Source organism: Microtus pennsylvanicus, chromosome 11 (assembly GCF_037038515.1).
Source record: "Microtus pennsylvanicus isolate mMicPen1 chromosome 11, mMicPen1.hap1, whole genome shotgun sequence".
Lineage (NCBI taxonomy): Eukaryota > Metazoa > Chordata > Mammalia > Rodentia > Cricetidae > Microtus > Microtus pennsylvanicus.
In genome coordinates, this window is record NC_134589.1 from 3,037,231 (window position 1) to 3,106,048 (window position 68,818).

Genomic DNA, 68,818 nt, shown 5'->3' on the forward strand with positions numbered 1-68,818 from the left:
TTGTGCAATAGCGGCTCAGCTATTGTGGGTAAAACCAGCAGCCATCCAATTGGATTTAAGGTCCTGTTCTGCAAGAGAGAGTTTATATCTGGTACCGGAAGACAAAGTACCAAGACAAAATCCTGTGGCTGGATCGGGCATGGGGAAGCGAAGTCTGTGGTTCTACTAGATGCATGTGATGTGCCTGTCTGGCTGCCTTCTAAATGCGTGTTTACACCCCTAGGCCCCTGGTGTTATCAGCATCAACTCGTAACCACTGGTGAAGCAAGTGAGAACAAGTGACTCTTATTGTGCCATGGTGGCCTATTTCTTAGCCTTAGGTGGACATCTACAGTGACCTTCAAGGCTCAGGAATCTCTGAGAGGAGAGGGTGTAAGAGCCGGAGGAAGAGGTAGAATATTGTGGAACAGTTTCCTCCAGGATTAAAACATGGCATTCTGCTGGAAGTTCCTTTAGCAGAGAGGAAAATAACTAAGCAGAGGCTTCAGGAATTCCCTGAAACTGAACAAATTTGCTAGGTTTCTCCCTGTCAGAGTAAATGTTTGTTGTTTTGGTTTGGTTCTGGTTTTGGTGACAGGGTTTCTCTAGCTTTTGGAGTCTATCCTGGAACTAGCTCTTGTAGACCAGGCTGGCCTCAGACTCACAGAGATCTGCCTGGGATTAAAGGCGTGCGCCACCACCACCCAGCATTGTCAGAGTAAACTGTAAGAGTCCAAGCTACAAAGAAGACAGAACAGGACCCATGCATGGATGGATGGCTTCTCTGCACTGCCTGTGGAGCTGCTTGCACTCCCCAGTCTCCTAGAAGCCCATGGTAGAGGAGTCTGCCCTGAGATAGAGAACCCTGGATTCTCCACAGCCACTGGGTTGCTTCTACCCCTCCGTGGTCTTTGCAGCTGCTCAGAAATGGCCCAAGGAACCTCCTGCTAGTGTGCCGCCTCCACCCAGAAACTAGGACAGCGTCTAGGATTCAAAACCTAGGCATTGTGTTTGGAAAAGCCCTGCCCCGTCTCCCTCACGCCATTCAGGGCATTTATCTCCCTTAGACTGCTGGATCCAGTATCCTCATTGTTGGGGCTGTGTCTTTTTCTCCATAAGGCCTGCACAACACAGTATGTGGTAAACCCAGGTAGATAAAGAAAGAAAGAAAGAAAGAAAGAAAGAAAGAAAGAAAGAAAGAAAGAAAGAAAGAAAGAGGCATGTGGATAAGGTTCTTAGTCCCCACTGCTAGAGTAGGAAAGAGTAGAATCCCAGCGGCTGGGGACTACATGTGGCAGGTTCCTGGCACACACCTACCAGGGAATATCCTGGAGTCGTCAAGTAATGCTCCCTCCTCTTTGTATTTCTTCCGTCTGCTTTATCCTTTACCTTTCTTGCACTAGGAAGCAGCTCCTGTTGTAGCCTGTGGAGTGTTCTGCTCACGGCATCTCATGCTCACGGTTTCATCGTCAGGGTAACAAATGCAATGCACACTCCTGCCCAGGTTCTGTGCCCCTTTCCCACCCGTCACTCATAACTGCAGGCGGACCACTGAGCCAGGCACCATGCGTGTGTCATTGCTGGTTTTCTCTCTCCTCCAATTCTGGCAGGACATTGGGGTTGTTTGCATTGCTGGCCCAACCGCAAGGTGTTGAGACTCCACACTGGCAGTGAGTAGCAGAGCTTGGGGAAGAGGAAGCTGGCTCCTAACCATAGCAGCCCACAGCTGCCACTTGGAGTCTATATGGAAGGGCTATGCTGGTCATGATGCCTCCCTGGCAAGAGGGACAGAACAGCCATCAATGCCTGCCTGTCAGAGGCTTCTGCTGCTGACCAAGGTGAACTCCACAGCGGGCATAGCTTTCTAGAGCCATAGGGTTAACATGTTGGTGCACGCCTGTAATCCCAGCACTCAGGAGGCAGAGGCAGGTGGATCTCTGTGAGTTCAAGGCCAGCCTGGTCTACAGAGTGAGTTCCAGGACAGCCAGGGCTACACAGAGAAACTCTGTCTCGAAAAACAACAACAACAACAATAACAAAACAAAAAAAACAACAACAAAACCCACCTCCCTCCAAAAAGGAACTGGCAAAAGCCCTGGAAAGGAGGCTCATTTTATAGAGGCTGGCTAGGGTCTGCTGCCCTATAAGCAGCCTTGTTCCCTGAGCCCAGGAGCCATGGTATGGATCTGCTCAAGGCCTGGCTGAGACCTGCTTCGAAACCAGCTCAAGGCCCTGTAAGCCTCGCAGGGTGTGCTCAGCTCCAGGGTGGCGTGGATTCCAGGAGAAACTGCGAGCCATCTCACTGTGTGACACATGCCTTTTGTTAGCATTCTCATTAAGAATAGACACTGTCCCTTCTCAACCCGGGAGGGTTTTTGTCCGGGAGGCGTGTGGTTGTGCTGAGACTTCAGGACACCTAGGCAGGCAGTTGAGCTACACACTCAGTTCCTACCTGTGGTGGGTTTTTGTTTTGTTCTTGTTTTCATTTTTTTTACTTTGTTTTAGCTGATTAATGTATTGTTAGCCATCTTGGCTACAAGGTCAATTTAGTGTGCTATTCTGTGAACACTATAGTTGGGTGTGATCTGGTGGGCCTTACGGTTCTAGCCAGTGCCTGAGTTAGCTAGGCATCTCCTATGTGGCTGGTCATCTACTTCTATTACCCCCTCAAGGTATGCCCTACTTATTCTGTGCCCTTAACAGCATCCAGGGCTCCCTGGGACGGCACTTCTCAGCTGTTCATGATGTAACGTGGCTTCTGGTCTCCTCCCAGCTCAGGTTGTAAGATAAGGGCAGAAGCTGAATTGGTTCCCCTGAAGGAAACACCCCTAACCTGACCAGAATGCTTGGCCAACACTGACCTTCCTAGGAAGTCTGTAGGGGAATAGTTAGCTAGCGCTGGACAGACTGACAGCAAAGGATGGAGTGGAGGAGGAGTCTTGGAAGAGAAGGGGTTCTGCTGCTTCATTAGGGCTGGAAGTGCTTGAGACCCTGTAGTGCCCTCTGAGGCCTCAGTGCAGAAGCCAGAGCAGTGCCAACAGCAGAAGTAAGTACAGAGAGTGTTTCCACGTGATGTGGGACATGGGATGGGGATTCTCTGTGGAAATGAGGCTCTCCTCAGGCCACTAACTAGTGTAGTGCCTACTCAAGTGTCAGGAACCTTGGTGTCATTTCATAGGCTCCGTGTGTCCTTCCTATGCAGACAGGGCCAGCAAAGCCTGGAGAACACAGATCCTCTTAATGCCTGTAGACCCACACTGGGTTTGTTTCCCGGGAACTCTGAGGCCTTGGGTGGAGTCTCTGGGAGCCAGTCAGGTCAGCCTCCTACAGAAGCACCAAATCCTTCATATTTCCCAGGGTCATTCCAGGGGTTGATTGCTTGCTCTTCTTCCTCAGTCACATTCAACTCCTCTGCCCCCCTTTCATTCAGGTGTGTTCCCGGCCAGGCTTGAGAGCTGACGGGGTTGCTGGAGGAGAGACAGCTTTGGCAGGTGACCCAGCCCTCACTTGGACACAGCCTGTCAAGTTTCATTTTCTGGCAACCCTTTTCAGCCTTTTCAGAAGGAAGAGTAGCCTCTGCCTAGCGTGGAGTGAAAGTATCCCCGCTTTCCCTAGTTTGTTCCACTCCACAGTTGCTTGTTAAAGCATTTTTATACCCCTGCCTAGAAGGATGTCTGCAGACCGGATGGCTACCTCGTCGGGTAGCTTTCTTCTGCACCTTTCCCAAGTGAAGAGGAAGGGAAGGCATCGGAGATGGATCCTAAACTCTACCCTAACACTGTCTTAGAGGGGAGCCTGTTCTATTGCCTCCAGAATACAGAGGTCCAAGCTGGAGGAGGATGGAACTCTGGGGAGGGGAAGCCCAGCAGGTTGCGTTGGTCCCTACTAACTAAGCAGACTGATTTCCAGTGTCCAATGGGACACTAGGGTAGCAGGACCCGTGTGATCGTGTCCTAAAGACTGGCGCCCCTGCTTTGGACACTCCTGCCTGTCCTCCCGCAGCCCTGGCGACGCTGGCATCAAGCCATTTTCCTTCTTGGTCTTGGTGGCGCCAGGACTCAGACCCGCATGTTGCCACGGCCGCCTGCTCTACTAGCCCCAACCGCGGTCACGCACCATCCGGGATCTTTAGGGATTTAGCATGTGACCTATGAAGTGAAGGCAGTGACCACGCAGTGGGTGCGACCCGGGCAGCTTGGCCTCTAGGGGATTCATGTGGACAGGAGCCTCCTGCTGGGTGTGGAAGCTCAGTTGCTTTCTTGTAAAGACCCGCAGCATAGCCCGTGGGCCATCAAAACACGTGCACAAGTGGACTGCGAGGCCACATGTCCAACGTCCCACTCAACTCATGCGCCAATGACCGGTTATTTTCCCCCTCTCTACCCCTAGTTCTTCCTCGAGACCGGCCAAATTCGGCGGCCCGGGACCCACTGAGGCATTCTGGGCCCACACAGCCTCCCCAGCGGGTCTGGCTGCCTTGTAATGACCGGCCACTCTGCTCCCGACTCAGCTCAGTGGCCCATGCCGACAGTAAGTACGGCTGGGGCAGCTTGCGTTTCCGAAGGTGAGCACAGGACATTGGGCAAGGAATCGCTTGGCTTGGCGCTGGCTGTCAGGCAACGAAGGTCGGGAGTGGAGTGGAAAATGGTTGTTTTTCGTGTTGGGGGAGCGGCCCTGGGCTCCCAGCAGCGCGGGCGGGCGCGTCGCTTTGACGCCAGCCTTCTGGGCAAACCCATTCAGTGCAGGGCAGCCCAGGCGAAGCCGAGCCGGGCTCACCCCACCCTCTACAGAGGCTTGGGAAATAGGCGAAGCGGTCAGACTGGTTTCCGGGCCAGAATCGGGATCCACGCGGGCTGGCAGGCGTTGGTGGGAAGGACTGAACCCTGAGGGTGGCTTACAGGCAGGCCACCCTGGGGTGCTTTGTTTCCGACCCCTTAGGGTGAGAAGGGCAGGCATGGAGATAGGGAAATAGCTTTCAAGTGTGGGTCAGTAGACTGGCCGCTCCCCACACCCGCTGCTGTGCCCAGCCCCCACCAGCTCAGCAATGTTGGACAAGCGTTCTAACACTGGGGAGTACCCCAGAGCCTGGGCCTTTTGATCTTGGGGTTGGGGGTTGGGTGGAAGAGTCAGTTCTGTCCTAACCTGCAGGAAGACCTCACCCTAGCCATGTGCACACCCTTCATTCAGCCTCAGTTTCTTCATCTATCACGGTCCCTGGTAGTAGATACTCCTGGGAGCCTGGGGGATGGGAACTTCAGAGGGTCAGTGAAGGAGGGAGGAGGATGCCCAGAGCCAGTGTCCATGCTCACCAGTGTTCCGCGTTTGGAAGAAATCCAGCGAGGGGCTAGGAACGTCCCGCGCTCCCATCCCATTGCTAGGCTCTGGAGACTTGCAGACAGGAAAATGGAGTCTTAAGGAGCAAATTCTCCGTTCAGAAGTAGCATAGCATTTGACCCATAAGACTGGCAAGTGCCAACGATGTGGGTGTTTCTGGAAGGAGAAAGGTGTCCCTAACTCCCTTGACCCACCCCCGGGTCGTGGGTCTGGAGTCCCAGTGTAGGAGCGTCGAGAGAAAAGGCTGAGCAGGCTAAGGGACTGAGGCAGTAACACTGCTATTGCAGAAAATGGAGTACCGAATTTGAGGTCTGCAGGGGCTGAGGAGCAGGGCTGAGAGCTGTCTTGAAAGCCTCCCTTGCTGCTATCTTCTTTGTGGTTTCTAGGTGTGTCGGGGGAGAAATCAACCCGAGGAGCCGAGTTTGTCACTACAACGGGTTGTAGGGACCTTAGGACTAGTGATTCACTCAACCCTATCAGAAAGCGAAGGACCCGGAGCTTCCACAGTGACAAGTCCTCATTTCTGTACGCTGTGGGACCCCTTTCCCGCAACCCCAGTAGGCTGGGGGCTGAGGTGCGGGTCTAGCATGGCCAGCTGGTGTGACGGGGCGCGGGGGGGGGGGAGGCGAGGGAGGGAGCCGGTCCCTCCATCCTTGGAGGCTGTGGTCACAGCACGCGGAGCCTCCCTTGGCCAGGGGCGCCGGCCTCAGGAGAGGGAGGGGTAGGGCAGTGTGTTGGCCCCAGGGTCACCGGGCCCGTCCGGTTAGCCTGGGTGGGCTGCAGGGGCCCCCGCCGGCCCGCCGCGGCTTTGTCTGTGCAGCTCGTCTTTGGGAAGGCGCCAGCCGGGGTACAAGATGGCGGGGAAAGGGTGGGATCGCAGGCGCTCTGCACGCGCAGCAGCCCGCTCCACCCGCGCCACGGCGGGGGCGAGCACCAGTCCCGGGGTCTCCTGGCTTCCCAGCTGCCCCCCTGCCCGGGACCCAGCGCCGGCCGGCCGCCGCCTGCGCGCGCTTCGCTCCGATCAATCCCGACCCAGGCAGCTGCAGAAAATGGCTGCCAAAGCGGCGCCAGTCGCCACACTGCCCCGGGCGGGGGGCGCGCAGCAGTCCTGCACCCTGCTCCCCGCCCCCTTTAGGGGACTCGTCTGAAGCTCAGACCCTCGGAGATTCCAGGGCGTGGGGGCGAGATGGAGGGGGAAGGGCGTCTACCTGCCGGCGAGGGCTTACCGGGTGGGGTGGTGGTGGACGGGAGACAGTACGGGAAGGGCACTTTCCGCGTCCCCACCCCCACCAACGTGTCCAGTGTCCTCGTGAGGTCGCAGTGCCCGGGTGGGGAAATGTTAATGGGGCGTTGGACCTCAGTGACCGCTTGGACCCCACCCATCTAGATAGCGCTACTTCCCCCACCCCCATCCTCTAGACCCTTTGCGCGCCCTTGGCGTTGGAAAGGTCTGGCCAGCTCAAATGCTGCCCGAAGGGAAAAAAATAGCAATAAAAAAATATATATATAAAGCTGCGTGTGTACAGACTACAGAACGACCCAAGCCCGGAACTCAGCCGACAAGATCCGGGTGGATCCCGGGGCGCCATGTACCACAGTGGCGGCGGCAGCTCAGCAGGTGCCGAGCGCCCACCACGCTCACCGCGGGCGGCTGCACCCGACCCCCGCCGCCTGAGCACAGCAGGAAGCCACCGGCCCCGCGGAGGTCCTTTGACAACACCACCTCTGCCCGGCCGCCAGGCTCAAACACCCTTTTCCTTGCGTCAAGGGGAGTCCAAATCTTGGGGAGGGGCGCTTAGGGCGAGCTGGACGTCCCGGCTAGGGGCATGATTTCTGGATAGGCTCACCAGGGAAGGGGAGAAAATTGCCCCTGGTGCTAAAAGACTGAGATCTCTGAGAAATAAACGAAAAGTGTGAATCAAGGCTCCGTGGGTGGGGTCGGGCTACAGAGTTCGGACCCCTTGACCTAGCTCCGCAAATTTGTAGCCCCCTGGTCCCCTGACTTGAAAAATATCCAATCTCCCAGCGGGCTGGGCTGCACTGGCCTGGGAGAGGTGTGTGAATTTGATTTTTTTCTTTCTATCTGTAAGTTTCTCCGGTTACCCCTCCCGCCAGCCGCGTTCTCCACGTCTGTCCATTTCACCAAGCAGAGACTGAGAAATTAAAAGTCCAGGAATAAGAGAGCAATGGCCAGAACAGGAGCCAACAGGTTATAAGAGAAGACAGTTCTAGATTCGGTAGCAGCTTTTGCAGCAATGAGGAGAAGCGTGTTTAAGAAAATGCGTCCTTGATCAGGGAGAAGTTGGAGATCTGGTTCTCCGCACCCCCTCACACACACCTGGGCGTACTGTCCACGTACACAGCAACGTGGGTTGGGGGATTTAATGTAAAGGTTTTCGCTAAACGGGCTTCCGCAGGTGTAGGGCGTGGTGGGTTGTGTGCGCCGGGGGTGGGGTGGGGGTACTCAAGCTACAACCCAGGTTTCGGGGTTCGAAGACCTCTTTCATCAGTGACAGCGGTCTGAAGCTGGGCTCAGACCTGAACAAACCTTCTGCCCTAAGACACCCTCAGCCTCTCCACGGCAAATCACCTGCAAGGTCAGGGAGGGGACAGAGCTGGCACCGAAGCCGGTGGGGCCGGAGCACTGTTTCCTTCTGTAGAAACCAGAGAGGCGGCCGCCCAGGGCCAAAGCTAAATCGATCCAGCGGGCAACGCCCTCCCCAATTTCGCACCTGTGTTCCCTGACTGTACCCACTTCCGTCACCACCTTCCCTCGGGAGCGACAAGGTTGAAAGATTTGAGATGGGATGGGAGGGAGGGGGAGATGGGGAGGACCTCCCAAACCAAGAGGTCGGGCAGGTCATTCTTCCCTGTCCTCGCTGCCCATCTCTCCCCCCCCCCCCCCCGCAGCGGACCCTACCTGCTTGCTCTTTTTAGAGCAGGCTGTCCAGTAGGGGGCATCCCTAGAACCGAGCTCGGTCATAGGCAAAGTCCCCAGGGCTCTAGGGCACCCATTGTCTTAGCTGTCACCTTTGGGTCCCTCCTCTTCCCAGGACAAAAGTGGGATCCCGAAGGGTAGTTCCAGCACCTAGCCATGCTTAAAAGAGCCCCCCTCCCCTACGTTAGCGATCGCCCTGGAGGGGGTCAACCGGACACCTGTACGTGCGTGCGCGCGCTCGTGCAGATGGGGGAGGGGGCGAAGCGCCCTTAGACAGAGGTCCCTTTTCTGCCTGAGTTTGAGGTGATTGGGAGTCTCGTCCCTAGAGGATTAGCTACATAGCGACACCTTCTGCTTCTGCCAGTTCTCATCCCACAGTGGGCCCAGAGCTCGGCACCTGACCTTCATCCCACAATCATTTCTCCATTGCATTTTCCCTGCAAAACCGAGAGTCCCTCTTCTAGTCCATTTTACCCCCATTCGCTGGGTTTCTTTTTTGCCCCTAACAATTGGCAGGCTTATTTTTAAAGTAACCTTTAAATGAGACATCGATTTATCATTATCATGATTGTATTCAGAAATCCAGCCCGAAGGGATGCCCTGGGAGATGCTAATTTGGTGGTACCCACTGCTGTTGTGGGTTTACACACTCCTAGCCCTGCAAGCGTTTTTCTTCCGAAGCTAATTGCTCTGATTAACGGATGGGGGGCAGCGAAGAGGAGGGGGGTGCTCTCGGACTGTTCCCAGAGCGCGGTGCGTGTGCATGCGTGGACCTGATGCTGCAGAAGCTACTGCGGCAGCGACACACACACGCACACACACGCACACGCCAGCTCCCCTCCCGCATCCGGGACTTCCCGCCCATCCCCGTTGCTCTCTGGGTTTGGGGAGGGGGGTTCGTGGGTTGGGGATGTGAGCAAAGCGGGCGGGGGGGGGGCTGGGTGAAGACACGCCGAACGGACCCCGGAGGAGGAGTGACAACGAGGGCGAGGGGGAGGGGAGAATCGGGCGAAGAAAAATTGGGAAGAAGATTCGAACAAAAATGGGGGTTAGGCAAGGAAAAGGGGTGCCGAGGCAAGAAGCCGGGATGCCAAGGGAGAAAGAATGGGAGGGGGCGGGGAGCGGGCGGGGGCGGCTGGCTCCTTTCCACTCGTGAGAGCCCGGTTGCCGAGAGACGCGCCGGCCAATGAGCGCGCACCAGCTCAGCCTGGCGCCTGCCGCGTGTCCTTATATGGTGCGGCCGCTCTGCTGGCGTTCGTGCACATCGCCATATAAGGGCAGGAACCTAAATACAGGCTATACCTTGTTCTCCGCTCCGGGCCTGGCGATCGATGAGGGCGCCGCCGAGCGGCTGCGGTGCGCAGGCTCTGGAGCTGGCGGCAGGAGGCCCGCAGTGGCCACTGCACTTGGCCAGATGTGGCCGGCCCGGTAGCAGCTCGGCCAGCTGTGGTGCGGTCCCCCCCCCCCCCCCCGCCCCTCCTGCCTTCCCTCCCGCACCGGGTTTCTGAGGTGCAAATGCAAATGAATCAGGATTGAAATCTAATTGCTTTTGTTTAAAAAAAGGGGGGGCGAATCTGTGTTGGGCTTAAGGAAAGGCGCATGCGAGGTGGGAGGTGGGAGTTGAGTCCCAGAAACCTAGCCAAACGCCTGGAGAGAGGGGAGGGCTAATTCTGGATTTGGGGGTTCAGAGTCCCTTCAGCTGTCTCCTAGGATTTGGCTTGTCCCTCTGTCATGAGTCCCAACACCCCACCTTTCCAGTCCCTTGGCTCCAGGCCTGTCTGATGGCCGTGGCCCAGGCCCAACAGCAAGGGCTACTTGTGGCTGCCACTATGAGGAGGCCAGAAACTGAGCCAAGGGAAGGGTAGGGAAGGCCCGCAGCCAGTCAAGCCTTAGAAGGAAGAAGTAAGAGGTGTGGCCATCACACCTCTCTTCCCTGTTGCTCTGGCAGCTCTACTTCCCAGTGAGCTGCGGTGAGCCAGGCTCTACTGAACCTAGTTCAGGGAGTAGGCCACCTGGACAGGAATGGTGCAGGGTAAGAAGAGGCAGTTGGCCCAGGTGGATCCCGTTCACACCCTACTTGTTCTCTGAGCCTGCTTTGCTTGGTGACATCAATGCTCCAGCAGGGAGGACTTCTGCCTACTCCAACTGGAAGGAATCTGAAGGGAGGGTATGGACAGTGGGAATGGTCTGGAGCCAGGGTGTCCAAGGACTGCATTCAGGCAGAAGGACTTCTAACTGGGCCCAGTTAGCCCAGTTCTCCCACCCAGCCCGTGCAAACCTGAAAGTGTTAAATGTTGTTAAAGACCTGAGGTAGGTCATCAAGCACCCCCTCTTAGTGCAGACTGAGGGCTTTCTCCTCCCACTGTTGACAGCAGACACTCCTGGATTTCCCAGCTCTCCCGTCCCCACTGGCGGATGGCCCAGGAGAAGCCACTGCAGGAGACTAGTGGTCCTAAGGATGTGGTCCCCATATAGATATTCCAGAAGCCCTGCACATTCCCTCTCTCTGTCGTGTTGCCTGAGGCCGCGTCTATCTAACCAAGGATCCCCAGTGCCTGGAGATGCCTCCGAGAGAGCCTCATCCTCCACAGAGGCCATTTCCAGTAGCATGATGCCACCTATAGCATACACCTGGAATTAGCCTGACTTGAGCTAGCCACCAGCGGTAGTGTAGAGCTGGGGTGAGATGGTCCTCTCTGAGTTGTCCTTTCGGACACAGCAGGTAATCTGGCCACTTCCTGCTGGACTCTTCCTCCTCGGTGTGTGGTAGGCAGCTCTCGTTGGGGGAAAGTGACGCCTGTACCTGGGACCTAGGCGTCCCCGTGTTTCAGGTTTCTGTATGCTGCTCTGTGTGCCTCTGTGGTCAGCAGTCAACCGCTGGCAAGTATTCTCTGGAGCACCAATAAACCTGCCTACATGCCCCCCCCCATGCACACGGAGACGGGGCTGCTCCAACACTCATTGCTCCAAATGCTCATTTCCAAGGGAGAAACTGAGACCATGTCCAGAACAACTTAGCAAGCCAGAGATGTGCAGGCTGGGTCAATATGGCATGTTGACTGGCCTGAACCCCAGCTTCCACCATTGATCTCAGCCAGTCGTTCTCTGCAGCCATGAGGAGGCTGGCGGTCACTAGATTGGTCCATACCAGACAGAGCCACCTTAACACTTCCATCTTAGCCCTTTCACTTCTTGGCCAATCCTGTCCCTCAGATTAATGTGCTCACCAGTGAGTTATGTGACTCTCTCCGTCTCCTCTCCTTTTTAACACGGCTAACAAGCACCTATCAAAGGGCGGAATGAGGAATAAAAGCCGAGTTCAGAATGCATGGAACACAGAACCTATGATGGAGCAGCCTTCATTTCAGGGATGGGAGCTACAGACATCCTCTTATTACCAGGCTGTATGCCACATTTGGGGGAATAAAAACCTGTGGGCACTGGCACTCAGCACTCCTTAGAAGCTCTCCCTGCTAAGGGGCTAAGGTGGTGATGGGTATCAGCTTCGGCCAGGCCACTGCCCCACTCTTCCATAATTTCCTCCTGTCCTACTTGTGCTCCCTTCTCCTTGGCTGGCTCCTGCAACGGTCCCCACATTCCCATGTGAGTTTTCTGTAGTATCCTCGGGGCTGTTGTGGTAGCTCCAGGAGCTTCCTTCCAACGAAAGGAGTGTCTGAGCTAGAAGAAGCACTGTGTTGTTCTAGGGCAGCTGAGCCCAAGACCCTTTTGCTCAGCGTAGGAACTTAAAGGTGTGTGTGAAGGGACCCCAGTCTCTGGGATTCGGAACACTTACGTGCAGACCCAAGGAGAATGTTCATCCCAGCAGCAGAGTGGAAAAGAACTTGCGGGTCTGGGAGATGGGAACTTGACCTGGTGGTTCTAGTACTAAAACGGTTCTTCCTGGATTTTGCTGAGCTTAGAACCCTACAATTAGGAGGAGCCGCTAATCTGCAGAGGGGCAGCTGGGGTGGGGGCGGAGGAGAACACTCAGGTTAACGCAGAGACACAGATTCCGAGAGCTCTTAAAAGAGTAGAGAAAGTGGCTTTGTCTTGCTGCCACCGCCCCACAACACACTCTCTCTCTCTCTCTCTCTCTCTCTCTCTCTCTCTCTCATATCTTCTCTCCCCAAAGCTAATCATCCTTTGTCCCAGGATCTCTGGCCACACATTGACTTCGCCTGTGAGCTCCCCATGGTTTCTGAATGCCCTTCCCTCCCCAGAGAGTGCAGCCTGAAAGCCCGGTCAGAGTCAGTGTCTATCAACCTGTTTTCGCCTTTTCCATTTCTGTTTCTACTGGGCATTATTAGTGTTGACCAAACTTGAGCACAAACTTTTCTCCTGCAAGACTCAGGGATTTGTACTGAGTGGTTCTCTACTGCTGAAAAGGAAGCCTGCCTACCTACCCCATTGCCTTCTTCGGGAAGCTACAGTGAGAACCGGTACAGAAGCCCTCTAGCTCCCAGCCCTGCCCTGAGGTCAGTCTGTGATCTCCCTCCCCATGAGTATTCTTCCTTTTTCTTGGGCTGAATTCAGTTGGCTCCTGCTCTGGGGCAATGAAGCACTTGTTCTGGTCCTAGGTTGGGTGGTACCCACATACAAGGACAGGGCCAACCACTGGGTTCAGTTTGGGATGGAGGTGGGGAGGACAGCCCTGGAGGCTCCAGGAGCATTCAGCTAAGAGAACTAGGTTATGTGCTGATGTCATGCAGATGTGGGAAGTTTCTGGTGTGGGAGAATAGAAACCCGCAGAACCCCTCTATCTACCCCTCTGCTGTTAGTCCTGAGTATTCTCTTTCCAAAGGATGAAACCTGTCTGCGATTGAGGGTCCCAATTTCCAACTCAGCCAGCATTTTTCTGGGTAGGTCAGAACTTGGGGGTGGCTTGGAGCTTTTGCTTCAGTATTCCAAGGTACCCTTCCCCAAGAATACCATTCTTCTTAGGGAAATTGTGGTAATGTGCTTTAGTGAGCTCTCTCTCTCTCTCTCTCTCTCTCTCTCTCTCTCTCTCTCTCCTTCCCTCCCTCCCTCCCTCCTTTCTCCCCTCACTTCCCTTTCTACATGGTAAGACTGCACCAACCAGGCAAACATCAAGAAGTCATTGCAAAAGGAGATGTGGGAAACAGTTCCATGCCATCTCTGCAGCCCCCTTCCTTCCTTGCTCCCACAATCACTCAAAGGACCCATCCTCCATGGTGGGTCCATTGTCCTCTGCCCAATTCCCTCCCGCCTCCCATCTCATCCTGCAGTGTGTTCCCCACCCCAACAATGACTTCCATGACACTGATTTTAGAGAAACTTAAGAATCATCTCTGATTTCTTGTTGCAAGCTTGAGTTGTGGGCATTCCCGTCATTAAACACAACACTTCCATCTTTTCAGTAGAAGTAGGGGTTCAGGGAGGCAAAATGATGCTCCAGCTCTTTTACCCCTCCTAGTATTTACTGCCAAGGGGAGGAGGGAAATATAGTGGCTGTGGGGGGGGAGGAGTTCTGCAGAAGAAAAAGGAGGAGGAGGACGATGAAGGGGAAGGAGGAGAAGGAGAAGCAACCCTTAGAATCGCCCAAGTGGCCCTGGATTACAATTCTGGTCTGAATTCATTTACCTTATTTATTTGCGGATTTCCCCCTCCCACTCCTCTTCATATTTAGAAAGATCAAGAAGGTTTTTAATGTGTAAAAGATGTTGCTTCCCATAATGCTCCCATCACCGCCCACACACCCCTCTACTCTGCTTTGAATCCAAGGACTCCTGTTGCCACAGTAGAAGAGGTAACTATCTGCTCCGACCCAGCTGTTCAAAGAGTGTGAAACTGAGCTGAGGAGGTTGTAGACAGGGCGCCTCGCCCTAGTCCCTAGACACCTCCCTCACCCTTTCCCGACCGACTCTGAGTCCATCCCTTCCCATCAGGCCACTTTGACACTCAGTGTCTAATTATAACACCCCTGCCCATCCACAAAGCACACTGATCCTGTCTTGGAACCACACCCCGATTAGAAACTTCCACCGTAGAAAGGGCAATGGACAGGGGGTCATAGTCCACTCTTACAGTGGCTGCACCCTTCACCGTTTGTCTATGGAGTAGTTGAGCTTTGAAAGGTGGAAACTTGAAAAACACAGAAACTTGCAGGGAACCTTGCTTCTAAACTTCTTCTCTTTCTGGTCCTAAGAACCGGACACCCCAACAAAATCAGCTTCTCTAGCCCTAAGCTTGTTTCCAGAGTCTCACGGATGAGTCGTAGAAAAAATTAATTTGCCTGATTGGTGTCTTATTTCAGATAAGCCATTAATATGCAAATCAGGGAGTTGGGCTCACCGAGTGAATGAAAGAGGCTCGGGTAGGCACGCAGGACAGCCCCAGATGTTTGCATAATTACTTCTGCCCCAACTTCGGGAGTGCAAAATGTCAAGGGAGGAGGCAGAGAGCGTAAATACGGTACTACGTTCCCTGAATCTGATTTACTAGAGTAGGGAGGGTGTGTATGTGTGTGTGTGTGCGTGTATTCGCATGGGGCGGGCGCAGGCTTCCTTTGCCCAGAGAAGAAGCGAGGCGATGGGCGGCTCGGTTCAGGGCTTCTTGGCCCGAGGGGTTTTCTAGGTCTTTCTCGGAGGACCGAGTCACCTGGAGCGGTCGGGGAAGGTGGAGATGAAGCCATCGCTGGCCCAATGAGTTCTGGCAACTCTGGAACTATCTAGGTTGCTGGGGGAAGTGGAGCGCTGGCCTCGACGCCCGCCAAGTGTTTCCTCCTTCTAGGACAACGTGTGTGGCAGTTCTACCGAAACCCTGTTCATGGGCGCAGGGAATGATGCAGAAGAGTGTGGGATGCTGAGGTTTTGCGAAGCCCTCTAGGAAAGCATTGCATTTTCTCCTTGGACTCAAGTAGCTTTATCTACGTCGCCGCTGGCGGGAGGCCACCGGGTCCAGCTGCTCGCTGACCTTGAGAAAGCTCAGCCTTGTGCTTCTCCGAATGGCAGTTCCAGCACCTCGATTTTTCTGACCTCTAAAACAGGACACGGGACGTCGGCTCTCTATGCAAACCACCAAGGCAGTGGCACTGGGCAGGAACAGGTCTCCGACGTCTCTGGAAAAAGTCACTTCAATTCCTTCCGCTTGGGGGCGGGATAGGAAGAGAGAAAATCTGACGCAGCAGACCGCCTCACCCATCTCTGGAGCTCTTTTGGGACTACACAGAGCCTGTGTGGCAACTGGGAGTTGGTGGTGTGTGTGGGGAGGTGGTATTGGGACTGCACCGGTCCAGCGTAGTTGGCTGCTGAAGTGTCACTGTGACCAAACTAAGGCTTGAGGAGGCACAGAGGGCCGGACGTCTTGACTGCGCTCAAGTTCTGGTGCCAGCATCCCTGGCCAGGTTTCCAACTCTGTTTTCCCATGGGATGGTGGGAGTTACCTATCTTCCTAATGGGCACCGGTCATGACGCATACCAGGGTGAAGGCTGACTCTGCAAACAGAATCGAGGTCACTCTACAGTTGGGGCTCCTTGAGTCACAGGCTGCTTGCTGTCAAAGGGTTAGGTGGTCGGGGACAGCCTAAGAGTCATATCACAGGTGGGGAAAGTGGCTTCGGATACATTTCTGATCTTAGACGGGACTCAGAAGCACTATATCCAAACCATTTGCCACAAATTGTTTTGTCGTCTCACTTCACCGCCTTACCCCCTCCTCGCCTCACGGTCTCGCCTTGGACTTGGCTCTACAGCGTCACGCCTAAACCCCTGTGCCTAGGCGGTGGGAACAGAGGGCCCAGACTCTAGCACAGGCGCCCTTCCTAGCACGTGGGTGGTGTGCGGCCACTCCTTCTCCGGCCTCTTCTAGATCGCCTAGGGAGCCTCCGACTTTCAAGGGACGGCTTTCGCAACCAGCGCCGGCTAGGCTGCTTTCCCGGGAAAAGACTGGGGAGTGGGGAGAGGGTCCGCCCCACGTCGCGCATGCGTGTTGGGTTAGCCGCTGTGCGCGTGCTCTCGCCGCCAATCCTGGGCGCGCGCTGATCAGGCACTCGAAGGAGAAGCGCCAGTTTTTCTTCTGGCTATCCACCTTCCCCGGCGAATCTAAACTGTGCCCAAGAGGTGCGTAGACAGATTCCAAGAAGGTTGGGTGACCCTCATTGGCAACTAGCTACCATCTGCCTTTAGAACAGCAGTAACAGCCGCAGTCGTCACACAGATAAACATGTCTCCGTGTGTTTCCCTGCGTCGACGGTGTGATCCTTCCTTTGCATCCCATGTAACCAACCATCCTGTGCACCCTGTTGGGCAAGCATGCTCACATTGCTTTTTAAAACCTTGGTGAGGGCCAGGGCATGCTGATGTGGCATGTCTTTATTTTCAGCACTTCGGAGACAGAAGCAGGCAGACCTTGGTGAGTTCGACGACAGTCTACTCAGCGAGTTCCAGAACAGCTAGGGAGACCCCCTCCTCGTCTCAAAAAACTGAAAACCAACCAAACAAACAAACAAAGAAACCTTAGTGAGAGCCTTATATAGTGGTGCACACCTGTGATCTCTGTATTTGGGAAGCTGAGGCAGGAGGATCACAAGTTTGATTACAGACTGCAAAACAGCAGAGCTCTGTCTCCAGAAATAACTGTTTGAAGCTGAAGCAGATCAAATAACTTGCCTACACAGGCATACAGCTAGAAGAGTAGACTGGTCTCAGAGCCCACAGTAGTTGCAGCTCTGAAGATTTCCTGTCACATCCAGCCTCCAGCTCGATGGGCTGGCTTCTAGAACCTCTCACCTTATGGCTGAGGGCTCTGCTAAGGGGCTTGTGCGACCAACCCAGGACCTGACCTCAAGCCCTTTCTTATCTCCAATTCTTTCCTTAAGCCTAGGGGGAGTTACAATGTCCCAAGAGTTCCAAGACCCTACTGTGCAGGGGGTGTGAGCGACCCATCTCAGGAGTCCCCAAGACCCTACTGTGCAGGGGGTGTGAGCTACCCATCTCAGGAGTCCCCAAGACCCTACTGTGCAGGGGGTGTGAGCTACCCATCCCAGGAGTCCCCAAGCAGCACCTTTGTGCCATGTGTCTTGTCCTGAGCATGCCTCAGTATTACCTATAGGTAGGGACTGGAGAGTTGAGTTCCCTGGATTCCCTGAGTGGCTAGGGCAAGGGCTAGGACCATAGCAACTGTTTAATAGATAGGCTTAATTTGCGGTGCTTTCTCCCATGGAAAGGGTATGTGTGTGTCTGGATGTCTCTATGTTCGAGTGCCCATGTACGTGTGTGTGTGTGTGTGTGTGTGTGTGTGTGTGTGTGAAAGGTTGTGTGTGGAGGCCCCGTCTATCGGTGGTCAACCCTTCTTGTTCAGCACTGCCCATTCTTCGTCCCTAGGAGTGAAGAGAGATTGTAGAACAGAAAACAAAACAAAAAACAAAACAAAAAACAAAACAAAACAACAAAGAACCCAAAAAAGGCCAGATTTGCTCTGGTAACTAAAAATGAGCTTCCCCCAGAAATCCCAGTCAGCCTGCACAGACTAGGCCTTCGGACCTCTGTCTAGAGCATCGGGTAGTCGCTACCACTTTCAGGCGGCAGGCGGCAATCCACTCAGCAGGCACACAGCTCTGGCTGTGGGACGGCAACGCAGGAGTGGACGCTGCGGGCAGATCAAGCTCCGCTCCAGGTCGGCAGGAGGTCAGCCACGGGCCATGGGCCCTGCAGAGGCCATGATCCACATGGCCACGCCTCGGAACCGCTCTTGCTCACTTCACAGTTCCAAATCCGCCCGAGTGCGCGCGTGGCCAAGACTGAGCAGGTCCGACGCCCGCCAAGCCGCGCAGTTGAAACGTACCCAAAGAACTAGCCGAGGCCTGGCCTCAGCCTCAAGCTGCAGGACGCGCTGGGGCTTGCTGGTCTGGCCGGGGACCCAGAATCCGAGCGCCCAACCCGGCGCGCCCATCTTCCCTTGGACCGCACCAACCTCGGGCTTTCCTCCCGGGAGGCTGAGTTGCTGGACAGCGAACACGTCCAGGCCTAAGTGGCCCCAGACGCAGGCCTGCAGTGCAAGTTGGACTCCAGGGGAGTCTAGGCAACATCGGTGGGCTGGGAGGGAGAGGATGGAAGGGCGGGCGCCCTGCCCCTACAAAGAGCTCTCGGTGGAGGAGAAGAGCAGTGGCAAACTCAGCCACCTAAACCTGTGAGGAAGTGTGTGTGTGTGTGTGTGTGTGTGGTGTATGTTGCTGTAGCAGGTGTCCCCAGGCAAGCGGGTGCCTGCAATTCCGTAAACAAACAAACAAAAAAACCATGGCAGTTCATCTTGGGAGCCAGGGGCTCCCAATCTCCTTCATAAAAATGCGATCTAAGAGCATTTGATTTCCACTTTCACTCCCCCCTCGTGTTTCCCCCCTCCCTGCCCCTACACACTCACTGTCTCCAAAGACACTCAAATTGCAGCCATATGGGCTAAAGTAATAGGAAGCAGTTACCTTATTTACTGCAGAGGCGGCGCACGCAAACCTGGCAGCAGCAACTGCCTAGAAGTGGGATTAACAGCAGCGGGTTCTTGTTCTTTGAAACTTTTGTTTAGTTTTGGGAGGTGCACAAAGGAACAGCGATTTTCTAACTTGAAAGAGAAAAGGCCTTGTGTGGAGGAGAGAGGAGGTGCGGAGAATTGAGCCGGTGGGCGGGGGAGGTTTCAATTAAAAAAAAAAAAGAAAAAGGTGGGCTGTGGGCAAGCCTTCTTGCATTGGCTCCAAGGACGGCGCTAACAGCTGAGCTGTCCAAATCCGTCCAGACTTGGTTGGAATGAGGGCATATACTAGTGCCCCCTCCTGGCACACACAGGCATCTTCCCATTCTTGCCTAACCGGACCCCATCTCTCAGATATCCACTTCTCCCTTTGTTTCTAAACTGTCCAGGGGTGAGGCCACCCTGAGACCTGATGTGACTCCTCTGCAACCCTGTTCCAGCTCCTGCAGTTGGAAGCACGGTTGCATCCGTGCAAAAGTAACATCCCACCTTCTCCCCTTCTCCGAGAAGATCCGCTGAAGGACCATGCTCTTCTGCTCCAGACAGGAACCAAGTTTCCTCCGACCTCTGATTATTCTGTGCCTTTCCTTTGCTCTTGAATCCAGCTCCAACTTTGCAATGGGCTCTGCGGGAACCCCCAGGCTTTCAACCCAGACAACTTCCAAGCACTAATTTTGTACTGAGCAAGCTGTTGGGCAAGAATTACCATCAAGCATAAAGACTAGGGGAAAATGGAGCTAAGAAAGCAATCACTAACTATTCCATCAGGGGAAGCAAAAGCCAGGGACTTTCTTCCTTCACGTCAACTTCTCAGGTTAATTAAGTAAAGAAGTACAGTTTAGGGAATGAGAAGAGGAGGAGCGGGGAGAGAAAGGAGGGAGGGGAAAACAACAGGAGTGAAAGAGAGCTGGAGATTGTTCGGTGAAACTGAAACCAGCAACCGATGAGCCTCCTGAAAACCCCGGGTCCGGGAAGGCACTGGAGGGCACGCACAACCTGGGGACAGCATTCTCCTTGAAACCCAAGCTGAAGGGAAACCACTACTTTCCTCTTGTCGGGCAAACTTCCCAGGAGTGGGAAAAGGCGATGAGGGGAGCTGATCCCTTCCCGCCCCCGACCTCCGTCCCCCCTCACCCCTCCACGCAGTTCCCTGCTTCCCGCTTCAAGGTGGCCCCGAAGCAGACTTGCAGAGCCGCGGCCCCCGCTAAGCTCAAGGTTAGGGTGGCCCGACAGCTAACGCCCGTGGCGGGCAGTGGATTCCAAGCGCGGGCTGGCGGAGCGACTAGAACGACCCGGGCCGAGGGCTAGGGTGGGCTTTCTCTGGGCGGGGAAACCAGACACTTATAGGCGGCTGAGGCCGACTTTATTTTTACTGCCCAAACTGTTGGAAAGTATTTAAGCTTAAACAGAAACAGCTGTATCGCTGGCACCGGCCGACGAAACTATTTGTTACCGGGAATGACTTTTTATGATTAAGGACGCGGCCGTCGGCGGCCTCTTGAAGGCGGCGGGAGTGGGTCACCGGGGCGATCTGGGCTTCGTGGATGAGCTGTTCGTTAAGAACCAGAGAGATGGGACTCCTCACCTGAGCACACCTTATACTGTCAGGGAGCGAGGCCAAAAACTGGAGGCCAGACGCTGAGGCAAGAGGAGCCCTGGGGAGGAGCCGTGCAGCGAGCCCAGCTCCGCGCTTGCCCCAAGGCCAGCACCCTCGCGCGTGAGGTGCGCAGCGCCTTGAACCTGAGGATAACTTTGCACTCTGGGCTTCCTGCCCTTCGAACCAGACTTCTTGGCTAGTTGGTTTACGGTCTTCATCGTTCTTCTTTCTCTCTCCTTTTCTTCTATCTCCTTCCTGGCCGGGGGAAAAACTGCTTGCTGTTAAGTTGATAATCGCGATTTAACTAAATTGTGTGTTCCAAGGAGTCGGGCTCTGTGATCTGGAGCTTGGGTGGTTAAAGTGAAGTGTGGGGGTAGCTGCTGCTGAACCTCCAGGCTTCAACAGGGGTTACCAAGCGCGGAGGAAGGAGAGCTTAGGATGAGGGGTCAGCAAGTGCATGCACGTGCGGGAGGGAACTAGGCACTTCTGCGCGACCCTCGCCTCCTACCAGGGACTCGTCATCTTCGCGTGGGGGACCCTCTCTTCAAGGCCGCAGTAGATACCACTACTCTCCTCAACTTCGACGTCGAGGTTTGTCGGGTGTCCTCCGCGCAGGTCGTCGAGAAGAGCCCGAGACAGGAAGTGCTCTAGCTATGCACCCAGGACTGGAGCAGGCCCTCCGCGCCCCCAGCAGCTCGTCCCCATCGAACTAGTCAACCTCTATGCTCTGCCTCGGTGGTCATCCGTGCACTAAATCCACCCAAGCCGGGACAGGCGTGCTCAGGATTGCCTTCTCCCACAGCCGAAGAGTGGAGTGGGCGGGAGAAGGCTGGGGCAGGGGCAGGTGGCTGCGACATGGGGACAATGGGGGTGGGAAGAGGAGGCACGCGACCCCTACTGCAGGGTCTCAGCCCAGGGTGGGCTCAGGTGGTAATGCACTAGTCGGCACTAGTCTGCTTTGGGTGTCTGAGCCCGGGGAAGTGCCCACGCCGGCTTGGCTCGCCCGGCCCGGAGGGTGGGCGCGGGCAACGCCGTGCGACTGGAGACCCGGAGCCGGTACATTGATTTGTTAGCGGGATGGGGCTGGCGATGGAGGGAGGGGGCGTTGCCATGGAGACCGAGGGTGCGCGGCCGCAAGGGAGGGGTCAGGGAACCAGTGGGTTCGGCGCGAGCGCGCAGTAGGTCCGGGGATTCGGGCGCGGCCCTTTGAGCCCCTGTACCTGTGCATTGTGCTGTACTAGCGGCGGGGGATGTGGGGGGGGATGGCGCCGGCCAGGGCAGAGGCCGGTGGGGAGGGTCTGGGGCTGCAGAAGGGCGGCGCCTGGTTGGGACCTAAGCGTGGAGCCCAGAGGGCTCGGCGGGGACACGCCACGCACCCGGGGAACCGCTGGGCTGCAGGGCGGGGGGGGGGCCGGGGGCCGGAGCCTAGGGCAGCGGCCCCCCTGGCTAGCAGCGCAGACTGACAGCAGCCCAGCCCGCCCTGCCTCGCGTCACTTCCGCTGACGGCAACCCCCCCCCCCACCTCCCTCTGGTCTCTAGAGTGGCCGGAGACTCCGCCCCTTGGCGATTGAAACTCGGGTCACGTAGCAACGCGGGGGAGACGGGGAGAGGGGCGTGGCCGGGCGCTGGTCCAATCAGCGCTTGCAGAACCGGCCTAGGCCGCTCGGCTTTAGCAACGTCGTTAGCAACACGTGGGGCGGGAGGAAGCGCCGGGCGGGGGCGGAGGGAGGGAGGGCGAGCAGGGAGGGAGGAGAACTGACGTCAGCGGGAGAGTATTATGGGCTGTCGAGCGCTGGCTGCTGCTTTTCTGCTCCTGGAAGCGGCCGAGGGGGGAAGCGGCGAGTCAACATGGAGCTCTCGGCGGTGGGGGAGCGGGTGTTCGCGGCCGAAGCCCTCCTGAAGCGGCGTATTCGCAAAGTAGGTGACGGGGACAGCGGGCGGCCGCGCGGCGGGCCCTCCCTTACCAGGGCCCGGGCTCCCTCCCCCTGCTGCAGCCCAGCCTCCCTTCCCCCAGGTCCCAGCAGTGGCCGCGGCCGTGGCGGCGGCGGCGGCTCAGCCCCTGCGCTCTTCTTAGACTTGCAGCGGTGCACAGATTGCATGGATGGGGGGCGGGGTGGGGGAATGAATGCCGGTGCATGCACTTTGTGCAGCGTTTCTGCAGGGGTGCTGCAGCGGGCTGGTGCCTTTGGCGGTAGTGTTCGGAGCATTCATTTGGTGCATGCATTTTCGCGTGTATTTCTTGTGTCCTCGTCTTGCATTCCTTCTCCATGCACATACACACACATACATTTTCCTTTTTGCATCCACAGGGACGCATGGAATACCTCGTGAAATGGAAGGGCTGGTCGCAGAAGTAAGTAGGTTATATGCAATCGCAACCCTACACTGATATTGAGGAGGGTTCTTTTCTTCCTCTTTTCCCCTTTACACTGGAATACAACACAAGGCAGCCGGAAAAGTTACACACACATACACGCCCTCTGCTCCCTCCTCTCTCTCTTCTTGCTTCAGGGACTGATGCCAGATTCTTTCTGGTTTCCTATAGGTACAGCACGTGGGAGCCCGAAGAAAATATCCTGGATGCTCGCCTGCTTGCAGCCTTTGAAGAAAGGTACAGACCCTTAGCCCAGCTACTCCCTGGAACCCATATAGGCTGACTTCGGTGCCGCCAGGACACACCCCCTTTTTTTCCCTTATCTTTATTTAGGGAACGGGAGATGGAGCTCTATGGCCCCAAAAAGCGAGGACCCAAGCCTAAAACCTTTCTTCTCAAGGTATGTGGCAGTCTCCAGCGGTGGAGTGTGACATTCAAAGGGGACCTGGAGGGCTTGTGAAACGTCAGTGGGTGTCCATACCCTATGCTTGTCTGTGACCTGGGAGTCTTCTGATCAAGTCAGTGGCAGCATCAAGGAGGTGGGACTTAGCTGCACCAGAAGACCTTCATTTCTCCCTCTAACCATCCCAAGTAGACCTATAATGAACTACAAGTTGGTTGCAAATGGCTGCTTCCAGACAAACCCCCTTTCCCCTCCCCCAGACTACAACCATTAAGCCCACCTCCCCACCCCAATTAGAATTTCCCAGGCATCTGGGGGAAGTTGGGCGGTAGAGACTGGAGGACTGGGGGGCGGGGCTCTGCTTCCTTCTTCTCACTGCCTTCTCTTTGCAGGCCCAGGCCAAGGCAAAAGCCAAAACCTATGAATTCAGAAGTGATTCCGCCAGAGGCATCCGGATCCCGTACCCAGGACGATCACCCCAGGACTTGGCATCTACATCCAGGGCCCGAGAGGGCCTTCGGAACACAGGTCTATCCCCACCAGGGAGCAGCACCAGTGCCTGCAGGGCAGATCCACCTCGGGACCGGGACAGGGATCGAGAAAGAGGTGCCAGCCGAGTAGATGATAAGCCCAACTCTCCAGGGGACAGCTCCAAGAAGCGAGGACCCAAGCCCCGGAAGGAGCTCCTAGACCCTTCCCAGAGGCCATTGGGAGAGCCCAGTGATGGCCTTGGAGAATACCTCAAAGGCCGGAAGCTGGATGACACCTCTTCTGCCACAGGAAAGTTCCCAGCCGGCCACAGCGTGATCCAGCTTGCTCGAAGGCAGGACTCAGACCTGGTACAATATGGTGTGACCAGTCCTAGCTCGGCAGAGGCCTCAGGCAAATTGGCTGTGGACACCTTTCCAGCCAGGGTGATAAAACACAGGGCTGCTTTCCTGGAGGCCAAAGGCCAAGGTGCCCTGGATCCTGGTGGCCCCAGGGTCCGACATAGTTCAGGTACCCCAGGCTCAGTGGGGAGCCTGTATCGGGACATGGGGGCTCAAGGGGGAAGGCCCTCCCTCATCGCCAGGATCCCAGTGGCCAGAATCTTGGGGGACCCAGAAGAAGAGTCCTGGAGCCCCTCCCTGACTAACCTGGAGAAGGTGGTTGTCACAGATGTGACCTCAAACTTTTTGACCGTCACCATAAAGGAGAGTAACACGGACCAAGGTTTCTTTAAGGAAAAAAGATGAATTGCTGGGAACGGGGAGCCCAGGACCAGAGCAGGGGAGAGTGAGCTCCAATGTGGCTTAGTGCTTTTTTTATTTCTGAGTGGCTGTGGCCTTCTGGTTGGTCCTGTCCTTAACTTCACACCGTCCCCCTGGAGTCCCTTTCATTCCTCCGTCCTCAGTTCTGGTTGGAAAATTATCTAGAGTTCTATTTTCTATTAGATGTAAATATGTTATTTAAGAAAAATATCTAAATATATATATTTCAACTCTTGAAGTTCTTTTATTTAAACAAGGAAAGAGAGAGAGATTGTGGTTTGGTAGGGGCAGACAGGCTGAGCTGGTACAGGACACTAGGAAAGTTGGGGGCCTGGGTGCTGGGATTCTGGAGGGTATGCGTTGGGGCTCAGACGGCCCACCGCCGATTCCCAGTGCCAGGCTCCTAGCACCCAGGCTGGATTTTTGCTCTCCTTCCCATTGGTCAGCTAGGCCAACAAAAGGTTGGCTTCCCAATCAGAAAAAGGGGGGTGGGGTCAGCCCAGTTTCTCTCTCTCTCTCTCTCTCTCTCTCTCTCTCTCTCTCTCTCTCTCTCTCTCTCTCTCTCTCTCTCTCTCAAGATTCAGTGGTCAATTAGAGGGAAAGTATTAACTTAAATAACTTTCGCGCGTATCGTTGAAGGTAGAAAAAGTCACGAGCGGGTGGGGCGCAGCTCTCCCATAACCACACAAGGATATGCACTTTATGGGAGGCATGAGTGCCGCACACAGGATTGTATGTGTGTGTCATGTGGACAAAAATCTCCCCGTTCCCTCGATTCCTTCCCTTACTTTCCAGAGAGAAAAAGAAATCCAGCGAATTTGTTTACATTCCCGAAATGCCAGGATAAATTGGGAGGATTGCGTGTCAGTGCCCAGAGCACCAGACAGTTGTTTTACAAGAAAAATGTTGGGGTGGACTTTTCCTTTGCGTGTCCTCTATCCTTGCCAGAAGACAGGGCGGCCCCACCTCCCAGGAAGACTTGGACAAGCCTGGTTCGTTGGGTGAGGGTGGGCCCTGCTCTCCGAAGGACGAACGGCCTCCAGGCCACCCCGCGGGGCTGGCAGCGGGCTGCGCACCAGGCCAGTCGAGCTGAGCGCCCGGGTGGCAGCCTAAGTGGAACTTGGTCAGGTGGGGCTCTGGGTGGAAGGGATCCCATCCAAGAATGTGCATTAGAAGTTTAGTTTTTTCCCCTCTCTTTCCTCTTTCTTAAAAGCAAAAGCTGTAATTTATAGTCCCTTTCGATTCTCGGAGTGCTCGCTACGTGAACTTCGACGTTCAGACTCCGCCGAAGAGGGCGGGGGAGCGCGAGGTGGAGCGGGCGCGGCCGGGGACAAGGCGCCCCTCCACCCTCTGCGATCCTGGTCTCGGCCCACTCCGGACGGCGCCACGCGCAGCAGCTCGGACTCAAAAGCACAAATCCGTCCCCCAGCCTACGGTTGCCCCTTTCAGCAGGGATCTTGCGCCTCTCCGCCCTCCCCGCCCTTAAAGGGCCAGCAGGCGATCTAACTTCTAGGGTTTTTGGAGGGAGGGGCGCGAGGCTCTGCTTGTAGGACAAAGCACAGACTTGGGGGGGGCCTTTGGGCTGGGTTAGAGGAACTTGGTAATGGGGAGGAACTGAGAGAGACCTCAGCCTTGTCCTTCATCCTCCTGGCTCCCCATCTTCTTCAGCGTGTCAGTCTCTCCTCCCGCCAGACTTTCTTTGCCTTTAAATAGAGGGAGGGAAAAAAAAGAAAAAACGGTGTATTCTATGTGTTTTTATTTGTTTTTGAAAATCAAATTGCTCCTAAAGAGAAGCCCCTGGAATGGGGATTTTTATCTGCTCATATTTGTAAAACTGGTATTTTCGACTTTGTATAAAGAAGCGCCGTTGATCGTGTGTCTGTCTAGATGTTGACCCTATTTTCAGGTAGACCTGCTTTTGGAGGGCACATCTGTGACCGCGTGGACCGTAACTGTCCCTTACCTGACTGCCGACGACTTCCTCTCTCTCCTCTTTCCTCACTCTGGCACCTTCCTTCCCTTCAGGATTCCAGCCCTTCGTCCTGCCATCTGTTCATGGCCGTTGTGTGTGTCTCCTTAGCTCGCTCTTGAGAGGCTGACCTGGGGGTGGGGGGTGGACGGGGGTCTGGGGCCACATGGCTCCGAGTCTGCAAACGCAGACGGGCAGAGCACGTGTTGGGTTTTTGAATTTTCAGATATATACAAATCTCGAATTGATCGCGACTCAGCTCAAGAGTGAAACTTCGGTACCTATCTTCTTCTTGGGTTGTGAATGTGTCTGTATCCAGTATCACTTTTTACGTGTTTAAATATATACTTTGTAAATAAACATGGGTCTTGGTTTTCATTATTTTATCTATCTATCTATCTATCTATCTATCTATCTATCTATCTATCTATCTATCTATCTATTATTTATTCCTCCCCAAACAGTGTAGAGCTCCTGGAAAGGAATGGCATTTGCCTCCTCTCTCACTACCCACTTGGTGCCCCTATCCCCCCCCCCATACTCTAAAGTAGGGTTGGATTCCCCCAAAAGGCCCTTTCCCAATTAGGAAACTCTGTGGGAATGTGAGGGGAAGGTGGGTTGCAGAGGAGTCATGACTGTTCTCAGCTCTCTTGGGAGGCTGTCTTCACTACTGGCTGTACTTCTTTGGGACCCAGACAGAATTCGGGGATCCCTGAGATGATATGCTCTACCTCTGGGCTCCTTTACTCCACCTGAGGGAGGATTGCTCCCCAACACCACACCCGTTTCTATGTCAGCGGTCCATAGCTCTTGACACCCAAGAGCCTTGCAGACTCACTGTCGGCTATCTAAGCGTTGCTCCCCAATGCTGTCATAGGACTTGTGCTCCAGACCTCCACAGCCTCGCCAGAGGTCCCCGAAATGCAGAGCCTCCGTCTATTGATTGAGGAATTGAATTCGCGGGTATTGCTAGGCAACTGCCTGCTTGGAGCCGGCGCAGAGCGCGCTGATGTGATTAGTGAACCCGGAGCCGCCCGCCATCCTCAGTCCCACGCTGCGCTCCCACCCCCAGTCCCTAAGGCTTCTTAGACCCTGGTGTTCTTTCCAGAAGATACCCCAAGGTTGGATGAGGGTCTGTCGAGGGGGAACACAGAGTGGGATGCTCGTGGTGGGTGTTCTCGATCCTCTAGGCTGCAGATTTCTTGGAGGGGGGCAAGGTGGCTGCACACACGACTCCGGATTCCCGAAGAGGACCTCACAGTGAACCTGGTTCTACCTTTATGTTCCCGGGCAGACGTCGCTCCATTGCGAAGCGTCGCAATCCGTCAGAACCCGCAGAGCCCAAGGGGAGGCCCGATGGGGGCCAGGTCACATCTTTTGCCCTTGGCCCAATAAGCAGTGGCCAGGCCGTTGGCAGAGTCCTGTCGGCTCCCTTCTCAAGTTCAGTGGCCTGCGTGGGAGGCCCTGGGTCGACGCCTGAGGTCTGAATTTGCCTCAGCGGGGTCACTGAGCATCGAGTGCCCTTCGGACTCTGAGCGGTCAGCTTGTCGAGCAGGGTCTCAGACGCCAAGAGGTTCAAGATCTATTTCTTAGGCCACCTCAAGGCGCTCTGGGCCCACCGGAGGGCGACGGCTATAAGGGAGTCAAGAAAGCAGTGGGGTGGTTGGGTCTGGGTCTAGTGACTTCAGCAGTCAGCCCTACAGTCGGGGCCACCACTGTTATCACCTGAATATAGGGACGAGACCCGCACTGACCCTGCGCAATTTTGCCCTTCTTTGGTCACCGCCAACCTTAACTTGGACTCAAGAGCTTCCTTAGCGAATTTTCTGGGCAGATTCTCCCGCAGAACAAAGACCGGGTATGGGGACCCCTGGCCCCCCGACCGCCCTTGCTCAGGCGGATTTCCCTATGTCCTCATTGGCAGGACCTGCTCGAGCCGCTGCAGGAGCTGAGCCTGGCCCAACACAAACACTGGTTGAATGGAATACTTATGGCTCTGCAAAGAGCCGTTTTTATTCGGACTTTTTGATGCTCATAGTGCACAGCTCTGATGGAGGCCTGGTGCTGTGCCCTGGACGCCCATGGTTTACAAGCCTGCCCCAGCTCTCTGCGGGTGAATCCACGGCTTTCTTCGTTTCACCAAAAAGTCTTCCAGGTCAGAGGTGGCTCGGATACAGCGGAGCCCAGGGTGGGAGTGAGTGGGAGCCCGAAGGGTCTGGGTGCCATCAAAGATGGAAATTTGGCTGACAGTAGTGAGAAGCCATAGGCTGAAGCCTGGGCTTTCATTCCACGGCCAGAGACTGAGTCGACTGGGAGCTGCTCGGAGCAGCAGAGCTGTAGAGCGTGCAACTGAGTTCGGGACAGTCTAGGACAGCGGGCACATTTTCCCTCCTCCCCACCAACATTCAAAATCCCAGGCCGAACTTCGTGGGAAGCGGGCGCCCTCTACAGGCGACGGTCTCAGCGCCTGTCCCTAGTGCCACCCCTCCCCCTCTCTGGTTCCCGATAGGGGCATAGAAAAGCCTCCTTTCCACCTACCACGCATCGCCACATCGCCGGGCATCATCTCTGTGTCTTTGGGAATCCGCCTCGACCACTACGGGTAGAGAGCCGGAAGGTGGTGTCCGGAGGTCCAGAGTCCTGCTGCACCCATCTTCCCAGGTCCCCTCCATTAATTCTAGCGGTGGATTGATTAAATCAGCACAGATATGAATAATGATCAATGTTGACCAGCCTCACCCCTAACTCGGGTCTGGAGACCTTGTCCTTTTAGACATAGGTTCTCAAAGAGCCCAGCTGACCAACCAGGGCCAGCACCTGCTCCTGCCCTGCTAGCTTGTTCCCCTAGGGCAGATGTGGGATTCAACTGCCCTAGTCCACCTTCTCCAAAATGAAACAGGCACTGAAGACAACAAAAGAGAAATCAAATTGCCAGGCGCCTGCTTTGCAAGAATCAAGAATTGGATTCCACACACAATGGCCTTTCTGAAGCAAAGTTTGCTTTTCTGTCAGTAGCTTGTCCAGAGAACCCTAATCCCAACAGTCTTTATGCCTGGGGTGGGTCTGCAGGTCCATCTTCCTTAGACTTCCAAAACTCCATTCTTCTGGGAGGCCAGAGGAAATTCTGAATAAGTTCGTGCCGAAGAGAGAAAGGCGAGTCTTGGACTAGGGAGGGTAGGGAATAAGCACCCATCCCCTTCCTCATCCTTCCTTAGGGTTAGGAGCCTAAGTGGTCCCTGGATTAAAGCCTCCCACTCTTCCTGGTGTCTTCCCAACTGGCCTCACTGGGACAGTGGAGGTGAGGCTGTTGGTTTCCTTAGAGCATGGCACAGCCGCTCCCTGTATTGGCTGGAGGCCTGTAGCATTCATTTTGACCAGTAGTGTTATTAGTGGGCAAAAATTATACATCATCTTTCCCACTAAACCAGGCTTTCTCAAACTTAGCTTCTTGAATGCTCTGAGAAACTGAACTTTTGTATGGCGACAACTTTGTGTGGTACGCTTGGTTTGTTTGTTTATTTATTTATTTCAAGAGAGGGTTTCTCTGTAACTTTGGAGCCTGTTCTGGAACTTGCTCCGTAGACCAGGCTGGCCTCAAACTCACAGAGATCTGCCTGCCTCTGCCTCCCAAGTGCTGGGATTAAAGGCGTGTGCCGCCACCGCCAGGCGGCACTCTTGGTTTCTATGCATTAGATGCAGGCTGCACCTTTCGTCATGGCCAACTTTCTCCAGACACTTCAGCCTGCGATCTTGCAATCGATCACAGGCGCTGGTATTTGCTCTTGAAACCGTGCCCCTTCCTTGCAAGGATGCCCTTCCCCCTTTTTCTCCCTCCCACCTGATTGGCTAAGCCATTTCCAGTTCTTTCCTCCAATGCTACCACTACGCGCATGTCCAATGTCCAGATGGGCGGTTTGCCCCATGATGGGGGGGGGGGGAGGACTGTTTTGTTTACTTACAATGTACACCAAGTCAAAAGTTTACAAAAATATTTATTAATACTAAGAATAGCAAAAAGACATGAATTTTCCTAAATCATTTACCATCTTTCCCTGGCAAAATAAATTAACACCGGTCCAAAGTCCCTATAATCTAGGCTAGTGCCACTAGAAACCCGAGAACTGTGAGATGCATCTGGCTAAATATGACTATCAGGGAACCACCGGGCTGCACTACTCCCCACACCCCGAGGGACTTCCTGGGGGTAGGTATTTCCTCGGCAGCTGGACTGTTCTGTTCCAACACCACAAGACCCTAAGTTTTCCCAGGGTTCTTTGCTCACTCCCTAGGAAAGGGAGCAACCCCCCATTTAAAGGGGCATACATAAACAACCGTCTAAAGAAACCAAGCCGATGACTGACACCGGCTCAGAGTTCAACACTTCCTTCCTGACAAACCTCAGGACCAGAGCTCTCCAACCAGGACTGGAATTTGGAGTATATCCAAGAAGGGGCATTGTTTTTGGTACCAAAGATTATTATTATTTTAAACCAATACTCCCAAGGAAGACAGGCTGGCCACTTTTCCTACCAGGTACAGAGCAGACAAAAAGGTGCCTGTATTCTTGACACTAGGGAAACTGAGGAGGGCTGCCAGAAGTTCAAGGACAACCTGGGCAGGAAGAGACCCTGTCTTGAAAGGACTAAGACAGAATTAAAACATCCATTTGGCATGAAAATGTGGCACAGAACATCTGGGACCCTTAGAATCTTGTAAGATATGGGACTCACGCTAGCTATACACACACACACAAGGGGCAAGATAGCAGCAAATAAAAAACCATTAAAAAGCAACTACTTTTATTTATTGGTAAACACGAGAACTCCACCCGGAACATGTGGTGTGCCTCTCCAGCGGGTTCTCATGTGGGCACACTACACACATATGCTTTGTAACAATCGACCACTGGGGTCACAAGCACCAGGGAAAACACCACAAGAAGGCAAAGTGGCTGGGAGGAAGGTATTTGTAGATTTCACCTTTGGGACTGAAATAGCTGGTAAAAATAAAAGGCACCTAATCGGGGTTTGGAGACCTGGCAGCAGAGAACAGAGTCAGTCAAACTATATCCCAGCCACGGTCACTTCTCCAACAGCTCATGGAACCCCCAAAAGATATGGAGGTGCCTTTAAGGCAGTGTGTGGTACAAAAGAAGCTGCAAACCTTGGATGAGGAAGCAGAGGACCCTGGCTGAAGACAGGGAGAGAGGCCAATGGCCCAGCAGGCAACTCTTCCCCCCTGCTACCTGCTTCCTGGCCCTGGAGTCTTTCCAGCGACAGCTCTTGCTGGCAGTAGCATGGTCCCTTGGTTCTGGATCCAGAGGCTGCATATAGTGAGCCTCTTTCAGGAGCCATGGATATGGGTCTGTTCCAAAAGGCACAGTGTTGAGGTCAGTTTGGTCGCATAAAGACCATCTCTTATTTGGTGTGTGTGGGGTGAACTATGGGGGGGGGTACTTTGAAAGTGTGGCAGGTCCCAGACACCACAGCCCACTGTCTCGGCTGGTTCTGGAAGGGGACATTTCCCTTCAAGGCAACAGGAATGAAGAGACCACACCTGCCGGCTGACCAGTCAATGGCAGAAGCAGAAACAAGGGTTTCACACCACCCCCACTTTTTGGCATCACAGACTCACTGACCAGATTGTCATGGCCACAAGGTGATATTCCAGGACAGAGGTCCTGACATTGGCCAGCAATCTGACAAGGTAGTTTTAAGACAGCTACCTGGGAAGGGGGACAGGGAGAAGGCATCTAGAAAGGGGCTCAGAACTGGAGGAAGGGGAAGGAATCAGGACCCCCCTGCCAGGTGGGCTGTCAAACTGTCCCACCACATAAATGGCACAGGGATATTGCTTCTCAGCTAGGAAGAAAACACAAGCTCCCGAAAGTGGGAGAGGATTGTCAGGGAAAATGGTACCCAAGAATGGCCCACTCAGTAGGCAGGGCTTTGCACCAGACTCAACTACAAAAAACACCTGCCCGACAGTCTAAGAGACACCAGTCTAGCCAGGCAGTGGGGTGGCAAGCCTGCGGGCGCACCTGCATTCCTGCACTGCAGCTACTAGGGGGCCTTACCTGGCCCTAGCAATCAAACTAGAGGGGAAGATCGCCTGCCCAGGACTCCAAACTGCTACTTCAGCCTCCTCTGGGTTGCAGCCCAGAGGAGTGCACTCTAGTGGGCCTAAGCAGGGGTGCAGGTCTGGACCCAGAGCAGAACAGGGTCACTTCTCACTGGGGCTGGGGCCTGCCTGCGGGAAGGCAGCCGCACTGGACTCCTCTCTTCCCAAACCCAGTAGCACGGAGATACATCTGGGTGCTGGGATGAGGCCTTTCAAACCCTGGCTGGACTTTGGGGCCACAGCTGTGGTCAGGAACGACCCCGCATCAGGGACAGAAACTCTGAAGAGTCACACAGGGTTCTGTAGACTTCTGCAGGGTCCCTGAATCAAATCTCACAACGATCATCCTTTTATGATGAGGTCAGTGTCTCATCTGCCAAAAACAGAATCCCCACTTCACCACAAAGGCCCCCATCACTGTTGGGCTTGGGAGAAGGTCCAGCCTGCCCTGTCTCTTCCTCCACAGGGCTGGGGAGAGGGCTGTATCAGAAGGCCCTCCTCAGGCCCACCTGACAGTAGTTGGGCTAATAAAGTGGGGGAGGGTCTCACTAGGCCAAGGAGGGATATGTATTGATGAGGCCTTGTTCAAGCAGACAGTCTTGAGCCAGTGGCCAACCAGATTTCCTGAGGCAACAGGACAGAGTAGAATGGAGGCCCAGAGAGGTAGAATCACCAGAGAAACGAGTTCCCAGCCCTAAGTCTCAAGACAGGGCAGAGCGGGCCCCCAGGTCAGACATCAAAGCAAAACCAGAGACCGGAAGGTGGGTCGGACTTGGGCAACGGTCTCAATAAGGCCTCAAGTTGAAGAACCCCACGCTGGTGGGGGATTCCTTCACTGTGACAGTGATGAGGTTGGCCGTGACATCTGTGACAAAGACGTGCTCGATGAGACTGCGGGCAGGTTTCCAGTCCTGGTTGGTCTGGATGGATACCGACAGGTTCTGCCCAGCACTGGGGAGCGAAGAGGAATCAGGGTCTGAGTCGGAGCTACTATTCTCCTCTCCTGTGCTCATCTCGGACAGCGCAGGGGCCTTGCGACCTTCTCCCGCAGCCGCGTGGCCCTCCTGTCCACCGGAGGCGGCGACGCACTTAACACCGTCCCTCTTGACAGAAGGGGTGGGCAGAGCTGCAGCCTTGCAGGCCAGTTTTTCGCCTTTGCTGGCGTCTGTGGGTGTGCCGGTCATGTTTAGCCCTGTGGGGCCGCCCCCAGGACCTTTCCCTGTGGCTGGGTTGGTGGCTGGAATGGCCTTGGTGGCTGTGGCGTGGCGGGAGAGCAGGCCCATACCAGGCACACCATTCTTGACGCTCTGTAAGTCCAGGACCTGCAGGCTCAGTTCCTGAGTGGGGGCCAGCTGGGAACCTGGGCCCCCTGAACTGCCCCCTTTCTGCTGCTCTGCAGCCCCACTGCCAGGGGCCTTCAGGACCTTGCTTCCTGGAGGACTCACCCCCAGCTCCCCTTTCTGCGTCCTCACTTTCAGGTCCAGCCCGAGGCTGCACTTGTTGGCGGCCTGGGCCTTGAGTGCCAATCGGCTTGCAGTCTGAGCCTGACTCTGGCTCATGCGGTTCATGTAGTGTACAATAGAGCTCTGCCAGCTGATGCCACCACGGTTGGGGCTTCCAGTCATGCCTTTCATGAGACTGGCCAGGTTCTCTGGGGTCGCCATGGTGCTGGAGCCACTGCAGGCCTCTTTGGTGTGGGCTTTCAGGGCTGCCAGGCCTGCCACAGGAGCACTAAGTGGAGGGGGCAGCTTGCTGGCTGAGGTCCCCAGGTCCTTCCTGGTGGTCTTCAGCACCTTGGCCAAGCTTACAGGTCTCCGAGCCGCTTTCTGTTCTGGGGGCAGGGGCTTGCGTCCCCGTTTCTTGTGAATGGGATCTTTGAGCTCTGGCTTGGCCACCAGGATCTGGGCTTTCTTCTGAGGCACGGGGTGGGTCTCACGGCCCCGGGGACCCCTCTTGGAGTCCAGATCGCTGTCATCTTCGTCTTCATCCGAAGAAGAGGAGGACGACGTGGAGGAGGACGAAGAGCTGCTGGACTTGGACTTGGAGGGAGCATCTGGCTCCTGAAAAGACAAATGGGTGCGATTCAAATCTGTCTGGGTAGCACCAGGTGTCCTGCAGCCATGGTACCAGGGTCCTCCAGGCCCCAGCAGGCAGGGAGGAGTGACCACGCTTGTCAGGGCTGATCCCATTAAACCCTGGGGCCCTAGGCTTCTCTAGCAGACCCCCTCCCTCAGCTTCATCAACCCACAGAAATGTCTTCTCAGTCATAGGCCCCCTCTGGCTGACATCTTTCTGCTAGGAGGAAAGATGGTGGTGTCAGGCTAGACTCACACTTCTACTTTGGCCACAGGAAGTGAAGCCCTGTGGAATGAAGTCTGAGTAACAGACAAAAGCACGCTCGAGCCTACAGACGGAAGCCCCTTCCCTGCCAGACAAAAGCACGCTCGAGCCCATGAATGGAAGCCCATTCCCTGTCCTGCTCCGCTCCTGAACTGTCACAGGGCGGGGGAGGGCAAGAGGGAGGATGCCAAGTATGTGGAAGGCATCTGTCTATCATCATAGCAAGGAGGATCAACAGGACATTTTGAGACGGGCTTAGCATAGAATAGCATCCCTGCTTTTGCCCCTATTCCCCCGCCTGTCTGTTGACCCTGCATGGCCTGGTACCCTGGATGTGCCCGGCTTGTCCATAATTCCTACACAAACCCGAGCACTTACTGCACAGAGGTTTCCCCGGTGGAGCGTTTCCAAAGCGAGAGGGTGTTGGGCGCATCTACCAAGTCTGCTGTTACTATCCGGGAGGACAGACTACAGAATGGACTTGGGCTGAGACAGGAAGCACCTACGGAGGCCCCGGGATGGGAGGAACATGCACTCTGCTGCCTGCTGGTGCCATCCACCAGCAGAGGCCCGAAGAGGCAACAGGAAAGAGGCCTGCCTACCTCGACAGCTCCCCTGAAGAACCTCTACCCAAACAGGTATGGGTGGGTAAGGAGTGCAGTGCCCGTGGCCACTCACCTTGAGCTTAGAGCGCCGGCCGCAGGACGACATGACTGTGTGCTTCCTTGGCCTGCCCCTGGGCCTCTTGCCTCTCTTCCGGTTCTGTACCTCCTTCTCATGTTCCCTGGAGACACAGCACCAATCAGCTTTGAGAAGCTCTGCTTGCAAACCTTGGCTCCAACCTCCACCCTCAGCTCCCGAGGGATTCCTGCAGCTCCAGTTAGCAGGAGCTTATCGTCAGTTTTGCAGCAAACTCCTATTGGAAAGCCGCAGCAGAGGTCCAGACCCTGGCTCAGGGGTGCTGGTCCCTACTATCTTTGCAGGCAATCCATTTCACTCATGTTTGGCTAAAACGGAGCTGAGGACAGGAGAACAGAGCTAAAGCCGCCTTTGGGGCTACCTGTCTAATGTGTCCATTCCCATGAAGACTGCCCTCCAGTATGTCCCCTCTATGACCTGCTAGCCCAGGAGCTGAGGGTTCCAGTGTGGCTAACACTAGCTTGTCAGGCTTCTCGAAGCCAGTTCGCTCACTTACATCACCCCGTTCCTGCATCCCTCACACACCTCCAGCATTCTGCGAGGAAGTTATCAAGCGCCCCATCAACCTGGCCTCAGAGTCTGTACCCCTGCAACCCAGGGCTAAGGCTGCGAAGTCATGGAAGCTCAGATTTCAGGCTATCCCACTGAGTATATCGGAAAAGACCCCTGGTGACAAAGACCCCTGTGACATGGCTCAGCAGGTAAGGCACGCGCTGCTAAGCCTGACAACCTGACTTTGATCCCCAGAAAACACGGTGAAAAGAGACACAGTGGGCTGGAGAGATGGCTCAATGGATCCAGAAGATCTGGGTTCAATCCCCGGCATCCACATGACAGCTCACAGCTGTCTATAACTCCAGCTCCCAGGGATCTGACACCCTCACACAGACAGACATGCAGGCAACACAGTGACGCACATAAAATAAGAATAAATAGATCATTAAAAATGTTTTAAAAAACTGAGAACAACTCAGGCCTACGGCGCATGCCTGCCCCCCCTTCCCCCAAGCAAACAGACACATGCAAAATAAAATAGCCAAGCACCATCTCCTTGGAGTCCTGGAAAGTGATCTCACCTAGAACAGACCTTCAGGAAAACCCCCAGGCTAACCTTCACCGCGAGTTCAAGGGGCATCTCCAGGCCCTGCTGGCAGACCACCACCTATCTATCCTCTTTGTGACTCTGACCTCCTTACACACAGTGGTTCCTCCCTGACCACGAAGTTAACCACCAGAGGGATGTGTCTGGATGCAGGGAGAGACAGAACACGCACCATCCTGATTTTCTGTCCCATGTTGTAAAAGAGCCTATTCCCATGATGGCATTTTTGAATCCACGTGAAAGAGGTCCCTGCCTCAGGACGACGCCTTTGAGACAGGCTCTTGTTTCACTGGTCAAGCTGGCTTCCCACCTGCTCCAGTGGTCCCCCCACCTCAGCTTCTCTACCAGCAGGGGCTGCAGATGTGTGCAGTAACACCTGGCCCAAGGATGCCATCCCTCCAGGGCTGAGAGGATCAAGCTATAAATTTAAAAGAAAGCACTGCTACCCCTTTCTAAGTTCCCGTAAGCGCAAGCACTCACTCATCCTGCCAAAACCTACCCCCTCCCCACCCTTTTTGCAAAATGTCCTGTAACAGTGAGAAACACAGGCTGGGCTCCCAGAGAACAAGCTGGCTAGATTGACCCCAGCTGCAGAAGCTTTTGAGCAAACCATTCATCTGCCTCTACTGACAGAGCCAGCTTCTGCAGCAGGAAGGTGTCTCTGCTGCCACCCACATGGTGCAGTGTTCCTGAAGCTCAGCACTCAGATGATGGTGGCCATAACACACCGTTCCCGACGCCATCCCACCTAAGAGCTGAACTGTCAACTACAACTACGAAGCAGATCCTAGAGAAGCCTTGCACTGCTCCAGGGCTTGAGCAAAACATCACACACATCTCTCTGAACTGTGGGTTTCAGGCCCCTCTGGGCCCTCTCCTGCGCCACAACCCATCCTGGTGGGGACAGAGGGACAGGCCTACCTTTTACAGCAAGCTTGCAAACCCAACTGCTATCAGCACTGATGTTACTCCACAGAAAGGGCCAAGAGAAACTGGAGTCTGCACAAAGGTTCATCTTGGAAGTCCCGGCTGTCTGTGGAGGGCCTTAAAGTGCTCTGCCTCTGTAGCCGCTCAAGCAAGCCTGGGCACAGGCCACTTATGGGGCCTCATGCCACAGCTCCCAGGCCACCATGTCACCAGTCAATTCCACCCAACTCTCCCCTCCCCCAGAGAGCTGCTAAAGTTCTCACTTCTTCTGGAAGGCTAGCAGCAGCCTTGGGTCCAAGATGTTCTCTTCTGGCTCCCAGCTGTTGTGTCTGGAAAAGCAAAGACCAGGGCTGGTGAGCAGCATCCAACTGGGCTGCAGGGACAGCTCCCACAGTCCTGCTGGGGGCAAGGGGGCACCAAGCCCAGGCAGTCCTCTGAGGTCCCAGAAGCCCTTGAAGTTAGTTAGCATCATGGCTTCAAACCCACAGGCAAACTGCCACCTCAAGCCCCAAGTCCCAGCAGGCCACAAGGGGACTCAACAGTCAGCGCCTGGGAAGAAAACAAACCCAACAAAGAGCAAAGCTGCTGAGGGAATCCCCCGAGCCTGGCCCTGAGCCAGAGAGGGAAGGGAAGACAGGTAGGGGAGGGGGAGCTGGGGAAGCAGACAGAACAATGTGGCGGACACCACGGAGAGCGCGGGCAGAGCAATGGGGTTTGAGGGGGGCATCGGGAGAGGATGGAGTCCAGGAAGGAAGGTTGCGGGGCAGCTGCAGAAGAAGCCCCTTCCGGGGAAGGCCGGGTCCCTTCCCTTCATTAAGAAGAAAGCAAGCGCGCGGAGGGGAGCGAGGAAGGGGGGCTCCTACCAGTAGGAATCTCAGGTTACAGTGGGGTAACTTGGGCAAAGGGAGGGGGCCGTGTCCCGCGCCTGCCACGGCCGGCTCCAGGGCGGGGGCGCATGCAACAAATGGGCGCCAGAAGCGCGCGGCGCGGAGGAGGAGGGCCGGGCCCGAGGGAGCCGGGGCTGGAGGCCTCCCTGCCCGCTCCCCGTGGGCTCGTAAACAAAGGGCATCGTTGTCGGCCGGCGTCCTCCGGGTCTCGAGCCACAGAACTTCCCGCCCGGACCCGAGAGGAGAGGGTCCCCGCGCTGTTCCCACCCAGGCCGGGAGGCGCACGCGGGAAGGCGTCCGCGCACCGAGGACTCACTTAGAGGACCAGCCGCGCCACTTGACCAGGTACTCCAGCTTGCCCTGCGGGGAGAGAAGAGCGGGCGGTGAGCCGCGCAGAGCGCTGGGTGCGCGCGGGGGGCGGGCGGGGACGCACGCACCTTGCGGAGCCGCTTGCTTAGAATGCACTCAGCGGCGAAGACCTGCTCACCCACGCTGCTCAGCTCCTCCATGCCGCCGCCCGCCGCGGCCCGCGCCCCGCAGACCCCGGCCCACAGTCGCACACAAAGCGCCGCCCCCGCCGCGCCCCGCCCCGCGCACGCGCGTCGCAATCGCCCGCGCTGCGCTCCCGAAGCTACCCGGCCAATAGGCGCGCGGGGCGGGGCGCGCATTGTTCGCGGTGGCGGCGGCGAGGAGCGGTCCGTGGGGTTGGGCGCTCTCTGCGCGGCGTGGAGAGGCTGCGTGTTTCGAGGACCCTGGGGTCTAACCGCCCCGGATCACACGTCCTCGCGGGAAGCCATTGTTTGGGTTGAGAGCGGCGAAGCGGGGAGCACGCGGCGCTTCCTGCCCCCACCAGCGAGGGACGCAGCTCTCCACCAGTCCTCTATAAGTGCACCCCGAAACTACAGGATCTGGGGTGGAAGAAAAATACAGGGTTGGGGTGGGGACACCGAAAAGCGATTGTTGTTCTCTTCAAGGCTATAGAGGGAAAAAAGCAGGTCCCTGGAAGACTGAACTCCAAGTTCTTAATAAAGAGTTGCAAAAATGGGACCCCTAACCCTCGATTTTTAATGTGTGCGTGGGGACACAACCAACTTGCTCTTTTTCTTAGTTTATTTCACTATTTTGGTGACGACGTGGGCTGTAGGGGACGGTGTGCAGACCTGGGTGTGACCTCGGATTCTGTCACAACTCGCTAGGCTCCGCCAGAAAAGTTCTTTGGATCAATTTCCAGTGGTAGAAGTTGGGGTGGCCCGGGTCCTTCCAGGTCGCCCTTTTATTTTCTCGCTCAGACATGAATTCCGTTGAGTAGCCTTCTTTGTAAGTTTTGAAGCAAGTCTTGACGAAGGAGGCGTTCTCTCAATAAAGTGGACTCCATTGAAAATCCACTTTCTGTTTTTGCCTCTTTCTTGGACACAGCTGCAAATCCAGTCTCGTTTTTTTGTAGGAACTTCTTTCCACGTAATGGGGAACTTATTTGCGGAGGAGAAACATTTGTTTTGGTTGTAATAGCTTTCTGCCCTAAAAAGAAACATTGGGGAACCACGCTGGGATTTAGGGGTGTTCTTCAGTTTAGGTGTTGGGTTAAACCAGCCACCTTCACTCAAGGCTTTGGAGAGATCTCTCAACTGTTTACAGAGGGGGCAGGGAAAGAGACATTTTCCTGGAGAGCGCAATGATTGCTCATTTAGGGGCTTCCGTGCAGTAGTGGGTGAACCAAACATGAAGAAAGCCGCTGCAGTCTCGTAGCCAGCTCTTTTTGTCTGTGTTCAGATCATCTGGGCAGTAAATGGTAGAGCGGGTACAAAGGTGTGTTTATTGTAATCCTATAAATGGCTGGATCCGTTTCAGTTGCTGTCTGTGCTTCAGGATTCCAGGGGAATGTAACATTTACTGTTACAATTTTCCCACTTTCCTTTTTTGGAACCAACACAATTGCTTATTTTTTAAGAACAACAACAACAACAACAAAAAACTTAAAAAAATACAACTCTCTCCCTCTCTTTTTGTCTGCTAAGAAGTAGCCAACAGTCTGATATGAACACACTGGGAAAAAGTTCCCTTCCCTGAAGTATGTCTGTCACACATCCCATCTATTCAACCTTGGACACCCAGTTGGAGCAGTTAAGATAATTAATTTGGAGAAACAAGTACCACAGACTTGACTGGAATGCAGCCATGAGATCGATGCAGCCTGTGTATGATTCAGAATTTGTGGCGCTTCTGACTCACAACTTTGGCATTAGTCGAATGAGTTAGGATTGATTCTTTTCATTCATGTCATTAACAGCTACTCTGCATTTCCTACCAGATACGGAAGTGAGTCCTTAGCCACTGTCTGACAAGACTGGTGCAGGCTCTGGGCATGAGGCTAGGCACTGGCGATCGCCTGACCCTGAAGGATTGAATTTCAAACTGTATTCCTTTTACATCATTGACATTCAAATAGCCACTTGAGGCTGGTGGTCACTCCCAGGACACCGGGCCAGTGCACTAGAACATGAAGATGTGTGTTAAGGGAGTAGTAGCTCTGGACGTCGGCTCTGGACTCCCTGTGCAGACGGATAACCTCAGAACGTTTAAAGAATATGTAGAAATCCAAGCATGTTTTGGGAGTAAATGTCTTGCTACTCTCTGAGCAAACAATAGTGTGGACAAAGTCCTACTTCCTTGTTTGTTTACTTTTGTTTTCTGATGGTCGGGTAGATTGGACCCAGGGCCTTGAACATGCTAGGGCAAGCACTTGTCTGCTGAGCTACATTCCAACGTCCTTTAGGCACGAGAGGTTGGAGTCTTGCTAAGAAAGAGTAAATGGCTTGGAGAGATGGCTCAGCAACTAAGAACATGCGCTGCTCTTAACTTGTACAGGTCCCGGATTTGCTTTCCAGTTCCCATTTCCGGCCGCTCACAGCCACCTGTCACTCCAGTTCCAGGGGATCTTATGGCTTCTTGTGGCTTTTCAGGGCACCAGGCGAACATGGTACACATACATCCATGTAAGCAAACACTCAAACACATAATATGAAAACTTTAAAATAAAAAGGAAGTAGAGGCAGATGAAAAGGCCATTGCTTAGTAGTGCTTACTGGTCCTGCAGAGGAGCTGGAACTGTTCCCAGCACTTAATATGCTGTGGTTCACAACTGCCTCTACCTCCGTTTCCATGGATTTTGATTCCCTCCTCTGCCCCCTGAGGGCACCTGCACACATGTGATGCACATAAACTCATGTACACACATAAATACATAAATAAAAATAAATATTTTCAATCGGGCATGGTGGTGCACTCCTTTAATCCTAGCACCAAGAAGCAGAAGTAGGCAGACCTCTGAGTTCCAGGCCAGTTTGGTCTGCGGAGTGAATTCCAGGACAACCAGGGCTACATGGAGAAACTCTGTCTCAAAAGATCAATCAAACAAACAAAGAAAGAAATGTTTCCATTCCTTGCTTGTGGTTTGAGAATCAGAACTATTAGGGCAAGGAAATCAATCCAGAGTCAGTGGGGACACTGGAACTGATAGTATCCAGCCCTGTGCTTGGCAGTTACAATTAGATCCCCTTAGATACAATCTTACACAATAGCATCCCAGCTGCTTATTTTATGTTCAGCTTTGCCACTGTGGTCCAAACGTCAGATCTTCCCCATGAGCTAAATTCAGGATCTACGATGCATCTCAATATCTGATGTATAACTGCTGCCATCTCTCTAGCTTCTCTCTGCATTTGCAAAACTGAGGTGTGGCTTACGGCTCACTGTGCCAAGTGATGTGGTTTCTGTATGTATAGTGGGTAAACATTGTCTACACCTCCTCACAGTGTTTATGTGTCAGTCAAAATAACCGGGGTTGGGATGCTTGCCCAAGTTCACAAGCCTTCAGTCTCTAGGCACACAATGCAAATATCGACACCCCCACTCCTGACCCTCCTTACCTCACCCAGCACTCTCTAGAGACAGCTTGCAGCTCTTACTGTTCGGGGACACTTCCCAGAACAGGTCGTCTGTCTAAGACTTTAATTTGGAGATGAGAAAGAGGAATTCAAAATTGTTTTTAGGGCATCTCTGTGCCCTCAGTCTTGCCCCTGCTTTGTCTGCCCAATGGGGACTCAGTACACTTTCTGAGTTGTACGGAGCTTGCTCACTGAAGCCTTCCAAGATGAGCTGTGTCCCCAGGAACAGCCTGTCTCCTGGTATCATATCTTCTTCCCCAGAATCTGCCCCCAGGTCTTCTAGACCATCTCAGTACCCTTAGAAACCTGCCTAGGTGGGAGACACCCTAAATCCTGGGGTCAGGAAGAGGTGGAGGCACACTGTAATAGAGGTGCAGAATGGAAGATGGGTGCCAGCTCTTTCTAGGGGGTCCCTGTTGCATGGGGGGTTTATCTCAAAGGTGTCATTTGTTAGCTTTGCCATCAGATTAGTTCCTGATCCCATTTTCATGCTCTTATAACAATGTTGGGATAAGCATTTTGTTGTTGTTGTTGTTGAGACAGGGTTTCTCTGTGAAACAGTCCTGGCTATCCTGGAACTCGCTCTGTAGGCCAGGCTGGCCTCGAATTCACAGAGATCCGCCTGCTTCTGCCTCCCGAGTGCTGGGATTAAAGGTGTGCACCACCACTGCCTGGCAGCATCTTTATTCTTGCATGAACAATGTGCTTGCAGAATGGTGTCAGGGATGCTGGGTCAAAGGTCATGTGACTCATGTGACTTCCTTCCTTCCTTTCCTTTTCCTTTTTTTCTTTTCTTTTTTTTTTTTGCTGATGGGGGCGGAACGTTCTGAACTCCCTCGGTGGCATTTGTTTTCCTTCTGTCCCCCGTTTCAGCAGTTCCACCAGGCTGACTTTGGATTTGCTATGCAGCCAAGGATGATCTTGAAGTTCAGTTCCTCCACTTCTGCCTGGGATTACTAGTGTGCAGCTCTGCCTGGGGTCCAGGGGGTTTCCGGATGTGATTGCTGCTTCGCTGGCAAGGTGGGCTGACACACACTAACCACAAACGTGTATGGGACTGACACACTAACCACGGCCTTGCACACCCCACCTCTGCTTTACCTGAGACCTCTGCCTCAAGGACAACGGTTAGATTGAAAGATGATTCGGAGTGCAGCTTTTCAGTGCGAAAGGCTTTATTTTCACAATTTTATGTTATTTTTAATCTCTTTTTGGTTTATTTATTTTATGTGTGTCGAGTGTTTTGCCTGCATGTATGTATATGTGCCACATGCATTCCTGGAGGTCAGAAGAGGGTGTCGGATCCCTGGATCTGGAGTGACAAATGCTCATGAGGCACCATGCGGATGCTGGGAACCGAACCCAGGCCGATCTTAGCTGCTGAGCCAACTCTCCAGCTTGTCTCAAATTTAAAATTAATTTACACTTATGAAGGTTTCCAATCTAGGGCTAAAGAAAGCCTTTACATAAGAACAAATAAGTAGTCTGGGGATTCATGGTGGTGCCCCAGTGTTCAGACCATGGGCATGCTCACTGTCCTTGCTCTATGCTGGAGGTGGTCTCAAACATCTCCCTTCCTTCTTTCCTTCGTTTGTTGCTTCCTTCCTTGAATTAAGACCTCACTATGTAGCTCTGGCTGCTTTTGGAACATGCTATGTAGGTCAGCCTGGTCTCAAACTCAGAAATCGACCTGCCTCTGCCTCCCAAGTGCTGAGATTAAAGGCGTGCGCCACGTACCCAGCATTGCTTGGAGAATGGTGGGTTTGAGAGTGGGATTGTAGGTGTCGTTTGGAGTCATATGTGTTCTATCTATCTCTTCCCTTCATCAATTGGATTACTTCTTGCTGGTGAGACTCCAAACACAGACATTTCCTTTAGACTACACACACACACACACACACACACACACACGCACGCACGCACGCACACACACACGCATGCACACACACAAGCAGAGACTTTTAATCCAGCTCTTGTTGGTGGGTAAGTGTGGAGATAAGCAGGAAGAATTCTAACTGAATTAAAATCCCTACTGCAATAAAAAGACCCCTTTGGGCTGTCGAGATGGCTCAATTCGTAAAGATACTGGCCTCGACAGAGACCTGACAACCCAAGTTCTGTTTCAGGACCCAGAAGGTGGAAGAAGGGAACTGATTGGGCAAAGGTTGACCTTTGATCTCCACATGTTATGCATACGAGCAAGCACACACATGTGCACACAGATACAATAATAATAATAATAATAAATTAAATCAGTCACACGCATGCTTGACAACCTCCTGCCCAACTTGGATTCCTTCTCTGGGGTCAGCAAACGAGGTCCTCCAGGTTCCCTTCTGGGGCCTTCACGTCCTGGCAGAAGCAGGCAGTACATTTTCTCAGGGTGGCTCCCTGCTTCTTTCTTGGTGGCTCACTGTGCGACATTCTCTTTCTTGTTTTCTGTTTTAGCAGCATGCAGAGGGGGCACTGGTCACCCAATGGATGCCCGACCTCAGTCTTTTGAAGCCTTGGGTGAAGGCTTTTATTCTGCATTGGATGTCTTATGGTTTCTTTCATGGGGTCTGGCTTGCTGGAGGCAGAGCGTCCTCTAGGTCTAGCTCCTACTGCAGGGATAAACGGTACTGTCTGCACACAGCACTGGGGCGGGGGGAGGCCTGCAGCTGGGGCATCCGTGGCCACCGAGGAAGGGACAGCTTGATGGAAATGTCATTAGTGTCACTTGATGCTCTCCATGGCCCCAGCACCCTTGGCCTGCACAGCTTCCCTGGGCTCCATGTGCCTTTGGGCATAAATAATAGAAAATATAAGTACATACCTGGGACTAGCAAGGTGGTTCAGCAGGTCAAAGCCTTTGCTGCTGAGTCTGATGGCTCGTGTTCAAGCCCTGGTTTCACATGGTGGAAGGAGAGAGAGAGAGAGAGAGAGAGAGAGAGAGAGAAGCAACTCACTTTCACAAGTTGTCTTCTGACCTCCAGGGATGCACCATGGCACATATACATATGTAAATGCCCATTTACATACATGCATACACATACACACATACATTCATATATCCCAACACACACACACATAACCCCCAAATAAAATAAAGAAATAAAGGGCTGCCGAAGTGCCTTAGTGTTAGGAGAGCTTGCAGCTCTGTTTAGTTTGGTTCCTAGCACCCACACTGGGTGGCTTGCAGCTGCCTGTAACTCCAGCTCTTCTCAACCCCCTTGGATACCGTCACTCAAGTGTACATATTTCCCCCACCATTCATACAGAATTAACAATAAGATAAAATGTTAAAAGGAATATAATAAGTATACAAAACTGGAGAGGAACTGAAGCAGTCTTGGGTTTGGCGCAGCTCGCAGTGACTTTGGGGTGTCCATACCTTAGGAAGCTTGGGTTTGGCGCAGCTCGTAGTGACTTTGGGATGTCTGTACCTTAGGAAGCTTGGGTTTGGCGCAGCTCGCAGTGACTTTGGGGTGTCCGTACCTTAGGAAGCTTGGGTTTTATATGCTCCAACTTCCTGAGTAAGAGGAGCTGTCATGGGCATCAGTATTTTTGTTCCTTGGACTAGGACTAACTGCAGCCTTTGATCCCATGGCTTTTGGAGGCTTCCATGCTGGTGTGGTTCTCCAGGTGGGAACATGTATGCTCCCAGCTGCAGGATGCAGAGGGAGAAAGCATGAAGACCCTTCCAGGAGTCCGTGAGACCCATTCCTCATGCAGCGGTGTGCGCACAGACTGCTCAGTGGGAGCTTGAAGGGATGGAGTGTAGGTGAGGAGGTAGGAGCTGGGACAGGATGTGGATGCTGACAGCTGGGAGCTGTGTTGGCATGGCTGGGCACAGCCCTGTCTGGTCGTCATCCTGACGGTTTCTCCTGCTCTGCATTGCCCGCTCATGTGGGTCATGGATTCATCTTGTATGGAGGTGGCCACAGGCTCAGCAAGCCCCCTGCGGAAGTGTGAACAGTATGCGTTCTGTCACAATCCCAGCAAGATGACAAGGGCAGGGATTGCCACGTTGAGTATATAATGGGATACTGGGTCCCCGTCTGCTGGGGTCGGTGTATACCAGGGACAGACAGAATGGACCAGTGATGGCATATGTAAGGTTTTGTTGTTTTTTCTTCTTTGACACAGGGTTTCTCTGCATAGCTTTGTTGTCTGTTCTGGAACTAGCTCTTGAAGGCCAGGCTGGCCTCGAACTCACAGAGATCCGCCTGCCTCTGCCTCTCGAGTGCTGGGATTAAAGGCGTGCACAACCACCACTCGGCCCTATTTTCAGTTTAAAATCCTTATAGTAAAACCTAAATATTTTTATTACTGCGACATGACATGAATTGCTGGCTGGCTCCCCCAAGAGGATCATCTAAATGTGGCCGTGCCCTGGCGCACACAGCTGCTCTTCTGGCTGGGATAGCTACCTCAGACCTCTCCAGCATGCACAGTCCCAAGTTTTTCAGTTTATTTAATCTAACTTGTATATTATTCTTCAATTCTCCGTGGTTTAAAACCCATCCTATCAGGGCTTGAATCTCCCAGGCAGGAGATGTTGGCATCTCCTTAATTCCCCGTACTTGGCATGGAACTGAGAGCCCAAGCTAGGCCAATAAAAACCTGTGGTTTGTAGATCAACACGGGATGGTTTCATCCCAGGACAGAGTGTGCTTGTGATCTGAAGCCCTCCAGTCCTCAGCGAGATTAAAAATCAGTTTAGAGGACCCGGGTAAAGGTTAGCAGATGCTCACAAACTCTGGGTGGGGATGTAAGTGGCTTCAGGGTTTTGGGGACGTGATTTGCTGATGGGCTTCCAGGTCCTTGAAACGACTCGTGCCTGTTTACTGGGCACCTTCACACGTGAGGATCTCGTAAGGAAGGAGGAGTGTCATCGGGTGAGCGAGGCATTTATTCCACCGCTGCAGTCACCTACACAAGGATGGGACAGGACGCCTGGACTCGGACGGATGTGAGCGCTGTTGGAATGAGGGGTTATTGCAACTCAAGGTTTAGATCTTGTGTTTCCTCCTTTGCCACCCATTGTTTCTTCTTCTTCTTCTTCTTCTTCTTCTTCTTCTTCTTCTTCTTCTTCTTCTTCTTCTTCTTCTTCTTATTCTTCTTCCTCCTCCTCCTCCTCCTCCTCCTCCTCCTCCTCCTCCTCCTCCTCCTCCTCCTCTTCCTCCTCCTCCTCTTCTTTTTGTTGAGACAATGTTTTTCTGTGTAGCCCCTGACTGTCCTGGAACTTACTCTGTAGACTAGGCTGGCCTCGAACTCATAGAGATCCAACTGCCTCTGCCTCCTGAGTGTTGGGGTTAAAGGCATGCGCCACCACTCTTGGCTTCATATTTTTTTAAATAAGAGAAAATCTTTAAAAAGTAAAAAAGAAGAACTAACAACAAAAGCTAGCATTTTTTTTCTAGCACTGGGGATGGAATTCACCTCTCTCTGTGTATGATAGGTAAATACTCAAACCCTGAGCCTTAAAGAGAAACCTCAAACATGGTGGTAATGGCACACACCTTTATTCCCAGCAGCACTCAGGAAGCAGAGGCAGGCAGATCTCTGTGAGTTTGAGGCCAGCCTGGTCTACAGAGTGAGTTCCAGGACAGGCTTCAAAAGCTATGGAGAAACCCTGTCTCAAAAAACAAAAACAAGAAAATGAGAGAGAGAGAGAGAGAGAGAGAGAGAGAGAGAGAGAGAGAGAGAGAGAGAGAGAGAGAGAGAGACCTCACAAGGGAAGATCCATTACCAGGAGGGATGCTGGACAGCCTTTTGGAGACCTCTGGACACTGCCTGCCTTCATGATCCTTAACTTTATCTAAGTCAGAGTTTTGCTGTCAGTAGCTGTATTTTTCCTGAAGGACCTGGTCTCCTTGGAATGCAGTCACATTTTGTAGCTTAACTCATTTGGGGAATCCTCTGTGATGCTCCACACTGTTGAAGCATCCACTATTGAGTGTTCCATGCACTGTGATTCCATGTCATCCTGACTGCACAGAGAGCCGTTCCACGCGCAGGGCCTCGGTCTACTGGGAACCGCACTGTGGTAGGGGACTGGCGTCTCTCAATGCCTCCTGTGACCCTTCCCTAATAACGGTTTCAGAACCCATTGTAACTTCTCTGACTCCTGTGGATGAGTGTGGTTTTGATTAATTAGAAGTTACTGGATAGGCCTAGAGAGGTAGCTCAGCAGTTAAGAGCGCTTGCTGTTCTTGTAGGGGACCCAGGTTTGGTTCCCAGCACCCACACTGGATCTTCACAGCTGTCTGTAACTCCAGCTCCAGGGCGTCTGGCACTCTTCTGGCCTCTGAGGACACAGACAGAAACTCAGGGCCACACACATTCATAATAATAAAATGAATAAATAATAAAAGTAGATCTTTAAAAAGCTACTGTAGCTGGGTACGGTGGTGCACACCTTTAATCTTAGCACCTAGGAGACAGAGGCAGGTAGATCTCTGTGAGTCTGAGACCAGCCTGCTCTACATAATCAATTCTAGGCCTGCTAGGGTTACATAGTGAGGCCTTGTCTCAAAAAATAAAAAATAAAAAGAAAGAAAGGAACAAATAAGGGAGGGAGGAAGGAAGGAAGGAAGGAAGAAAGGAAGAAAGAAAGAAAGCAAGCAAGCAAACAAGCAGGCAAGCAAGCAAGCTAGCTCCTGGGATTTGTCAGCCGAAGGAGTTGATTTCATGCAGGTAATGGACTTTTAACTTGAAATTTATCACTGCTGTGTTCATAGCTGTTGAAATATGTCCCAGAATGGAGCCGTGAGAGGGAATTCCGAGTGCTTGTGAGAAAAAAGAAAACAAGAGGATTGCTACCGCACTTTCTTCAAGACCATGGAACTACTCTTGGAACTACTACCGCCTGGGGTAGTGGATAGGAGAGAGTTTGCTCCAGATTGTTGTTCACGACAATGGGCTCTGATATGTTTACATGCCTAAATATGTTTACATGTTTACATGGAAAAGCATGTTTTAGCCACATGGAGCTGGTCCTGTGATGGGACACATTACTCACGTGATTCTTCTTAACCCTTGGTGTATAAGCGGTCTGATGGTCTGAATAAAGTTGGCTATTGCTTGCGACTTTTGTCCACCTCATCTCCAGGCTCCCTTCTCCCGGGTCCCTCACCTAGTTGGAATGGTGAGCAGTGGCTCGTCCCCTCGTTACGGTTTCCTGTCAAGGCTTTCGGCTGAATTGTCCTCCTTCCCTTCTCTTCCCTAGTCGGGTTCACATAACCCATGTTAGCTCTAACTCATTGTGGAACCAAGGATGACCTTGGACTTCTGGCGTTTCTGCCTCTACGTCTGGGTATCTGGGATTATAAGTGTCTACTACCACTCCTGTGGTTTCCTGGTTTTCTTTTTTCAATGTGCTGGGGGTTGAACCCTGGACTCCACGGGTGCTTATTTATTACCTGCTGAACGGAACTAGTAATACATCCCTTGCCCAAAATAAACTTTAAACAACAACAACAAAATCTCATTTATTTATTTGTTTGCCAGAAGCGCTTGTGTGGAGGTCAGAGGACAACCTGCAGGAGTCAGTTCTTTCCTTCCACCGTGGGTCCTGGGAATTAAATTCAGATCTGTAGGTTTGGCAGCGAGGACTTTACCTGCTGTGCCATCTTGCTGGCCAAAGAAGAACTTTCCTCAAATCTACATTTAGAAAACTCAGTGACACCTAATTACAAGTTAAAGGTGCTTACCGCCCAGACTAGATCACCAGAGTCTAACTTCTGTGACCCACTTGGTGGAAGGAGAGACAGCTCCCAAAAGCTGTGTGTCGTGTGCCTGCAACCCGCCCCCATGTGTGCACACAAAATAAACAAATGCAAAGTAAAAGTAAACACTGTAGGGGACAAACAAGCTTCTGAGAGTGGCCTGGCCTGAGGAGACAAACCCAGGAACCTCCATCTGCAAAGAGGCTCCTGAACACCACAGGCAGACAGAGGGGGAGGGCTGATTCCTATTCTGCATCCCGGAGGAGGAGCCATTGTCTTGGGCTGGTGGCGAGGAGAGAGTTGGACCCGGTCCTCTCACTCAGCCTCAGGCTCCGTTAACAGTGCACTGAGCAGGCCTGCAGGGCAGCAGCTGACCATAAGAGAGGGACAGGGGGGTGGGAGGCACTCTTCCTGTGTTATGGGGCCGAAGAATTCATGAGGTGGTGGGTCGCATAGCCTTTCTTAAAAAGGAAATGTCCAACGCTGAGTCCTAGAATCCAGGGCTGTGACCCTCTTTGGCAAAAAGGTTTCTCCTTATGCAATGAAAGTGAGCATCTTTGTTGGTGTTTCTGGATGGGCGTGAGCCCTGAACCCAGTGACAGGTATCCTTAGATGAGAAAAGTAGAGTGTTTGAGATACAGATGTGTGGGAGGGAAGGACTGAGCCACCATATCGGGCTCTCTGCCATATATATGTACACATATGCATTATGTATATGTGTAAACACACACGTATACATGTGTATATGTAAATATGCATGCCCCGTGTGTATGTGTGTGTGTGACTGTGTGTGTCTGTGTGTGATGTATGAGAAGGCCTGAAATTGATGTTGTCTTTCTTGATCCATAGCTATTTTATTTACAGAGACAGAGTCTCTTGATGAACCCAAGTTCACCAATTGGCTAGTCTAGCTAGACAGCTTGTATTGCCCTCCTGGATGTGGGCTGACAGGCTCTTACTTGTGTGCTGGTTGGTTTCCGTCAGCTCGACACAAACCTAGACGTAACCCGGGAGGAGGGGACCTCCATCAGATTGGTCTGTAGCCATGCCTGTGGGGCATTTTAAACTTGTCGACTGGCATAGGAGGGCTCAGCCCACTGTGGGCAGTGCTGTCCCCAGGCAGGCAGGCCTGGGCAACATAGGGAGAGTAGCTGGGTGAGCCACTAAGCAGTGCTGCCCACGGACTCTACTTCAGTTCCCGCTCTGACCTCTTCCGGTGATTGTCCTAGTCAGGGTGCCTATTGCTGGGTTGTCACGCCACGACCTAAAGCAAGTTGGGGAGGAAAGGGTTTACTTGGCTTATATCACTGAGGGAAGTCAGGGTAGGAACTCAAACAGGCTGATACAGAAGTGATGCTCACTGGCTTGCTCCCCATGGCTTGCTCAGCCTGCTTTCTTACAGAACCCAGGACCGCCAGCCCAGGGACAGCACCACCCACAATGAACTGAGCCCTCCCCCACCAACCACTAATTAAGAAAATCTCCAGGCTTGCCTACAGCTTGATCTTATGGAGGCATTGTCTCTGCTGAGGTTCCCTCCTCTCAGATGACTTTAATTTGTGTCAAGTTGACATAAAACCAGCCAACAGAGTGATGGATTGCTACCTGGAAGTATGAGACGAGATGACCCCTTTTCTTCCCTGTGTTATGTTGGTCAGCGTTTCATCATAGCAATAGAAAGCAGGCTAGAAGAACACGGGGTCTGGGGATTCGAACTCTGCTCCTCGGCTGTGTGGCAAGTGCGTCACTTACTGAGCCAGCTCCCCAGCTGCACCGTATTTTAAGTTCCTTTAAAAACATTTGTTTTATTTTTAATTATGTGTGTATGTGTGCGGGTATGTACACAGGCAGACGCAAGTGCCCACAAAGTCCAGAAGAGGCTTCAGGTTCCTTTCAGCTAGAGTTACAGAGGGTTGTGCAATGCCTGACGTGGGCACTGGGAACGGAACTCGGGTCCTCCGCAAGAGCAGCTGGCGCTCTAACCCCTGGGCTATTTTTCAGCAGAGAGCCAAGTGCCATGGCTCTGGCTCCAGTTCCAGAGAGCCTCGAGGTAGTTCCTGTGGTCAGTGCTACACTCCCCATTCTACGTGTGTGTCCATCCTTTTGTGGAGTGTACGGGCTCTGCCTAAATCAGCTGGATGCCCAGGACTGAGTGGGAGTGGACAGGGACACACAGCCTTGGCCTCCGAGCAGTCCCAGAACCCTTGGTGCAGCTTCTCAATGTCTCCACCGCTTCTCTGCTGGGAGGGCATACCCAGCCTTGCTAGCATTAAAAGAATTACAGGGAAGGACTGGTTTCCAGCTAAAAGATCCATGTCGACAAAGTGCAGCCTGGTCTTCGCCTTCCCCGTGCATGTTCACGGGCGGGACACTGTGGTTTCACCAACATCTGGACAGCAGCAGGAGCCGAGGGCCCTGGATGGTTCGGGAAAAGCAGCCTGTCCCAGCCTGCTTCTTTCTGTTTCTCCTCCATGCCCCACTTCCCACCTGGATCAGCCCAAGAGGGTGGCTGCTCCAACCAATGAGACAACAGCCAGACTACGCTGCAAACTGTGGGTGTGCTGGGTGAAGAAGCACAATTAATAAAAACTCAGGGGCTGATGTTGGAGTTCAGCCTGCAGGTCCAAAACGCAAAGCAGCCAGCCACTGGCTCTTACTTCAACCTCAGTCCAAAATGACGATGCTGCCTCCAGGAATCTCAGAATGAAACTGTCTGAGATCTGTCTCCTCCTGTTTTATATTCCTCTCTAGGGCTGGAATTAAAGGTGTGCTCAACCCTGTTTCTATGGCAACTAGTGTGGCTACTGGGATTAAAGGTGTGTGTTCTCACTGCCTGTTAGTAAGGCTGATCAGTGGGGCTGTTTTACTCTCTGATCTTCAGGCAAACTTTATTTATTAAAATACAACTGAAGCCAGGCAGTGGTGGCATGCATCTTTAATCTCAGCACTCGGGAGGCAGAGGCAGGTGGATCTCTGTGAGTTCGAGGCCAGCCTGGTCTACAAGAGCTAGTTCCAGGACAGGATCCAAAGCTACAAAGAAATCCTGTCTCGAAAAACAAACAAAACAAAACAAAAAAAATGTCAGTCATCACATCCAGCTAAATTCACCTTTAAAATTAATCTTATGTTTGAAAATATTTATTTATTTTTATTTCATGTATGTGAGTGTTTGTTGCATGTATGTATGGGCACCACGTGTGTGTATAGAAGAGGTCACTGGCTCCCCCCACACACAAATGGAGTTATAGATGACTGTGAGCCACCAGTAGGTGATGGGAGCCCTGGGTCTCTACAAAAGCAGCCAGCGCTGAGCCACCTGTTCAGCTTCCTTAAAAAAATTTAAATGTTTTTCTTTATTTTCAAGATTGTGACATAATTGCATCATTTCCCCCCTTCCTTCTAAATCCTCCCATACACCCCCCTTTTGGCTTTTTCAATCCATGATGTTTTTGTTTTTGTTTGTTTGTTTGATTTTGGCTTTTCGAGACAAGGTTTCTCTCTGTAGCCCTGGCTGTCCTGGAACTCACTCTGTAGAGTCCAGGCTGGCCTCGAACTCTCAGAGAACCCCCTGCTTCTACCTCCCGAGTGCTGGGGTTAAAGTTGTGTACCACCACCAACCGCTGTCTTTTTTTTTCTTGTCAATTGTTATACACATATATGTACACACAGGATCCTACATATAGCCTGCTCAGTCCGTGTAATGTCACTTGTATGTGTGTGTCTAGGCCTGACCACTTGCACACGTGTTTGCAGGCTGACCACTTGGTCCTGAGTTACTGATTGCTGTGGTCTTCTCTGGTGGGGACTGTTTCTCCCACTCTCATCATTCACTAGAGCTCCTGCAGATCTCTGCACAGGGCTGAGCCTCTGGAGCCTTCCGTGTCCACGCTGGCGTGTCTATGGATGTCCTTGTTCAGCTTGTGTTTAGGCAGCCACGTTGGTGAGCCTTTGTGGGTGGAGCTTCAGACATTACTAGGAGATACAATCTTACAGCCAAAAAACCTTTTTTTAAAAAAGATACTGTGTTTTCCATATACATAAAAGTAGCATATGCTCATGGTAGAAATAACTTGTAAAAGTGCATACAGCTTGTATGTTGAGACATAAAGGGATGGTGCAGTCTGTCTTCATGTGTATTTTTCTTGTGCTTTCTCTTATTGTTAAATGAGCTCCCTAGGTACAATACCTTAAGAGTAGAAACTTATATGTGCTGTGATAAAATAACCTTATATTTGTATCAATATACAAAAATCCATACCAATGTAAATGATTTGAGATTAATAGTTGTCTTTTTATTCTATATTTCTATATTATTCCCCATTTTATCTTTTTAGATAGGGATCCCTGAATCTAACCCCCTTTGCTTAGTTTTTCCCTGACCATGACCAATAACAACTTGTGATCAACCCTCCTAAATGATGACAAACACCTGTAACCCACCAAATGCCCAAAAACCATTAACCCCACCTCTTAGGAATGTGAGTATCATGATCTCTAGACTGCTTCCTGCTGTCGTGGGTGATGACATCTTTAGAGAATCCTGAGAAAATTGAGATAGCGGTCAAGCCCTGGCGGGCTAGCTGTATCATTTGTTGTCCAGTCTCTGTGTGATGGGAAGGTGCAGGCTTATCTGAAGTCCAGTCTGTGAGGCTGGACCATCTCGGTTAGTAGCGTTTAAGCTGTTCGTTTCTTTGTGTAACAGCCCTAGTTGTCCTGAAACTAAGCTGTAGAGCAGGCTGGCCTCAGACTCATAGAGATCCTCCTGCCTCTGCCTGGCTCTGGATGCAAAATTTTGAAGAAACTTCAACAGAGGTGTTTTGAGAGGCTGGATTACCTGGCTGCTTGTCTTCATTGGTGTCTGGTTCTTTTTTTTTCCTGAACAAACACAAACATTTAAAGGTAGCACATACATCTTTATTAACACAAGTATGGAATGCGCAGGGTGCACATCTGTCAAAGATGATTTTTTATTCTCTGTTTGAGCAGGCCAAAGGCATCTGTCAACTTTATAAATCCTTTTGGACTGCATAACCAAGCTGTGATGTAAATCTCTATCCAGGCCATATGAAAGGATGGTGTGTAATAATAAGTCATGAGGATTCTGCAGCCAACACGATTTATCATGTCTCATCCGGTATCAGAGCTGTTCTCATGTCGAGAAATAAGCTTCTACACACCTGTCCTACAGTCTTCCTTGCCTTTTCCCACCATGTCTGTAGCCAGGATTCCAGGAGGTTTCCCCTGGTCAAATCTATCTCCATTAACTTTGAAGGAATCCATAGCTTTTCATTTCCTGTAGAACCAAAAGCACAGCTCTCCTCCAACACAACACATTGTCTGGCTTCCATTCTGAAGCCAAGGCATCTCTAAAGTATCTAGGCTGGCTTAATTCAGCAGTCCCTTCCACAACCAGTGTCTCTCAGCAGCTGTTGTTTGCTGTTCACTAGCATATAAGAGATTCAAAATTAGCAAAGAACCATATAAGTTCCAAACTCCCTGTGTTATAATATTTCCCAGCCTTATATGGTTTTTTTTTAGATATTACTTCTTGCCAAATGTTTGGGTACCATATATGTAGACAGAAGTTTTCTGTCCCTCCTGGTCCCATAGTCATTCAGTGCCAAAGAAACATGCAGAGGCTTATATGAATTATAAACTGTTTGGCTTATTAGTTCAGGCTTATTATTAACTAGCTCTTACAAATTAAATTAACCCATAATTTTAATTTTGATTAGCCATGTGGCTTGGTACCGTTTCTCAATGCAGCATTTTCATCTTGCTTCCTCAGTGTCTGCCTGGGTGGTGGCTGCAGACTGAGCCTTTCCCAGAATTCTCCTAGTCTTGCCTATACTTCCTGCCTTACTACTGGCCAATCAGCATTTTATAAAGCCAGTACAAGTGACAAATCTTTACAGGGTACAAGGGCATTATCCCACCACACACAAGACCACTCCCAGTGTGCCTCTCTGCCTCCTGCTTTCAGAGCAAGATGTGAGTTCTCAGGTGTTTCTGCTGTCAAACCCTTTCTCCACGGCCATGGACCCAGTTATGTAGTGATATTTCATTTGCATTTTAATAAATAAAGCTTGTCTGAGGTCAGAGAGTAAAACAGCCACACTGATCAGCCTTACAGACCAGGCAGTGGTGACAAGCACCTTTAATCCCAGTAGCCACACTAGTTTGCCATAGAAACCTGGAGGTAGTGGTGCACGCCTTTAATCCCAGCCCTAGAGAGGAATATAAGACAGGAGGAGACAGCTCTCACACAGTCTCATTCTGAGATTCCTAGAGGCAGGATCGCCATTTCAGACCGAGAGAGAGGTAAGAGCCAGTGACTGGCTGTTTTGTTTTTCTGACTTTCAGGTCAAACCGCAATATCTGTCTCTGGGTTTTTATTAATTGTGCAAATGCCCCTTTTTTAAATAGGTGGCCTTGGTCGTGGTATTTTATCACAGTGATAGAAAACTGAGACACGACGGCACTCACAACACACATATAAAATGAAAATAAATATATCCTTAAAATAAGAATTCATAAGGGCCAGGAAGGGTGGAGGCAAGAATGTCAGGAATTCAGAGTTTTCGAGATTATTCTTGGCTACACTGTAGGTTCTTCTTGTCTGGGTTACATGAGGCCCTATCTTAAAAGAAAACCCACCCCACCCATTCCATTCTGAAGAAGAAGAGGAGGAGGAGAGGGAAAGTAGGAAGAAGAAAAACTTGAGGGAACATTTTCCTTTTTTTTTTTCTTTTTGTCTGCCTGCAGTGGAGGCAGGGAACAGCCTTGACCAGAGGTCAGCCTTGCTGGTACCTTCATCTGGACTTCCTGCCCTCTAGAATCCTGAGGGATGAATTTTTCTTGTCTACAGGACCCATCTGGGGTGTGTTGTACACATTACCACCTTGGCTTCTGTGGTTGTGCGATCACAAACGTCTTGTTCTCCCCAAGTGCGAAGAGGATATGAAATGCTCCATTTTAGCCAAGAGGAGGGGAGAGAGAGAGAGAGAGAGAGAGAGAGAGAGAGAGAGAGAGAGAGAGAGAGAGAGAGAGAGAGGCATGCTGTCCTCGGACACGGTCATTCCCAGCTGAAATCAGTGCAGTCTTGATCACATGCACGGGAGCAGTGCAGCTTCCTGGGCACCTGGATTCTACAGTGAGAATTCCATTGCATCTCAGGTTCTACTTGGTGACAAGGTTTCTGCTGCCCATCAGGGACAAGGAAAGGGGAATTGGGTCATCTGGGGTCTCTGTGATGTGTGTCTCTCTTTACCAAATGCTGGTCTTCTGTGATGAGTGTCTCTGTTTTCTTGAAGTCCAGCTCTGTCACATTCTTTGCAAGGGTCTCCCCTTCCCAGGGGCACTGGTCTCTGCCTTCAGAATAGAATAGTGTCAGACAAGTGTCTGTAATGTCTGTGAGGCCACAGCCACAGCCTCCAGATCTTTTTTTAAAAAAATGTATTTAGATTTATTCCTTTTGTTTTTGTCTTTCTTTCTTTCTTTCTTTTTTTTTTATCTTTTTCTTGAGAGACAGGCTTTCTCTGTGTAGTCCTGGCTGTCCTGGAACTCACTCTGTAGATCAGGCTGGCCTTGAACTCAGAAATCCACCTGCCTTTGCTCTCCTGAGTGCTGGGATTAAAGACCACCATGCCTGCCCCTTATTCATTTTGTGTGTGTGTGTGCATGCGTGTGTGTGTGTGTGTGGTCTATGTCTGACATGTGGAGGATCCAGTGGAGGTCAGAAGGGAGTGTCAGATCCCTGTGAGCTGCTATGTGGCCCTGGGAACCCACCCTGGATCCTCTGCAGTAGCAGAGGGTGCCATCTCTCTAACCTGCCCCCTCCCCTGACCTTTCTGGTTCTTTCCTCTTCCACCTCTTTCTCAGAAAGAGAAAGGCCTTTCTTTTGTGGAATTTACTTTTCTTCTTCCTTCTTCCTTCCTTCCTTCCTTCCTTTCTTCTTTCTTTCTTTCTTTCTTTCTTTCTTTCTTTCTTTCTTTCTTTCTTTTTTCTATTTTTGGTTTTCGAGACAGGGTTTCTCTGTGGTTTTGGAGCCTGTCCTGGAACTAGCTTTTGTAGACCAGGCTGGTCTCGAACTCACAGAGATCCGCCTGCCTCTGCCTCCCGAGTGCTGGGATTAAAGGCGTGCGCCACCACCTCCCGGCTCTTCTTTCTTTTTTTGAAGGCTGCCTCATTTCATCACAGCCTGGCTTTACCTGCTCTAGGTACGGGAGGGTGACCTTGGCCTTGCGATCCTCCTGCCGCCCCTTCTCAAGCTGTGTGTGGACAGGTGTATGTCACCATATCTGACTTCACAGAGCTTTATTGCCAGAACTCTTCTTTATCTGAGAGCAATTCACCAACCACCCGAGCATACGCCTATGAGGAGAACACGTACATAATCTAAATTTAAAAAGCATTACTTCCTGTGACCTCTGGTGTTCGGTGGTTAAAAACCCATTTTCCCACCCAGTGATTCACGAATTCATTAGCTGTTGGAACCTGCAGAAGTGCATTGCAATTCCGACGGAGGTTTATCAGACAGAAAAATGAAGTTGCTCGCATCTCTCCGGGAGGGCACTGGCCGTGATTGCTTAAAGGGTTCCTTTGTCATGGGAGATTCTTGCCTCAAGAGTCCAGAGCCAGAGCCATCCCACGGTTTCTGTTTTGTGGTGTAAGCAGGGAGGAAGCTGTGGCACCCTGTTTCACATCTGGACAGGGGAAGTGCCCAGGCTTTGAACTTTCCCCTAGAGAAAGGCCAGGAGCCACGAGGTGATGTCAGTGAGAAGAATCCAGAAACTACAGGCGCTTGCTTTGAGTCTGAACCTTGACCTCAGTAGGGCAGTGTGCTGTACCCCTCGGCTGGGCGAGGACCAGGTTCATCTTGCGCTCCTGTCCTCCTATCTCATGGGGGTGGGTGAGTGACCTGGAATCAGAAGGGGACGGTGTCTGCCACTGCCCCCACAGTCAGTTCCAGATATGCAACTCCGATGGCCCCAATGTAGACGATCGGACTGGACCCAATTTCTACCTGTCTATGCTGGTGTAGAGATGGGGATGCTGTGGTCAATTCCGTGCGTGGAGAGGCAGAACACCTGCGGTGAGCACACAAATAGTCCAATCTCAGGGTAACAAGTAACAGAGGTGATTCCCATGGTCAAGCATAACAGGTGGGGCCGTCAAACTGGACAGCAAGGCACGCTCGTATTGCAAATGCACAGACCCAGGTGCACGACTTTCTTTACCAGGATCTACTTCCGCCGCCAGACCCTGGGGGTGTTTCCAGAGTGCATTCTGGAACGTTGAAATCCCGAGGGTCTGTGCGCTAGTGCGTGGTGACCAGCGTGTGTGGCTAGAATGTGTTGTACTCAACCTGTAAGATCGCTTGTACTAGGTGCCAGTATCTAGCACGCTTCGCGTGTATTTCCGTGCCCAGCGTTTTCGCAGGATAGGGAGGTGTGTGCCGTGGTGTGAGCCATGAAGTGTGGTGCGCGGGATTCTTGCACAGTGTCTATTTCCACCTTGCTCCTACTCTGGGCTCAGCTCACTTCGAATGCAATGGTCCAGCCCCAGGCGCGGGAACAGGCCGCGGGTTACCATGGCAACAGATGCTCCTCCAACCCAGCACCACCGAGAGCTGCAGCGGCTAGGCATGGGGAGGGGGCTGCGCATCCAGACTGGCGACATGGGGGAGGGGAGCCGAGTACCCGGAACCGGGATAAACGGGGTGTCCCAGACACGTTCATGGGAATCGTTCTCCAGCCCCGATGCTAAGAGCTATTATGATTGTGTGTGTGTGTGTGTGTGTGTGTGTGTGTGTGTGTGTGTATGATGGGGCAAGGTTCCTGGTGTCCGTCTTTCTGGCCATGCATTTGTCAATTAACCGTGTCTCAAGGAGCTCTGTATCTCAACACAAGCTGACCCGTAGGGTTTAGGAACCTGAAGATCATCCTCCTGGAACCCGGACAGAACAGGAAACAGAAGCTGATCGGGGGTGATTCTGAGCCGCTCGCTCACCGGTTCGTGGACCGACTCAACTCCATCTCGGTAGCACTTCTGGGAGGAATGGCCAGGTCTCACCGGGATCAAACACAGAGATTCCTGTCTTTATTTCGTTCAAAGTAGGAAAGTCGGGTGATACTAATTTTCACCCACGCATCCATCCATTCATTTCAGACTGGTGTCCTGGCCGGCAGAGTGAGAAGTACATGGACACACAGATTCCCAGGCCCACCCACACGTGAATTCAAAGGCGTGGGCGCGAGCAGTGTGCTCCCGCGTTTGCAACCCGTGTTGCTCAAATCTCATATCTACTAATCCGGGCATCCTAGGTGCTAAGTATGAAGAAGCAGATATTTCCCTGAGGGGATTCTGGGCGAGGCCTGGGCCTCAGCATCCGGGTTCTATTCTCTAAACCACCGCATTCGCTCGGGAGCACCCTGCCGACATCCCGGAGGCTGGGTCTGAGCAATCAGAAGCTGCCTTAGCTGAGGTTGCCCACTGCAGAAGCTGCTTGGGAAAAGCTTTTCTGGAGTTGAGGAGCCCAGGAGCGCCACCTCCTGGTGTCATCCGGCATTATGGAATCAACTCTAAATAGAGGCAGGGCCTCTTGACAAAGGGGGCATCTGTGTCCCGCACGGACCACCCAAGTGGGTCCCAGGATGTTTCCTATGCTGCTTCCGGTTGACCAAGGCCAGTGAAAGGGTGGCATGTTTCTGCCACTGCCCAACCATGTCCCTGTGGCTGCGGGATGCGGGGGCATGGCTTTGTTTCCGTGCGTGGGGTTTGTGCAGAGTCTGAGCTGGGCTGGTGACAGGTGGAACTTCGCGCAGAGACTCTCCACGCAGTGATTCTCCACGCAGTGATTCTCCACGCAGTGTTTGGGAATATTTTGACAGCCTGTGGCAGCCAGGATAGCCCAGGGAAACTGAGCATCTTGGTGGCAGCCCGGGGCCACGTTTGGATGCTGGCTCAGGGGAGGCCAAGCGCCTCCCTGCAGAGCTTCCAAAAGAGAAGCCAGGCAGGACCCCTCCTTGACTCCCTTGTGCCCACCTGCTCTGTTATGCAGTCAACAGCTTATTTTAAATTTACCCCCTTTTTTCCTACTTAAATTTATTTATTATGAGGCCTGATGTGGCACACTTTTAATCCCACCACTTGGGGAGGCAGAAGGTAGGTGGATCTCTATGAATTCCAGGGCAGCCAGGGCTACACAGTGAGACCCTGTCTCTAATTAATTAATTTATTTAGTGTACATCTGTGTGTGCCCTTGCACTTGTGTGTGCACTTGCACGTGGAAACCAGAGGCTAGCATCAGATGTCTTTCTTCATTGTTTTTCAACTTAGTTTTATGTTTTTGACAGCCCTGGCTGTCCTGGAACTCACACCCTCTTCGACCAGGCTTGCCGCAAACTCCACCTCCTGAGTGCTGGCGTTAAAGATGTGTGCTTTCTCTCCTGCCTCCTGCTTTGCTTTTTAAATTACATCTTTGTTGTGCGTGTGCTCCAGATTGCTACAGTGCTCAGGTGGGGGTCGGAAGGCAGCTTCCAGGGGTTCATTCTCCTTCCACTATGTGGCTTCTGGATATTAAACTCAGGTCATCAGGTTTGGTGGCAGCAGGGACCCTTCCTCAGTGAGCCACCAAACCCTTCACCTTATTTTTTTTCCTGGAACAAGGTTAGTGTTTGGTTACAGACATGCACCGCTCCACCTATTTTTTTTTGTTTTTTGTTGTTGTTTTATTGTTGTTGTTGTTTGTTTTTGTCTTGTTTTGGTTCAGTCCTGGAGATCCAGTCTCAGATACTTAGGCTTGGGAAGCAGGCAGGCACCCACTGAGCCATCTCCCTAGCCCCTTAAGTTTATTTTAAAAGGGAACGGTAAATAATATGCATAAGTAAATTGTCAAAGGTGACGCTAACTAGGAATTCCACTCAGGAGAAATGGTTGTAGCGCCATCAGATGTGGCCATGTTCCAGGTGGAGCCGGGATCCCTTTCCTGCAAAGGGAAGATGCTTGACTCAGGAGAGCCAGCCAGAAAGCCTGCTTCACAAACAAGTGAGCTTGAAGGGGATGGAGGGGTAGAGACTTCGTATCTGTCATCCAGTCTCTAAGGAACCGTGTTTGTGGATTCCAACTTTAACCGCCATGACTGCTATGAGGCTTTATTGCTTGTTTAGGACAGGGTCTTGCTTTGCAAACAAGGCTGGTTTCAAACTTGTCACCCTCCTGCCTCAGCCTCCTGAGAGCTAGCATTACAGGCACGGGCTGCCTTTCTGGGTTGCAATCCCTGATTTTACAGATGAGGGAGTTTGGAGCAAAGGGAATTGGCTACTTGCCCAGGACCGAGGAGCTGGTAAAGGAGTTGACTGTGTTCTGAGTGATTCCAGATGTACCTCAACCCTGTTTCCCACAGGGGAAGCTCAGCTCTCCAGGGAGGAACCGTCAGGTCCTCTAGTATCAGGAGTAAGAAATGGGGGTGTCAGTCAAGTCTACCTGATCTCCAACCAGCCAGGGCAGGCTCCCAGGGGCTGAGTCTAGATACATGCACTGGCAGTGGGTGTGGGTTAGTCTTCTCCAGAACACTTGTGATGTGGCGTCATGAGTCTAAGTGACTCTTGGGCTGGTCAGGACTTAGTTCTGGGCTTCAAGGCAGGGAGCTCTAGAGGGTGGGTCAGGCCAGGTCCCAGGTGCAGAAGTCAAGCACAGAAGCAGAAGACGGGCGAGGGGGGACAGTCCTCTGCCCCTCAGTCTGTCATCTGAGGTGTGTATCTGGCATAGTCACAGTGGGAGGGAGGGAGTTGGGCCTGTCCGTCACAGCCCCTCTGCAGTACGATGGTGACAATCCCCTGTCGACGTCATAGTGAGTACTGTCTTAGGTACCAGTGTGTGGTGCTGTCTTCCCTTGGGCAGTGGTCAGTTCTTACCCTCACATGCGGGAAGCCAGGCCTATGGGAGCGCATTTGTTGGGGGCCAGGCTTGGGACATGTTTGACTACTCAAACCCATGCCGCCCGGACACAGCTCTCAATATGGAGAATGAATAGGTCTCCTGCTGCAGAGGTCTCTCGCTGCAGGGCCTGGCCACCCAGCCCTGCACCCGGAGCCAGTCACCCTGACTGTGTTTGCGCTTCCCACCTTGTATGTTTTTGCTGAGCGCTGTGGCCCACGGACAACACTAGCTCCCTGTCAGCTCACAAAGGGCCTCCTCATTCCTTTTCCTCTCTTAGTGCAGAGCCCCCACCCTTGTGCCAGGACGGGCCTGGGCCGCCAAAGGGGCCTACCTCGCAGCAAGAATGAGCTGCTTCTGTTGTGTTTGGCTACTACTGTCTTGAGGACTTAGCTATTTATGACACACCCTTTGGGGTCCCTCTCCCCATGTTGGCTCCTGCCACTGTTCTGGGTGTCAGTAGCAGTTCTTGCGCCCTTTTCCCAGGGTGATTTGCTGGGCAGCGCCCTCTTGTGGCAGATCAGAAGCCCAAAACTGCAGATGCCCTGGGGAGATCAGGACTCTCACCGGAAGAGCAGAGCCCCAGAGACCAGAGCGCCCTCCCTGCCCTGTCCAGGCTCAGTGCTGCAGGGCTCCAGCATGCCCCCATGTGGCCACTGGGGACAGGGCTGCTTCCAGGGGAGGGCGGGGTTGAGGACAGGTACTGGCAATTGGTTTAGAGGGGTTAACCTGGGTAGGGGGTTAACCTGGGTAGGGGGTCTTATCGTCAGCACTCGTGAGTTGACACCACGAGGGGAGTGGGGGTAGGCTTTGGTAAGCTGGGAAGGCTGAGTCCATGCCTACCTAGTCCAAAGTTTGACAGCCTGCTTGCAACCAAGAGTCAGCTTCTAGAAGCTTCTTGGAAAAACAGGTCTGGGGAGGAGATGAAGCAGAGATTGAGGTCAGAGGGAACCGAACCCATTGTGACTCTCAACTGGATCTTGGAGAATATAGGCAAATACACGTGGGGTGTTTGAGGGGGATGGCTATGGAGGCTCTGGACTAGGGGAGTCCAATCTGTGGCCCCGTGAGCGTCATGCACCCAGAATAGTAATGAATCCTGCTCAACCCAGAATCATAGCTATACTCAAAATGTGAGATTTGTCTTCGATTTTTTTCCTTGGGTAACTTGACTACATGTGAACCCGCTGTGTTGTGATGTTAAAAGTTTGGTCTGGACCCACTTCTGCTGGAGGGTGAGTGGGAAGGGACCGCTTCTCCGGGCCTGGCTGTGGAGTGCACACAGCTCAGGATGGAAAGGAACTGTGGCCTCCTGTTCTTTGGGCAGACTCTCCAGAGGCAGTGGACGGCTCCTTTCCCTGTGGCAAATGTGTGGGTGGAACCTTTGAAGAACTGGCCTGTGGGCAGGGATCGCGGTGTTTAGGTCTGTGATGAGTCTGCACTCAAGCTGCCAGCGCTTCCCTGAAGTGGCCTTGTGTTGAGTGGCCGCGTGGGAGAATTTACACTGCAAGAATGGGCAGGCACTGCGCATCCGAACCTTTGCTTCTCTCTTTTTATCTAAAGAGTGGTTTTGCAGACACGCTGCATGACCATCTGCTAAGGGGAAAAGTCCTCTGTGAACGCGAAATGCCTAATCTGTCTTGCTTCGGCCTCCTTGCCTGAGAGTTTGAGTATTGATGTCTGTGGTGCCCACTCTGTGGCATGCCAAAGAACAAGGCCATGAGCGTGTTCTGCAGATTCTGGTGCGGTGGAGTGTCACCACCTCCCTGCCTCTGTGGGGACCAGAACCTCCGGAAGCAGGTTTGGAAATGCTGACATGTAGACTTAGCTCTGTAACGAGTGCCCTGGGCTCTGACTGCAACATCTTTCTTTACCTCTAAGAGGGATCTGGGTGCAAAGATCTTTGGGGTCACTTCTAGGTCCAGCATCCTAACCCCCCTCCCACCTGTATACTGGCCATGTCTTCTCAGTGAGAGGCTGGTCTCCATCTCTCCTCGTTTTTGCCCTCTGGCAAGGGACTCTAATCTGGTCCCGTGGTCTGATGGGCTGCCACTCTCCTGATGAGCCTTACGTGTGAACTGCCAGCCCACGCCACACTGGGTATCAGGCTCCTGGGTACACAGTGTTGCCCTGTTATGGCTTCAAGTCGATGCCTCACAGGCATGGAGGATGAATGTGGATCAAAACCTGAGTCCCTTGGCCGTCCCCAGCCTCTTTGCATTGAGGGTGCCTCTGCCCACTACGATACCCGAACCTCAGGCCGCCCTTCATCTGTCTTTTCCTATCCCCCGCACCCAGGATCTGCCTCCATCCGGAATGCCCAGTCTCCTGAAGTTGTCCTCAGCTTGTCATCCTTAGATCACCTCTACCCTTGCCTGCTTCAGTGTCTTGCCTGTCCCTGGACTGAGTGTCTTGCCTGGCCCTGGAGTGAGTGTCTGGCCAGGCCTTGGATTAAATGTCTTGCCTGGCCCTGGAGTGAGTGTCTTGCCTGGCCCTGGACTGAGTGTCTTGCCTGGGCCTGGACTGAGTGTCTTGCCAGGCCTTGGATTAAATGTCTTGCCTGGCCCTGGACTGACTCTCTTGCCTGGGCCTGGACTGGTGTCTTGCCTGGGCCTGGACTGACTGTCTTGCCTGGCCTGGATTAAATGTCTTGCCTGGCCCTGGACTGAGTGTCTTGTCTGGCTCCTGGATTGAGTGTCTTGCCTGGCCCTGGACTGGTGTCTTGCCTGGGCCTGGACTGACCTAACCTCCTCACTGGTTTTGTGCTTCTGTTCCAGATCAGAGCCCCACTCCACCCACTGTGGCCTCCCTTAGGTGCTCCACCTTGCACACACCCTCCCTTGCACGTAGGCATCTTGCACACACATCCTTCCCACCCACTGGTTCCTCTCACGTTCAGGATCTTGCTAAGCCCTGAGTCCCTGGGACTCCCTGCTCCGTCTTGTACTGGGCACGGCTATCTCTCAGCCTCTCATCCCAGTCCACCCCAACCCCCAGAGCAGTCCTCACCTGCCTCTGCCTGAGGCCATCCTCTTTCTGCCATCCTCCCCAAGGGCACTGGCGTGGGCTGGATGAACACAGTCGCTTCTTGTGCCCCGAAGTTACAAACACCAGAGTTAGGACCACTTTTCCTTTCCTTTCTTTTTTCTTTCTTTTCTGTGGTTCTTAGGATGAGCCCAGGCCCCTGTGCATGTGGCCAGGGGCTCTACCCCATAGCCCCAGCCTGGACTGTCATGTTCACTGTGTGCCCCTGAGCCCCAGTCCCACCAGCCTGGCATGGATTAGACTCCTGTTTTGTGTTTCTAGAAGTTAATGGTTTTCTTCTGCTCTGGCCAAGGGTTGTGACTGCATGGGACGGGGAAACAGGGTGATCTTGTCACTTGTGGTGCTGGGATGTCCTCAGAGTGAGGCTGGCTCCCTGGGCGTTCTTCTCAAGCCAGCTCTGTGTGAGGGCGAGGTCCTCTCCACTGCAGCTCTGGGTGGTGGCAGGAAGGAGTAGCTGACTTTGGGTGGAGGCATCTGGAGGGTGATGCGGACGGGATCTGGTGGCCTGTCTGCTTTGTAGAGATGTCCTCCAAGCCTGTGCTGAAGGGATCTCAATAGTAGTTCTCTGACTTCCAGGCTGGAGGGGGTCACTAGCATGGCGGAATAATCCAGAATCTGCATTCTGTACTATACTAGAGTGGGGAGTGGGTGAAGTTGGGGAGAGGAAGGGCAGAGGGCAGGGAGGTGTCCTTCAGACTGAGAAGTAGGAAGCAGAGTCTTGGCTTCATCCTTTGAGCCTCCTCGGCCTTCTGGGCCTCTGAACTTGACTGAGTGGGGGTGTTATGTATTGGCCAGAACCATCAGGATCCCCAGCAACATCATCATCAAGCGGAGCCCACCACTGAGTGGGAGAGCGGACCCTGGAAAGACAGAAGGCTCGGTGAGAGATGGAGAGGATTGTATCTCAACTCCATGGGCTTCTGGAGGACCAGGGGCCCCAGCTGTCTCCACAAACCCCCAGGTTTCTCTCAACAACCCCCTTGGGGTGTGTATGGTGGCCCGGTTATGGGCTTGCAAGCTCACAGGTGTGCCTATGCCAGCACAGGCCCCAGAGGAGGGGTGTCCCTGCCTCACCTGATTGAAGCATGGGTTGCAGGGTGCCAGGATGCCCATCATTGGGCTCGGGAACAATGCCAAGCAGCTGACACATGAGCTCGTACACATGGATGCTCTCAAAGGGCTCCACCTCCAGGCCTGCCTTGAAGCTGGGACCCACAGCCCGGAAGATGGTCTTCATATCCATGTTTTGGTTGTCGAAACCATGCTCACCCTTGTTGAACTGGACGTTCACTCTCTGCAGGGAGGACCAAGGATTCTGGGTCATGAGTGGGGACCACGCTGTCCCCAGTACCTCCTCAATCTTTTCCTGCTCCCCCATGGGTTGGCCCCTGTGTGGGTGGATGACCTCAGGGAAAGTTGGCCCCTAGATTCCTATGAGTTCTGGGACCCGAAAGATGAAGTCTCACTGCATAACTGTGGACCACGTGAAGACCCTATGACACTGAGTGGGGTAGAGATGTTAGCCTGCGTCCATGGTTCGGGGTGTGCCCATTTGTGCTGCATCTAGGATTCCCTCTCTGGTATGGGCTCTGTTTTCTGTCCTTTCCCCCATGATCCATGCCACCCTTGAGCCTGGGCTTCTCACACTTACCTGAAGCCTGCGCATGTATACACACACACATACACACACACAACACATACTCCTGTTGCATAGTGCTGAGTGTGCCCCATGGGTGGCTGACACCCACTAGGGGGTAGATAGAATCAGGGTGCCACCCACAAGCTGTGCACTGACCCCATGGATGACGTAGCCAAGGTCACTGTACATGAGCAGGGATGTGATCCTCGAGTTGTTGGCATAGTGGAAGCTCTTGGGGAAATCTTCCTTCTTGTACACGTGCAGCCTGGGGTGGGCATCCTTGAGGACGTTGTACACCTTCTCCAGCATCCCTTCCTTGGGGATCAGCATCCCATTGGGCCCGTAGTCTAAGAGCTCGAACTCGATGTCCTTGAAGGTGAAGTTGGGGAACTTGTGGAACTCCACCAAGTCGCTGGCTTTCTGGTTGACTGTCGTCATGCCATGGTCTGATGTGATGATCAGGTTGAGGTTGTCTGAGAGGCTGTGGCGCTTGATGCTGTCCCGGAGGTAGCCCACAGTCCTGTCAACCTGTTCCACTATGTCCTTCCTCTCCTGGGACTCAGGGCCGTATTTGTGGCCAGTGGAGTCTGGCTCCCCGAAATAGAGAGTGACTAGGGCTACATCCTCCTCTGTGAACCACTTCATCACGGTGTCCACATTTTCCCTCCACTCCGTCTCGTTTTTGTAATTGTGGAAGATTCCTTCCTTCCGGCTCATGGTCACGGCCTCTCCTTGGTAGGTGACATTCCCTCCAGGGTAGAAGAAGGAGCCAGTTTTTAAGCCCTGCAGGGTGAAGTAGTGTAAGCTTCATGACTTCTGTCTTGTCTTTCCCCTCTCCAGTGCCTGCCTGATTCTCTGCGCTCCCTCATCCACTTTTGCCTGCTGCCTTGAGGCCTTTTGCTTCCTGAAGTGTACCTTATCTCACAGATCCGGGGCAGGGACAGTTCTTCTAGAGGACAAGCACCCATTGTCATCAAGTCCTAACTGAGACTGTAGATGGGAAACGTCCCCATATGCCATGCCCTTCAGCATCCTCGCCGCAAGCCTCTGCTGTCTCGTGGCCTCCATTCATTGTCTTCTCCTCCGTCCACTTTGTCCCTACCACCTGCTCACCCACCTTCCCATAAATCCTTGCTGCCCA

At 52.9% G+C, this 68,818-nt stretch overlaps 3 protein-coding genes across 4 annotated transcripts in view; 1 reads left to right on the forward strand and 2 right to left on the reverse strand.

The window, feature by feature from the left end:
* The first annotated feature begins 22,085 nt into the window (after positions 1–22,085).
* Positions 22,086–24,931, forward strand: Cbx8 (chromobox 8). The gene is made up of 5 exons (XM_075989926.1): positions 22,086–22,244; positions 22,637–22,680; positions 22,873–22,938; positions 23,035–23,101; positions 23,497–24,931. Exons 1-5 carry the CDS (start codon positions 22,176–22,178, stop codon positions 24,337–24,339), a joined length of 1,089 nt encoding a protein of 362 aa, XP_075846041.1. The 5' UTR covers positions 22,086–22,175; the 3' UTR covers positions 24,340–24,931.
* A 5,367-nt stretch (positions 24,932–30,298) lies between these two features.
* Cbx2 (chromobox 2) lies at positions 30,299–38,968 on the reverse strand. Of its 2 annotated transcripts, XM_075989927.1 has the most exons (5): positions 38,836–38,968; positions 38,715–38,758; positions 37,775–37,840; positions 35,462–35,567; positions 30,299–34,503 (listed from the first exon to the last, which is right to left on the reverse strand). In XM_075989927.1, exons 1-5 carry the CDS (start codon positions 38,905–38,907, stop codon positions 33,229–33,231), a joined length of 1,563 nt encoding a protein of 520 aa, XP_075846042.1. In that variant the 5' UTR covers positions 38,908–38,968; the 3' UTR covers positions 30,299–33,228. The 2 variants fall into 2 exon arrangements, with proteins under 2 accessions (XP_075846042.1, XP_075846043.1); XM_075989928.1 differs by lacking the exon at positions 38,715–38,758 and having other exon boundaries at positions 33,113–34,503; positions 38,836–38,889.
* A 27,850-nt stretch (positions 38,969–66,818) lies between these two features.
* The window catches only part of Enpp7 (ectonucleotide pyrophosphatase/phosphodiesterase 7), a 3,619-nt gene continuing 1,619 nt past the window's right edge, over positions 66,819–68,818 (reverse strand). Inside the window, exons 3-5 of the mRNA XM_075990173.1 lie at positions 67,834–68,460; positions 67,113–67,332; positions 66,819–66,898 (exon numbers count right to left, since the gene is read on the reverse strand). Coding sequence (XP_075846288.1) covers positions 66,819–66,898; positions 67,113–67,332; positions 67,834–68,460 — 927 coding nt within the window. The remainder of the gene's footprint in view (positions 66,899–67,112; positions 67,333–67,833; positions 68,461–68,818) is intronic.

Excerpts from the sequence above, each read along its gene's own strand:
- Cbx8 (XM_075989926.1), top strand. The coding sequence starts at position 22,176 with ATGGAGCTCTCGGCGGTGGGGGAGCGGGTGTTCGCGGCCGAAGCCCTC. Across the intron at positions 22,681-22,872 it reads TGGAAGGGCTGGTCGCAGAA|GTACAGCACGTGGGAGCCCG; the intron begins GTAAGTAGGTTA and ends GGTTTCCTATAG. Across the intron at positions 22,939-23,034 it reads CTTGCAGCCTTTGAAGAAAG|GGAACGGGAGATGGAGCTCT; the intron begins GTACAGACCCTT and ends ATCTTTATTTAG.
- Cbx2 (XM_075989927.1), bottom strand. The coding sequence starts at position 38,907 with ATGGAGGAGCTGAGCAGCGTGGGTGAGCAGGTCTTCGCCGCTGAGTGC. Across the intron at positions 37,841-38,714 it reads TGGCGCGGCTGGTCCTCTAA|ACACAACAGCTGGGAGCCAG; the intron begins GTGAGTCCTCGG and ends TTGCTTTTCCAG. Across the intron at positions 35,568-37,774 it reads CTGCTAGCCTTCCAGAAGAA|GGAACATGAGAAGGAGGTAC; the intron begins GTGAGAACTTTA and ends CTGTGTCTCCAG.